This window comes from Eleutherodactylus coqui, chromosome 7 (genome assembly GCF_035609145.1).
Source record: "Eleutherodactylus coqui strain aEleCoq1 chromosome 7, aEleCoq1.hap1, whole genome shotgun sequence".
Classification (NCBI taxonomy): Eukaryota; Metazoa; Chordata; class Amphibia; order Anura; family Eleutherodactylidae; genus Eleutherodactylus; species Eleutherodactylus coqui.
This window is the reverse complement of record NC_089843.1, coordinates 128,252,209-128,324,297: the sequence shown is the minus strand read 5'-3', so window position 1 is coordinate 128,324,297 and position 72,089 is coordinate 128,252,209. Positions and strand designations below refer to the sequence as shown.

The following is a 72,089-nucleotide window of genomic DNA, read 5'->3' as shown; positions in this document are numbered from 1 at the left end:
ACTGTGCGTAAAAACAGGGTGAGGTTCCCACAATCCCTGGTGTCCAGAAACGTAGAAAAGGGAGCATCTTACGCAATGGCAAATTACCCCCTGCTTACCGTAAAGTGGCATGACAAGAAAGACGTGTCTATGCTCTTCACCGTGCACACAGACACCTCCATTGCAGTAAAGGAGATGGGGGCTGCAGCGGAGAAAACAAAACCTGTCTGTGTCACAGATTACAATAAATTTATGGGGGGTGTCAATCTGTCGGACCAGGCAATTCAGCTGTATCTCGTAAAGCGCAAAAACAGAGCCTGGTATAAAAAGGTAACAATCTACCTGACACAGATCACTACATTTAATGTGTATGTAGTTTATAAATCATTTGGGGGCATGCTGAGCTTCCTCCAGTTCCAGGAGCAGCTTGTAGAGCACCTTTTATTTGAGACCACCGCAACGCAGGATGCATTACAGTCCGAGGAGGTGCGAAGGCTTACAGAGCGTCATTTTCTGCACCCCATCCCTGAAACTGCAGGAAAAAAATACCCCCCAAAAAATGTTGGGTTTGTAAGAAGCAAGGGAGGAGGGATACCTGATTTTATTGCCCCATGTGTTCATCCAAACCAGGCCTCTGTAATTACCCCTGCTTTGAAACCTACCATACTATCTTACATTATTAATTTTATTTAATATATAGGGAATGTCAAAAAGGGAAGGGGGACATTTTTTTACGGAGTATTATTTTTTTTAAGAATGGGGCCTGGAGTTTATTCAGTTGCACCCTGAAATCCAATGGGTGGTCCCTCTACTATAGGCCTAACCATGTGTCTTGTATGCAGATTGGGGCTATATTGGGGCCTGAAAAGCCTTCAAGTAAAATTTCTGTTCTGAAAGACACTGACTACCCCTTTCATTTTGGGCCCTGTTGTGCATCAAGACATAAGATTAGGGCCACTTAGGGTATGTTTATAAAAACGGGACAAACAGGTATCCATTTTGAAGTGCAAGTCTTCATTCATTTATGTGCTGTACAAAAAAGTTTTTTTTAAATGACAAAATTGCCAAGATCAATTCGTTAAGGGGTCTAGTTTACAAAATGGGGTCATTTGTGGAGCTTCACCTTGATTTTGACAGTTTAATGGTTCTACAATTGAGCAATGGGTCCTGGAATTTATTCAGTTGGGCCCTGAAATCCAATGGGTGTTCCCTCCATTATAAGCCTCACCATCTGTCCAGTAAGCAGATTGGGGCTACAATGGGTATGTTTCTGAACACGGGACAAACAGGGGTATCCATTTTGGGGTGCAAGTCTTCAATTATATGTGTGCTGTACGAAAAAACCTTTTTTTTTTAAATGACATAATTGGGGTAAAAAAGAAAATTGTAATTTTTTTCTTCTGCTTTGCTTAAATTCATTCAAAAATTGTTGGGTCAAAATATACAGTACACTCCTAGATGAATTTGTTAAGGGGTCTAGTTTTCAAAATGGAGTCATTTATGGGGGTTCTCTGTGGTTTTGGCTGCTCTAGAGCTCTACAAATGGACAGTGGGGCCTAAAATACCTTCAAGCAAAATGTCTGCTCTGAAAGCCATTTCATTTTAGGCCACATTGTGCATCCAGACATAAGATTAGGGCCACAATGGGCATGTCTCTAAACAAGGGAGAAACAGGGGTATCCATTTTGGGGTGCAAGTCCTCATTCATGTGTGTGCTGTAAAAAAAAAAAGCTGTTTTTAAAATGACAGAATTGCCAAAAAAAAACAAAACTCATAATTTTTTCCTTCTGCTTTGCTTAAATTCATTCAAAAATAGTTGGGTCAAAATATATAGTACACTCCTAGATAAATTCGTTAAGGGGTCTAGTTTTCAAAATGGGGTCATTTGTGGGGGTTCTCTGTTGTTTTGGCCGCTCAAGGGCTCTACAAGTGGGCAATGGGGCATAAAAGATCTTCAAGCTAAATTTCTGTTCTGAAAGACACTGACTACTCCTTTCATTTTGGGCCCCGTTCTGAATCCAGACATAAGATTAGGGCTACAGTGAGTATGTCTCTGAACACAGGAAAATCAGGGGCATCAATTTTGGGGAGTCAACCCTCATTTTCATGAGCACTACAGAAAACAATATGTCTTTAAAATGACATATTTGCAAAAATATGAATTTTTTTCTTCTCTAAATTGCATTAACTCCTGAAAAAAAACTGTGTGGTCAAAATACTCCTGACCCCCCTCAGTGAATATATTAAGGGGTGTAGTTTTTAAAATGGGGTCATTTGTGGGGGGTATCTATCATTCTGACGTCTATGAACCTTTGCAATCTTGGCTTGGTGTAGGAAAACAATAATATGAATCTTCAATTATGTCTCACCTCCATACAATGTCCCAGGACACCTCTGCAAATAGGAAGATGTTACAGAAAAAGATGGAAGAAGGAAGAGGATGGCCGATAATTGTCCCTATCCAGCCAGAAGAACATTACCCTAGACATCTTCACAGAGGAAGAGGAGGAAGATGTGAATACAGGCTCATTCAAACTAGCTGTTTTCGTGCACTATAGCCACGAGAAAAGATCACGGTTATAGTGCTGTAAAGATGGCGTGCACGGGCTAATTCAATCCGAGGTGCATGCTGCGTGCTTTGAAGGCTCCCATAGGAGCCTATGGAAAGGCATGTCCTATCTTTGTGCGAACCTCGGAGCCAACATGCGTATTTGCACTCGCATGTCCTATCTTTGGTTAGGTGCGCTGATTCAGCGCGCCTAACAGTCTCTCATGTGAACGCTTCTATGGGAAGCTATAGCTTCCTGTTTGAAGTGCGTTCTGTGCGCTGCTAACAGCGCAAAAACAGCGTTCGTTTGAACCAGCCCTGAAGAAGTACTAAGAGTAAGAGGAAAGCTGACCATTGTTCCTATTTAGCCATTAAACATCACTGGATGGCAAAATATCACCTATATCCAGTTAAATCAGGACGAGATTGAAGAGCTAAACATTGCCCATGTCTAAGTGTTGGTAGAGAACATTCAATAGCAGAACATCACCAGCCAATCAGTGAAGCAGGACAACAAGTGGCAGAACATTGCCAGCATCTCACAGAAGGAGGAACGCAGAAGAATGACAGTATCTATGTCCAGATGCTGCAGAAACACATAAGCCTTCTATAAGCGTCTCAGTAAGGTTGATTAACATTTAAGAAAAACTTTACATATTAATAACGACTTGTTAAAGAAAGATTCCCGTTTACCTGCCTATACGGTCTATGTATTGACATCATCCATTTAACTAAAACTATGATAATTGCTTTTTCGATATAGTAAAACACAATTTGACATTGGGAAACAATTTAAGGTCTCCATACACATGAGAATAACAGCCAGTCCTGCCAAAATTATCAGGTGTGAGCAGCTTTTAGACCAAGTGTATGGCCAATTTAAGACTCATTCCCCTCTATCTCTCCAGAGGTTTCCTCCTCCTCCTCTTCTTTAGAAAATGCATAGGCTTTTTTTAAACCTGTTTCCAATCACTTACCAGATAATAGCAGATTATCACTTGTACTTTCCATACAGTTTTATAACTTCGTCCTGTTTATTTCAGAGGTGCCCATCATCAAAGAGTTTCTGGAAGAGGACTGGTACATGTCGGGGGTCAGACAAAGTATTTGTATATTCTTAGTAATTATGACCATATTATTTTATTAATCTGTACACCAAAGACACTCTCCTCAGATATAGATAAATGTGATTGGCTCCAAGGGTCTTCTTATCCCCAACAAACACTGAAAAGTGGCTCAAATGTATAAATACCCCAAACATTTGTAATTAATTGGGCTCTTAAATTTGGTTCAGTTCAAGTACTCAAATGATGTCATCCCATAATATGGTATCCAACTGCTGGCCTCAATGGTGATGCCATCCAGTTACATCATCACTGCAGCCAGACATTCACATCCTACCACACTCTGTAACAACAATAGGCGAATCTGGTGATCAGCATCTTGTGAACAATCTGACATTATACATACAGCATTTATTACTTGTACTAATTCATATATCTCATACATATTCCACAGCTTTGTACATCATAAGGTTCTGTCCACATGGAGGCTTACTATGTAAAGTCTTCAACTAGCATGTTTCTTGGAGTGTGGGAGGAAACCAGAGTATCCAGCAAACACAAAGAGAACATACAAACTCCATGCAGATGGTGTTCATGGTAAGATTTGTACCAAGGACTCTAACACTGCAAGGCAACAGCGCTAACTACTGAGCCACTATGCTACCCAAATCTTTGTAACTTCTGGTTATAAAGTGAAGCTCAGATGAGACGCCATTTTATATACTGTATTATATACAATTCCTTGTAAGGATCGGCGGTTCACCTCCCCTGGCCGCCGAGCTCTTCCTCGCCACCGGGTTGCTAGGGACGCAATGGGTGTTGCCCTGTGTCGCGTCCTTGGTATCATGGCATCCAGGCACGTGTCTCCTTCCCTGCCTCCTGCAGGGCTGGGGGTGGGTTCCCCAGTGCTGCTTGGTGCACTCAGCTGCTGTCAGACTCCCCGCCCCAATCAGCTGCTGGGGCGGGAGCTCTGACAGCATTTAAACCTGCTTGTGTCTACATTCCAGTGCCAGTGTTAGTTTGGTCTGCCTGCTAAACCAGCGTACTTCTTGTTGTGACTCCTGACTTTTGACTCCCTGTTTTTGAACCTGACGTTGCCTTTGCCTGACCCTCTTTTACCGCGTTCCCTCTCGTTGCCGACCCGGATAGTCAGACTCTCCTTACTGTTGTTTTTCCAGTGTCTGTCTGTTTCTTAGTGTTCCCCTTCCCTAGTGAGTGTAGGGACCGTTGTCGCCCAGTTGTCGCCTAGGTAGGGACAGGGGTTACGGGTATTTTCAGGGACTTCCAGTCTCCTGGACCCAGAGTCCTGACAATCCTAAATATACGACAACCCTGTGCAGTGAATTGAGAATAACCTGACTGCCAAAAACATTGTTCTACTGAAACAGCATAAAGTATAAGATCGGCGGCAGCTACTCTGACTCTTATCAAACTGCCGAAGAACCTTATTGAACACTTATAATATCTTCCTATCAATGCAATGGGGGGTATTTATTAGAAAATGTTAACAAGGTTCTTCAGGTTCCTATAACATTATCAGTATGATTTTATAACACAAAGATGCAAATCTTGCAATATAATTCCTCTTTATGTTTTGCGGTTGAGTAAACACAAACACTATCAAGGGGATGGCATCCTCTCCTAGTCTGTCCAGGGTGCTATGTAATTACCAGCTGCAATATCTAATATAATAAATGTAAAGAGCTGCTGTTCTTGAAGTGGAAATCCAAAAAAGCCTTTATTATAAGAAGTGCTACATAAAAAGGGTCTCATGTTTTGGGGACCGCTTCATACCATTACAGATTCCAACACTGTTAATGTGATTAATCTAAATCTTGTTCATCTTTTATAGAGATGTGCCCTGTAATAATGACTTAGATATTCATTGATTGCACAACAAACCTGCTTGTCTTAAGGATCTCTAAACTTGATATTTTACATTACTATTAAGAGTTAACTGGTCAGCTGCTATCAATTGTCTTTAATCTGTTTTTTAGAAAATGGTCAGATATTTAAGGAAGTGATGTAACTTACCAAATGAGGTGATCAAGACTCTTTCTTTACAGAGTCGAAATGCGTCCTATGTCTATGTAGCATCTGACCCTTTTTATGTAGCACTTCTTATAATAAAGGCTTTTTTGGATTTCCACTTCAAGAACAGCAGCTCTTTACATTTATTTCATGTGCATGACCGTATTGGACTGAACGGCGGAACTGTCCTGATGGAATCCTTAGCCAGAAACTATACTGGGAGCAGCACAGACATCAATAGGTGAGTGCTTTTTCCTTTAATATCTAATAGAGGCTGCATTATCAGGCCCAATGATTAGTGTACTATACTGTTTCTACCATCACTGTTTAGTAATATACAGTGGTGCCTTGGGTTAAGAGTTTAATTTGTTCCGTGACAAAGCTCTTAACCCAAAACATTCGTAAGTCAAATCAATTTTCCCCATTGAAATGAACTGAAACGCCATTAATGCGTTCCAGTTCATTTCAATGGGTAAAATTTTACACTACATGTGAAAAAAAAAAACCATCAATACTTACCTACCGCCGGTGTTCCGGTCCTCACGTGGAGCTCCGTTGCTGCTGCAGCCTACTGTGCCCCTCCTTCACGCCGACAGAGCATTTCTTCCTGGAAGGAGGGCTTGAATACCCCACCTCCAGCAAGCTAATGCTCTGATTGGTTAATCCAGTGCCGCGTCAGCAAATGAAAGCTGGCACTGGGTTAACCAATCACAGCCATTTAATGACATCAGCAGCAGCACTGCAGGCCGTCATGAGGACCAGAACACTGGCAGTAGGTGAGTATTGGACCCCACTCCCGCCCCCCGAGCCAGCTTACGAGCTTCTTGACTTGGAAGCAGGCTCATAACCCCATAGCTAAAATTCAGAGGAGAGCCTGCTCACAAGTCAAGAAGCTCGCAAGCTGAGGCACTCGTAAACCAAGGTACCCACTATATTCCTGACTGGAGAACCTCAATAACATTCTGGTGATACCAAACTTCCAGAGAGCCAAACTGAAGACCATGGAGCACACCACTATTGATTTCTTCTCCGCACTGTAAGTATTTTTACTTATGTTACAGTGGAGGAGAAATAAATATGTCTCAGAGGAATATAAAATGTCATTTGGAAAAGGAAAGATTTCCATCAATGTCAAGTTGCAAGAACTTCTTGTAGAAACGTGATCTTCAGGCTGCCTGTACTTAACAACTTATCACATTTTTATTTATCTACAGTTATCTAGCAAATCAAATAGAGGATGATAGGATTTTTTATGACATCTACTACTTTGTACATCTTGCTGGAAAGGTCGAGCTGTTCCAAGAGGCCAGGCAACATTCCTGGGCCAGCATGTATTTTCACACTTTGGTCTCTCTGGAACAATGCAGAGAGGTGAACAAAATACACTCATTGTCAAAAAAAATCAAGCACCTAGAAGGAGTTTTCGGAATCAAATGAAACTTTCTCTGTGTGATTGTAACATTGATATAAGTAAGTGATTAGAATATCAGAGCAAAAGGATAATTTATTGCGGAAAACTGAACCTTTGAAGGGAGACTCTACTACCCTGTTAGCTGCCTCTAGCTTTTATGCAGGATGTGGTGCAGGCGGGCATGGAGGCATTCAGGTTCCATATGGTATCCTGCAGCATATTGGTCTACATTTGCAGTAACTGAGCCTTTAGATCATGCAAACTCATAGGCTGTTGAAGTTTGTATCCCAGATGGTCCCATACAGGTTTCGTTGACAATAAATCTAGTGACCAGGCAGGCCATGGAAGTGTGACAATATTTTGGAGGCATTCCTGTGACACCCTTGCTGTGTGCGGCCGAACATTATACTGCTGGAAAATGCCTCTTGGAAGCCTTGTCATATCACTGAGCTGTCATTGTCCCTTGTACCACTTGTAGGAGTGACCAACTGTCCTAGGCAATGGCTCCCCAGACCATCACACCAGCAGTGGAGGCAGTGTGCTGCTCCAAAGAAAAGACAGGATTCAAACATTCACCCCTATGTCTCCAGAAATTAACATGGCTGTTGCCCGTGCCCAAACTAAACCTGGATTTGTTGCTGAAGACAACCTGACACCACTGCAAACAGAGGCAACAGTGGGTGTCAAAGGCAGTACACATAATGGGCGTGTGAGACCAAATGTCTTTCAGCCAAGCACCTGGAAATGGTTCCAATAGTCACAGGGGCTTGTAGTGATGGTGCCACCTGTCTCTGTACAATAAAACTCTTGGATCTACTCATACTTGTCAGACGAGCAGATCATACTCTCTACTGGTGGTCTGTCTAGTGTGTCCTGAGCCCGGCTGTCTTGTGTGCGTACCCTCATGCATCCACTGGTCCTAAGACATCCTTACAGTCTGGCCAGAACGACCCAGGTGGCGGGCAATTTACCGATACAACCATCCTGCTTCTCACATTCCAATAATGCGCCGCTCTCAAACTCTGTTAACTGGACAAAATCTTTTCCATTGTGTTGTAGAGGCGTCTAGTGGTCAACAAGCTCCCCACAAGCAGAAAAAGAGGTCACTACACACAAGTAGCATCTGAAAGCCTTTTATAGGTCAAGGGTGGAACCACTTTTAGGGCCTCATGTGACAAGACCATTCATCTAATCACCTCGCAACTCTAATCATTTGCATATCTGCATACTAAGTTTTGAAAGAAAATGACAACTCTTTAGGTGCTTGATTTTTTTTTTTACAAAGAGTGTATGCTGAAATTTCTTAATGCTCTATACAGTACCTATGCTCACCCTGCCTAACTGTGGGGAAGATCACCCTGACAAGTGCGCCCCCACTCATGGAAGCTATCCTGGTTGTAACCCTACAAGACCAACACTACATTCAATGCAATCACATATGTCCCATATAGGTAGTTGAAGAGGTCAACAGGGTGATATTCATAAAAAGGAAGTACAGCAGGATGTGAACATCATGATATTGGATGCTAACCTGTCAATAAAACTATCAGAGATTATATGGAAAAAAACTCCACCCACCTCCCCAATAAGCCAATCATGAATGCCAGATACCTAGTGCATGGTTATTCAACACACACGCCTGAGCATGCCTGTAGAACACATTCCAACCAACTTTGATCATGTTTTAATGATGTCATTACGTGTGTGTAATCGCAAAGCGTACGCACATTTACTTTATGTTAAAGAAATACTTTCCTTAATAAGCATGCGTATGTATAAAGAAATATCCACCTCTGCACAGATTGATCTACAATGCATAGCATTAGACATGAGCGAGCATACTCGCTAAGGGCAATTGCTTGAGCGAGCATTGCCCTTAGCGAGTAGCTGCCCGCTCAAGAGAAAAGGTTCGGGTGCCGGCGCGGGGGAGCGGTGAGTTGTGGCAGTCAGCAGGGGGAGTGGGGGGGAGAGAGGGAGAGAGAGATCTCCCCTCCGTTTCTCCCCGCTCTCCCCCGCAGCTCCCTGCCTGCCGCCGGCGCCCGAACCTTTTCTCTCGAGCGGGCAGGTACTCGCTAAGGGCAATGCTCGCTCGAGCAATTGCCCTTAGCGAGTATGCTCGCTCATCACTACATAGCATCCTTGTTCAACGTCACTACGCGTATACTCGTTCAGTGTACGCACATTTACATTCCAACATGCGTACGTCTGTGTTAGAGAAACACCCTATCTGTTAAAAGTATGCACCTGTGAAGAGAAGCGACGTCCGCGCAGACTTGATATAGAATAGTGCTTGGTCTCTGTGTCACTGCATCCTCCCTGTGGCCAGTCTAACTACCTCTTTAATCTAGAGCTCGATAGCATATGAAGGAAACCGTTGAATTTCCCTAACACTAAGTATAGCAGTTATTATCTGTTACATCTTGTTTGCTGTGTTATTCTCCTATCCCACGTAGGGTCAGCTAGTGGCCTAGGTACATGGTCAGCTTCCCCCTTCTCAGGGAAGGGCCCTTCTCTGGGTAAGTTCTTTGGGGACAGAGTTTCCCTTGTTGCGGTTGTCTTTATTTACAATTAAATTGACTATTATATATATCATTTGTTATATCACTGCTAACACTATATTGGTTTTACCCTGGTTGGATGTCATCTATGGGCATACATAATATGACTTCGCCATGCCTATATGTTTATATATTTTGATTGATACATGAAGCCCCTGTGTGCTTCTGTGTGTGTCTGTGTATGCTCAGGTCTTCTGGCCTTACCAGAAGTGGTGGCAGGGATTATCTGGGGGTGTATGGGCTGTGTTGGGGTGTTATCTATGTTTTAAATAGATCTATGTTAAATGTGCAACCTCAATAGAGAGTCATCGCAAGACTGAGTGAATGAAATGGTTGCAGTTGCACCCACATCATGTGCTGTGTACATGAAAACATGGTAATAACTTTTACATGCACAAAGACACACTTTTACATATACAGAAAGGCATGCCTGTACACACATACACTTTAGGCATGTTCCACATGAATATATTACAGACATATTTTTGCATCTGTTACACAGACGAATGTCCACTGAGCACATCAGTCCCTGCATAGTTCTATAGTCCTAGTTTCTATGTTTTCCAAGCTCCGACCCTGCTCGGAGTACAATAATGAAGACGCCATAAAGTGTTACAATACCCTTAGTTCCTTCAAATTGCTTTGTCTATAGACTATTTGGGGAAAAGTACAAGATGGTTTTCCTTAAGCATCTAAGTTAAAGTTAGCTTTATTCAGTCATGGCATTTCACCATCTATAACACATCCATTTACCACCATATGAGGTCCTGTTGTGGGTGAATGGCATGAGTCCAATCCTTTCCTTGGATCAGAGCCCAAAAATATATCCAAGTCAACAACAGTAATATTTCTGGTTATGAAGCTTTACTTTTTATATAGCCTTTTTACTCTAAGTACAAAACATTTCCCATATTATCAGCAGTCCGTTTTCTACAAACCACACGTCAGATTTCAACAGTCAGTAAACCTGTTCCGTTCAGTCACGCTCACAGTGATTGTGGTATTCATAGATGTCTTCACTTTACAATCTATTCTGCTTCTTTTATGTTAGGAGATGAACATTTTTCACGGAAGTTGCCTTCAACAGTTGTTCACGGAGCACATGGTTTTCTTTAAAAAAATGTTATTGCTCTCCGTAAGAGAAATAAAATAATTTTCTTCCAGATATGCTACTATTTAATGCCTACTTGCATCACAGAAGGGCCTCATGTGGTGCAGTGTGTTGAGGCAGCAGCATGCAGTCCTAAGCTCCCACTCACAACCTGAAGGTTGCGAGTTCAATCCCCCCATGATTAAGGTAGCTGGCTCAAGGTTGACCCAGCCTTCCATCCTAAAATAAGCACCCAGCTTGCTGGGTTATAATAAATTGCCTAGAGGCACTGCAAAATAAATTGGCACCCCTTTCCCCCCTCTAGCTGAATGTTGAACAAGTCATATTTAGTACCTACTAAGATCGAAGCAAGGTGTTTAAGATCATTTCTTTTATTGGTATTAGTCATTAAAAGGTGTCATTTCTGCAAGAATATTATTTACTTTCTCAACTGGCTCACACAGCCCCAAACTTTTTGGTTCTCCTTGTTATATAACTGTTAAAGTTTCTCTAACTGTATAACAGTAAACTATGAAACTTTTGATCAAACATTTGTTTCAGCCTGAGTTCTGTCTCTTATCCTACTCTTCTGGCCATCAGTTCTCCAGAACTAATTCTGTTCTTCACATGGGAGAAAGAAGAGGCTGTCATGTCTTGGGAGAACGAACAAAGTGGAGGAGAAAGATAGCTAGAGAGGAAATAGTTAAGAAGCCGAGTCCTTCCTTTGCCCCCAAGGCAGAGTCTTTTTGATGTATGTGCTTGGGGTTGGCAGTGCATCAGCTTGCTCTGTGTTTTATGTTTCTGTGTTCTGCCTCTTTTGTCTTCAGCAGGAGGTGGAGATTATCCATCCCACCCAGCCAAGGTCTGTGACAGGATAGCACAGATGAAATTGTGATCTCAGACTGAAAGTTCACTGCTTAGAGGTGCTGTGGAGAAGTTTGGCTGCTGCAGTTCTCAAGGATTCACCTCCTCATGATCTGGGATCTCTGCGCTCACACGGAACATCTTAGACCTCCATCAGCTGCTATACCTGGTAATGAAGATGTATTATGTTTCTTATCTAACTGGATACATGCATTTTGTATCCTCTTTCCAACCCCTCCATTCAGTGTTGAGGAGGTTAATGTTGAGCAATAGCACAGTCTCGCCTACTTTGCTCATTTTGTCTGGGGTTTAATCTGAGGAAGTCATTATTATCAGATGATCTATCTTTTAATTTTTAGTTTAGTAAAAAACAACCTAATCTCATAATTGTTATAACTGAGTCATCACTGAACGTAGATGTGGTTTTGGAATCTGTTTGTTCTGAGGTGTGTGCAGATAATAAGAATGGGAGGCAAAAAAATATACGTTCATTAAGCCCCAACTGTGAACTATTACACACAAGTTTCTGGCTCTTTTGCAAGTTTTGTAAAAGAATTCTTATGAATGAACCTGGAGTTATCATCGCTCAAAGTCCGTGTTGATACATAGTGAAATCTGTGTGATAGCACAACTAACACACAAGAATAGGCAGAGTCATACATGTTTTATTGTGCTGATGGGGACATTTAGTATTTAAAGAAACAGTTCCTTGAAATGTTCTATTGCAAAGAGCCTGCCTACTAAATACATGCAAAATAGTTAACATGCATTTTCCCATTGGAATCAATAACGAAAATCAGCATATTTCATGTTTTTATTCCGTCATAGCAAACATTTGACCATCATTGCAACATCAAAGCGATTTTAAAATAAGCCCCAAAAGCGCCCAACAACTGTCTGTAAACACTACTTATCTTGGGGCTAGCTTTGTGCAATTTGCATTTATGTGTCATCCTATTCTCTGCTTGTTTCTTCGCTCTTCTACATTTAAAAGATACTAATTTGTAAAAGTGGTATGTTGCATTGTCTGTAGCTAACTTGTTGGGGTTCAAAGGCATCATGATTGCAGTTGATTAAGCCTCATGTTTTAAACCCCAGTGTAATTGCTGTTTAAGGGACCTTTCCCATGGGACAGAATTAGTCCGCACGGACATTTCTGCGTGACATTGTTATCCCTATGGGGCTTGAATTCCGCACCTGTTAAAATCCGAGCATCCCTACTTCAAAACCGTAAGATAACATTCTGCAGCGGAACAGCTTTCTGCCGCGGAATTAGGGACGTCTTGTGGAATTGTTCTTGCGGATTTCTAACATACAGGAGATGGAATTCCGCAATTAAAGTCTGCGCAAAAAAATGCAAGAGATTCCGCAAGACGTTCCTCAGAACGAATTCTGCATTTGAAATGCAACAAAATCTGCAGGAATTGACAAAATCCACATCTGTGCTGGGTCCCTTTGTGACCGTGTGAAAGGTCCCAAAGGGATTGGACACTGGCAGCCCACTTTTTACAATAGTGTACATTTTGCCTTGTTCTTCAGGATTGTAAGATTCTATGACCTCACATTTTGTGTTTGTGATGTAACCACCTGAGTTGTCTATCCATGTGAGAAGCAGATGTAGCAGAGCTAAGATTGTCATGCGCAGCAATGCTGAATGAATCATCTGCCATAACTATTGATCTGTACTTTTACATAAGACTGTTGGCGAACCTACTACACTACCTAATCACTGTGCACCTACAAAGTAGCTTTAAGTAGTGAATTGACTAATTTGTATAAAATTACATATATTCTGTGCCATATTGTGTGTTTTGTATACTCTACATACTGTGGGCTTTGAAGGCCTAAGTTTTAATATTTATAATCAATGGTGTCTTGTTTTGGAATAACCCATTGCTTAATCAACGTCTAGTATAGTCCATGGCATATATATAGTTTATCCTATAGTGAGTTGTGAACTGCATAGTATAGCAGAAGTGATACACGAGTAACATTCAGATGCAGCTATAATAATAGTAGCACATAACACATTAGGAGCTTTATTAATACTGGTTTGGGTGAATAATACATTTCATAGTAGTACATTGTATGTGAGAGAGAAGAAAGAAGAGAAAGTACCTGATTGTACCACATTCCATTTGTGTTCCAGACATACTCATCCCATGGGGAGCCGCTTTCTCATACAACTTTGCTCTGGAGTGCTGCATATAAATAGCCATGCGAATACGGTTTAGCCTGAAATGAACGTGTTTCCCAGAGTCACAATCCAAATATTTAGTTTGTACTTTACAATGCAGTCTTCAGGAGAGGGCAAAGGGGAGCAATAAAATAGCCCTACCGTGTTTCTTGTGGGATTGTGGATACCACATCACTCTACCCCTTGCTCTTTGCTGTAGTGGGATTAGTACAGCAGTGATACATTATATATATATATATATATATATATATATATATATAATCAGTAAATTCTTTAGGAAATGAAACAGTTAAAAGTTGTATCACCTACTCTACAAGTGATGATGATATATGCCATTGTTCTCTGAAAATTGCTTAAGCAATTGGAGTATATGTGTTGTTGACTTTGTAATACATTAATCTGAGCTCATCAGGAGTTCAAAGGAATAATTATTAGGGCATGTTTACTGGTGTTTTACATGCTGATGTAAGTAAATTGTGCAACTAGTGACACATGTAGTAAGAGGCGCAAGCTTCTTAATGCATTTGTTTCATCTAGCAGCACCTCCGTGAACCAGATGAAAAATCTATATCAGCTAGGAGCTAGAATAGGTTTTGGTATACTCTGTAACAATTCCTACTATATATTATAGTAAAAGAGACAGGCCATGCACTACCATGCCTCCTAAAGTTGGGCTCCACCCACTTTTTCAAAAAAGTGCCAGGGCGTGGCATTTAAGCCCCAAAAGTTGAATTTGTTGCATGTGTACCAAACTGCAACTTTTGGATGCCACAATTCTGGTGTCCATGGGTCTTTAAATAGGTAACATTGTGTCTAGAAAAGTACTAAAATTTAAAAAAGCATAAATATGGATATTATAAAGACTAGCTTTTAATATCAGGCTACCCTATGAATTGTTACGTTAATAGCTGGACCGTATATTCATTATATCGAGATTTGTGTCATGGGGTTTAATATTATACAACTTTCTGAACGGACACCACTTGCAGCAATTTTGGAGTGCTGGCTAATCCTTTTAAATGTCTTGTTTTATGTACTGCGTCCAATACATTTCCTTTCCCCATGGTTATAAAGTTTCAGAAGCAGTAAGGTAAGAGCCAACGACAATACCAAAGTACCTTTCGCAAGGAAAAAGGTTTATAGTCAAAATAAGGAGAACTCTACAACTGTGTTGACATTGCCCAAGAGCTGATCCCCCATCACTTTGTGTAATGCTCCTAATATCCGGCTGCATTGATTTCATTATCTCTATCTCCCTGTAGAGCTGCTTATACTAAATGTTCTCCAGTTCGGTCCTTGGCCCTACAACATTGAACCGTACTTAGAGTTCAATGTCCTATTGAAGTACCTTACATGCCCCACCATTAAGGATATCTTAAAAGTGCTCTCAGTCTGGATATACTTAATGCTAATCTAAAATGCTTTATATTGGTATTTATTATATAAAACCATCATATTTTCCTGAAAGCAGATGGAGATAATATACTTGGGTTATTGTTTATTCTCTCTACAGTTTGAGATAGTGAAATTGCATTTCAGAGCTCTTTATGGACACAAATGTCTGACATAAGGCAGGGATAATGGAGCTGAAGGCTTCTATGCTACCAGCAATAATCAATCAATATGACTTATACGTTGCCACTATTTCTTCCGTAAAAGCTTCTACTGAACACTTGTCATTGTCAATGGGAAACTGAAATGCATTTAAATGTTTGGAACATTCAAATAAAATGTTAGGTCGATGTTTCTTTAAGTCATTGCCTATTAGAAAAACTAGTACACTATCTAGATAATGAGCACAGAGAAGCTATCACAGCAATAAACTGTAAACAGATGTTAAAGAAATGATATGTGATTGGGGTTAATCCTGTAAAGTGCTTTGGAAAAGAATTAGGGTAGAGCAGGGCAAGTGCAGGAATATTATGCTATATCTCTTATGTTCTCACTATTACTGCATAAAGCGTATGTATCATCATCACATCAACTTCTTTTCATGTGCCATGCTAGTAGAAAGCCCATCCCAAGACAGTGGCTGCAATAAATATATATATATCTCCATGCTCAGAAAAATGACTCAGTGGAATTAGGAATAATGGTTATAATGCAAAGGTGTTAGCTCCTTCAAAAATACAACATACTCGAGGCAAACCAACGTGGCGGTCCTTTTGCATGTTGCCCCACTGGCCTACCTTTGCTGGCACTGGTGGAAGTTTTCAAAAGTCTCAGATGAACTTTCTTTTATTCTTAGTGCATCTAATTAAATTATCTCAGGAAATCGAGCACTGGCTGTGATTGGCTAAGTGTCAGAAAATCACAGTCAGCGCTTTCAGGAGGTGGGGACTTTTCAATCCCCGGCCAGAAGATGAAGAGAAGAAACAGTGCCGGCACCTGGGGAGAAGGTGAGGCGGTGCCCCGGACAGTGCGGGAGAGGGGATGTATACTTTTTTGTTTTCCTTTCTTCTGCTACAGCTTATATTCAGGGTAGGCTTATATTTCACGCCCTCCCCCCGAAAATCCTTGCATGTGATGCTACAAAGTCGCGGTATTGCCACGAGAAGACACAGCAATATCGCATGGACCAGCGATGCTGTGTTACCCGTGTGAAGGAGGCCTTAAAGTCAGAAAAACCAGCTAGAAGCTGTTAAAAGCATGTGAGGACAAGGGCCTTCAGGGTCCAGTACAGAATGCCCAGTGTATCAGTTAAATAATATTGATCTGCTCTCACCTGGTGCCCAAAGGAGCAGATCTCCCTGGCACAGGTAAAGAGCAGTACAGTACAAGGAGTACCACATTATACTATAGAGAGGCGCTACTAGACAGCCAATCAATGCATGCACTTCAATAATACAGGGGTTTTACCAGTGAAATGCACCATGCTGATTGGCTGGATTTTGCATCAATGTGCATGTGCTGCAAATCCAGGCTGTTAGTAATGTATGTTGAGTCTATTTTTTTTATGTGACAATGCCCAGGGAAAAACCATTGTATGTTGAAATTACTGTATTTTGAGGCCATTGTAACTTGAGGAATTACTGTACTTAATTTATTCAAAGTACTGATTCCTAGAACTGATTGCAAATTATTTTGGAATGTACTTCGGCCTATAACCATGTCTATAACAATACTGTGTTTTCTGTTCCAGGTAAGCAGTAAGAAGTTCCCTGCAAGTCACTTTCTGTGGCACTGTGGACTCTATATAGACATGGGCTCTGTTATCCTGAGAGTTATTGTGCTGCTGACATTCACCGGACTTGCTATCAGTAAAAATGCTGGAGATAACTTCCATAATCGGACTGACACCTATGCTGACTTCTCTATGAACAGGACCTTTCCTCCGCGACAAATGAGACCAAACAATACTGTCTGGTGCCCTGAGAGGACTAAAATCAACCATGTCTTCAAGTACATAAATACTGCATTATCTTGTGCTATTTTCATCATCGGGATGGTTGGGAATGCAACTCTTCTCAGAATAATCTACCAGAACAAGTGCATGCGGAACGGACCAAATGCTCTGATAGCCAGCTTGGCACTTGGAGACCTTATCTACATTGTGATTGACATTCCTATAGTTGTGTTTAAGGTAAGAGAATCCGTACAACGTTTGTGATCTTCTATCAGACACAGTTTGAAGTGGGAGCCTCCTTGTTGCTTCTAGAGGGGGACAGATAGATTTGGGAATTTTCCTAAGTAAGCAGACCCTGAGATTCCCTCTGAAATGTCCTCTGGTGATGTCACACACATCAACTATTCTCATTGTTTGTATGTCTCTGTCTTGTTACCATGAAGTCAGAATCTTCTTAACTGGATTTCATCAACTGATCACTGCAGGTCCAAACCCTCCAACCTCACGTGATCAGCTGTTATCACTTGGGAAGCTGCATCTGGCCAGACATCAGAGTAGCATCCCACTGCAGCCATAAATGGCTATCCATGTACTGCAGAGCAGGGGCTACTTCTAGGGACCATTACTCCCAGGCAAAATTTTTCCGCAGGACAGAATTTCTGCACCAAAATATGCATGTTTGACATGCGGATTTTGATGCAGAATTGAAAATGGCCTAATTCTGCCGGCAATTCCACATCAAAATACACATTTAGGCCAGTTTAACATGGCTGAAAATCTTGCGCGAGTTTTGTGTGTTGCACAAAACTGGCACAAATGTGAACCCCATTCTTCGGAATGGAGTCATATACATGAGTGATGTAAAAATCGTGGCTTTTTTTTTCACGGCATAAGTGCCACGCTGAGCTTACAATCACATTGTCTCAACTGTAACCAAGCACACAGGGGAATTGTATGTCAGTTTCTGATATAAACCAGTCACAATTTTGCGCAATTGGGGATTTGCATAAACCTTTCTTACATTTGACATTGGCCTTTGTTTTTTAAAAAAAAAAGTGGGTGGGGATTTTTGGAGGGGCATGGCTACTACAGACCGAGAGGTCTATGTATAATTTACACCAGAAACGGGCATACATTATGCCAGAAATGCACAACAGCTTGGACTTGACAGACACGTCTGTATGAAGGTGCCTCTTCATATATTATATTAGGCACATGATGTGCCACGGAAAATTATACTAAGATCGACGTTGGAAATGCCAGGCTTAATAAATTTCTCCATTATATACTAGAGCTAAATTCTAATGAATCTACTTTCACCAACCAGTTTGAATAAAGGTAAAACTGGATGAATTCTTGGATGGGCTTTAGGACCCCTCTGCAGAAAAGTAGCCATAATAATAATATATAACTTGGCTTTTTAATATAGTTTCTCTTTCAAAACTCAAATCTTCAACCAACTTGTTTTCAAAGTTCATCAGACCAGCAGATCCTGTACATCCAGGAGAGCAAGGGAGCTTCTGTCTCACTGTGACCACGTGCCTGCACCTCTTCCTGCAACACCCACAGAGGTCTCCCCAATAACCTTCTCAAACGCACAGTGCAGTAGAAAGGAAATGCTTACATTGGCCAGCACTGTAGATTTCCAACTTAAAGGGAACTGGTCACATCCCCACAGCACTATAAAATAATTGAGCCGGATGATGCATTTTTTTATACTCACCCACTCCTGTGATTCAACACTGTCACCCGGTGATGTCGGTAAGGCACGAAAGTCTCACTTTTAAGATGGTGCCTGATAAGCATCAGACAAGGGGCTACACTGCAGGGAAGTGGTGGGAATACACCAAGGAGACTTCCAGAGTGTGACAGGCAATCAGCTACAGAGATAAAAAGAAATGCTTTTTGTCAAAGTGGCTCTTTAAGATCTCCACTTTGTGAGTCAAAACAAATAAAGCACTATTTCTATGAGATCCACAGTTTTAGCTTGCTTTTAGCAGCCAAAATAGTTTGCATCTGCTCCTCTTTTTGCCCTCATCAAAGACAAGATCAGTTCGTTCAAAATTTACAAGACAGTACAAAAAAGTACAGCAAAGTAGATGAAAAATGTTCTACCATATGTATAGAACTCGACAATGCAAGCTTACATTTAACTCCACAATGCGAGCTTACATTTAAACATATAAGATTAAAGGAAACCTATCACATCCCCACAGCACCATAAACTAAGTTATAATGCTGTGGGGACATGAGAGGGAGCTGGGTGATGCATTTTTTTCTAATCAGCCGCTCTCGCAATCCGGTGCTATCGCTCGGTGAAGTCGGCACAAATATGTGACGCATTTCATAGTCCCGAGTGTGTGCTCTCCTATACAACTTTATGGGAGAGAGCATGCACAGGATTCTGAAAAGAGTCAGATTTTTTATTTTCACTTTCACATTTTTCCCACAATGTATCAGCACAGCTATACCAGTCGCGATACAATTTCTTCTTACAGAGCGGTAGCTTAACTATCATTACCTTCTATATTCACCTAAATGAGCTACAGAGCATACAGCCAGGAGGATGAGCGGTGATCTCCTCCATTATAACTGTGTGACAGTTATAGATACAGAGAAATGACTAACCTAGGTAATACTATATTGCTTATATATGCTGGGGAGATAGCTACATTAATGAATTTAAAATAAATCACCAGGGTGGCCCTTTAGCATTGTCTAAAGTTGAGGGGTCAGCCATCTGTTGAAGTAAAAACCAACACGCGAATGGAGAAATTGGAAGCCTAAATTTTTACTGAAAAAATAGTAACCACAAAAACAAATTACAGAATAATAGAGGCTTCCATAAAGTCCTATGAGAACTGATATTACTCTGGAACAGTGACTGTGCCGAAAGTAGGTTTTAACTTATATAGTGGAATAGTCTTATCAAAGGAAATCCTTAATAGGTCATACATTAAGCTATTGCCTCCCAAGATATCAACAACCTTCTCATGTGCTGCTGATACATTTTTAGGAGGGGGCAGAGGCGTAACTTGAAGCTTCTGGGCCCCAATGCAAAACCTGTAACAGGGCCCCCAACTATAATACTTTTATTCTTCGTACTGGGCTCCCTATATGGAGAAGAGAGGCCTTGTGGGCCCCCTAAGGCTCCTGGGCCCAGGTGCAACAGCATCCCCTGCATCCCCTATAGTTACGCCAGTGGAGGGGGGTGTTATGTATAAATCAATGTATATACCTTTCAGTTTTAATTAGTTTGAACTATAAGTAAATTCTTTTGGGACAGCTCAGCACTATATAAACGGTAATAAGAATGATGGTCTAAAAGTGGTGAGAACATATATTAACAGTCTTGAATTGAACTAAATAGAAGCAACAAAACAGTTGAAATACGTCATCAATTTTCTTTGCAAGGTCCAAACTCTTATTCTGTAAGAGTACAATCAGTATGTTTATAGTAATCATGATTTTGGCTATAGCAATATAAGTTCACATCTGAGTCTATGGCAAAACATCATGTCAGTATAAGAGGTCCTGGGGGTCACATCTGCATTGGGTTAACATTCACCTAACATATGGAGATCATTTTCACAGGGCATCAGCTGAAATGTCAGTTCCAGATTTATTACAACCCCTCATCTTCAGCAATGTTTTCCTTTTTTTCTTGTTATTTAGCAGCACATACATAATATTTAGGATCATTTGTTATGTTGTTGCCAGTATGAAATTCTTTGCTTACCCGGGTGACTTCATAGGTCCATTTGTTTACAAAAAGTTATTGAAAGGAAAGCTTTGTTTACTAAACAATTTGCGTTTATATCATCCAGATATTCTGTTACAATCCTGTGATCACAAAGAGCGTATGTTTATCACAATCAAAGGCAAGAATAATTCAAGGAACTTACTTTATTAGTCCTTTAGCATATTTGAATGGTAAAGCATTATAGTTGCAGGAAGGTATTGCAAGGCAGTTGACCAAAGTTGGCTAAAAATAATTTATTTTCACCGCTTCTACAAAATATACTCTATTGGTAAATATTAAAATCTCTGACAGATAAAATAAACAAATAACAAAATACTTCTGTATAACCCTAGAATAGATGCTTAGTGGGTGGGAGAGTAGAGGGAATTGATCTTTAAGCAGGGTTCTACACCACAATAATCCTATAATGCAAGACTAAGACTATATATTATAGGACCATATAAAAGATCAATTGCTCCTACTCTCACCCCCTCCCCTCCCTAAGCATTTATTCTGAGGTTATATGGAAGTATTTAGTTGTTTGTTCATTCTATGTGTCAGAGATTTTAATAGTTATCAATAAAGTATATTTTTTAGAAGAGGAAAACAGAAATGATTGATTTTACAGGGTGATCCTCTCCATATGTCTTATTTGTAGTAGTCTTACCTGAAAATAAGCAGCCATTCATTTTACTCTACTTCTATAACTGCATTTATTACTTTTTAGTTTCCAAGTCAATGCATCAACTAAACCATGCTGTAACTCCATGATAGCTTTCATAATGCATTGCATTTACATACATCAAACTTGCATTTACAGTGGCGTAACTATAGGGGATGCAGTTGCACCCGGGCCCAGAACCCTTAGGCGGCCCATAAGGCCTCTTTTCTCCATATAGGGAGCCTAGTAGTATGAATAAAGCATTATAGTTGGGGACCCTGTTACAGGTTTTGCATTGGTTCCCCCGAATCTTCAAGTTACGCATCTGCTTGCATTTATTAGTGCACCCACACAATCATGCTGCATAATGGAGCCAATGTGAATTTAATTTGTTTGGCACAAATGCTTCTTGAAAAATAGTTGAAATTTTAAAACCTGAATTCAGTCTTTTTCATAAGGAAGAGTAATCTTGAATCGAACAGGTGGGCCATTTGCCATGACTGAGAATCCCTAGGAAGATCTCAGAGATACAATGAGAACTTCACATAGCCTGACATTGTTACTTTCTAACTGCAGCAATTGTTTTCATTAGTTTCGAGCTTTAGTCATTGACAGAGGGACCATTTGATTGAGGAAGTTCTCTTGAACTTTTTACAAGTAGTAGGTCAGATATTATTACTAGCAAGCTTGAAGATCACATTCTATTAGGGCACGTCGAATACAATGCAGGACCTGTTTCATTTTCAACAAGCCCAGTCGCATCTAGTCTGCAGACTGCAAGTGATCTGATTTACACTCTATTTCTAGGAATTAAAAGTGAAGACAACAGAAGCTCACCAAACATGGAAGACCTGTTTTTGCTCAATTAGAAAAAAGATTTAATGTATATGTACAATAATTGCATAGTTAAAATGATACAAAGTGTTTTTACAAATAGTTTACTAAATTGTTCCATGCATGAGCAGTTTAAGGCAAGAGTGATAAGAGTACTTGTCAGCTTCCATTTCTACCGACCAGCATTACAGTCTTTCAACCCTTAGTCCACATGTTCCCATGATGACTCATTGACCACTGACATTTTTTCCATAGAGTAAAATATTAGTGTTATTTTGTTAAAAAAAAAAAAAAATGGGTATGTTTTCTTGATTATTGAAATCAAGAAATCGCTGTGCGTGGATCATGATGACCACACAGTTCACTTAAGTCTCATAACTGACATTGAGAGTGGTTTAAAAAGTTTATGCATCCTGTACCAAGTTCATACAAGGTAAGCTTGCATTCAGCGCCTCTGGGTAGAGGGAAGTGTGTTTTTTTGGATATGTTCACATAGTTTTTTTCCTTTATGTTCAGTGTCCAATATATCCATAGGCTACTATTCACCCAGTGGAGACCAAAAGAATGTGCTATCTAACTTTTCTTTTTAAAATGTATGGCAAGTACTATACCAAAGGCCACCAGTTTTTTTTTCAACCTTTTGGGCCTATGGGCAATGTTTGTCTAAGCAGTGGCATAATAACAATATTTATATAGCGCCAAGATATTTTGCAGCACTTTACAAGTTTAGAGGAAACACAGACAAAATTAGACATAACACAATAATAAACCAATAGACAGTTTGAACAATAGGAGTGAGGGCTCTGTTTACAAGAGCTTACAGACTATGAACAAATAGGGGTGACACGAGAGTTAAAGGGGTTGTCCCGCGGCAGCAAGTGGGTCTATACACTTCTGTATGGCCATAATAATGTACTTTGTAATGTACATTGTGCATTAATTATGAGCCATACAGAAGTTATAAAAAGTTTTTCACTTACCTGCTCCACTGCTGGCGTCCTCGTCTCCATGGTTGCCGTCTAATTTTCGCCGTCTAAAATGGTCGAATGGCCAAATTAGACGCGCTTGCGCAGTCCGGGTCTTCTTATCTTCTCAATGGGGCTCCGTGTAGCTCCGCCCCATCACGTGCCGATTCCAGCCAATCAGGAGGCTGGAATCGGCAATGGACCGCACAGAAGAGCTGCGGTCCACGGAGGAAGAAGATCCCGGCGGCCATCTTCAACCGGTAAGTATAGAAGTCACCGGAGCGCGGGGATTCAGGTAAGCGCTGTGCTGTTCTTTTTTTCAGTCCCTGCATCGGGGTTGTCTCGCGCCGAACGGGGGGGGGGGGGGTTGAAAAAAAAAAACCCGTTTCGGCGCGGGACAACCCCTTTAAGGACCTATTAGATGGGACGAATGTCAGACAAACGATGCCTGACACTTGTCCCCGCACATACTAGCTCCCGTGCACCCGCATGGGAGCTAGTATTGCTGGCTCACAGCGGGGTGGCTGTAGATGTAAAAATGAATCTAGACCGCAATGTAACCTTACACGTATAACCTTCAGTGATCAAGGTTAACATTTTTGAAAAAACATTAAATGAATATAAGGAAACAAAAAAATTCCAGTTTTGCAAATTTTAGAAATATGATGCAAATCTGAGATTGAACAATCACCATTGTTTTTTTTGCCTTTCTTATTTGGGGCTTAAAGAGAATCTGTCAGCTCAAACATGCTGTTTAAACTGCAGGCATTATGTTATAGAGCAGGAGGAGTGGAGTAGACTGATATATAGTTTTATGGGGAAAGATTCAGTATAACTTGTATTATATCCATTTATATCTATGCTCATTCTGAGCTGAATAGTCCAGTGGGCGGAGCTATCAGTCATAGGCAGCCTTCCCTGTATTAACAGTCATACACAAATAGCTGTCAATCACTGATGGCTCCACCCACTGGACCACTCAGCTCAGAATGTGCAGAGATATAAATGAATAAAATACAAGTTATACTGAATCTTTCCCCATAAAACTATATATCAATCTGCTCAGCTCCTCCTACTGTGTAATATGTGTCTGCAGTTTGGACAGCATGTTCGAGCTGACAGAATCCCTTTAATCTGGACTTAATTGAATGATAAAAATTGTCTTGCAATATGAAAGAACTCTTTGATGTTATGAAAGTGAGTGGGCATAATTCACATTGCACAAAGATAAAATGACTTTACTTCTGAACTCAGGTTTTATAAGTATCCATTACGTAGTTAAACTGTTCTGCTACAGTTTCTGCTCATGACCCACCAGTATGTGTTCTCATGTTTGATCTGAGAAAGCTTTTATTGCTTTTAGTGATACTAAATATCACTGGATATTTACACCAGGATGATGAGAATGAGCTACTTAAACCCATTGACAAAAATAAAAATGCACCCAGATAAAAATGTCAGATTTCTGCAAATGTGGCATGCAGTTATGTTTCAGGAAGATCTGTAAATGATTAGAGTTGTTGTCTTATTAGACACTGGCTCTTCCCAGCACAGGCCGTAAAAGTGCTTTCCCTGTTGTCCTACAAATTGGCTCTCAGAGGCTACTTTTGTGTTGTGTACCTCTTGTTGAGGGATTGTTGGCTGTTAGATATGCCTCTACGACACATTCAAAGACATTTTCCCCAGTTAACAGACTTTGAGAAGGGGCTCATCATTGGAATGAGATATAATCATGATCAGGATGATCCTTTTGACGAATTGCCCACCATCTAGGCCGTTCTGACTAAGCTGTTGGGAGCCCATGAGGGCATGCAAACAGGTTCTAGATGGCCTAGACAGACCACCAGTAGAGAGCATCGTATTATCTGCCAAAAACAGGTCCAACAATTTCATTGTCCACCATCCAGACACAGGTTAGCCCTTCATTACAAAATCCTGTCTCTGCCTCGACCATTTACAGACGCTAAGCAGAAGGAAATTTGGTATCATGGCACCCATTAAATATCCTGCCATTAACACAGTCGCCTTTATTTGCAGTGGTGTCATGAACGAGAAACGTGGACTGCTATGATGAATCCAGGTTCTATTTTTGACTGTTGTGTTCGAGTATGGAGGCTTCATGTTGAGCACTTCAGTCCTGTTTTGTCTGTGGAGTGACACACTGCACCCAACTGATAGTGTGATTAACCAAAAAGTTATCGCATGCAACAGTCGATTGCCCTCTAGTGCAGGGCAATCTCGCTCCATGCATTACGGCTGCCGACTGTCTCTTAAAGCCAACATCTGCCCTCAACAGCTCCGATAGACTGCGCTGCTCATCGGAGCTGTTAACCCTTTAGATGATGCCGTCAATTCTGACAGCGCCATTTAAATGCCCCGACCGATGTTCATGGGTCCCATATGGCCCCTCCACAATAAGGTCGTGGGTTACTTTACGGGTGTCATGACAGCCGGGTGCCTTCTGAAAGGCCTCAGGGCTGTCATAGCAGAATGCCTATCAAGCCACGCCTGTCAGACCGCAGTCTAACGCAATGCTATGGCATTACATCATACTGCAGGAGCGATCAAAGAATCACATGTTCTTGTCCCCTCTGGGGACTAAAAAAAAGTACAAATAAGTTTAAAAAAGATTTACTAATTATTGTAAATGTAATAAAAAAGCTATCAAAACGTTGTATGTAGAGATGAGCGAACGTACTCGGTAAGGGCGATTTTCGCAATCGAGCACCGCGATTTTCGAGTACTTCACTACTCGGGTGAAAAGTACTCGGAGGCGCTGTGGGTGAGCGGGGGGTTGCAGCGGGGAGTGGGGTGGAGGGGAAGAGAGAGAGGGCTCCCCCCTGTTCCCCTATGCTACCCCCCACTCCTCTCTGCAACCCCCCGCCCCACAGCGCACCCAAGTACTTTTCACCCGAGTAGTGAAGTACTCGAAAATCGCCGTGCTCGATTGTGAAATCGCCCTTACCGAGTACGTTCGCTCATCTCTAGTTGTATGTATTAAAAAATGATACCAACAGAAACTACAGGACCTCCCACACAAAACGAGCCCTCGCACAACTATGTCGATGCCAAAATAAAATTGCGGTCAGAAGATGACAGAAACGTATTTTTAAAAATTAAATATCTTTGAAAAAAAAATAAAAGTAGTACAGCAAAAAAAAATGATATAAATTTGGTATTGTAGTAATGGACACATATAAAGTTATAATTTGATTCCAACATCATCCTTCTTGGTGCATTATTTCTTCTGTCAATGAGTGAATTGACCTTTATCACACTTTAATTTGATAATTGACCTATGATAATACCAGTTCATTGCACTAATTCAGTTATGGTTAGACAAGCAGACAAGAAGGTGATAATGTACTCCACTTGGAAAATCTGTAGTAATCTCTAATGGTCTGCTGCAATAGTGCCTTTAGGTTTCTTCCAATCAAAGCATGACATAAATATGAAGACTTTATGTTCTCTTTAAAATCACATTGGTTTAACTACTGTACGCTGGCCAACAACCATCTGTCATCAATGGGCAATCTTTCAAAGTAACTTCCTGTGCAAGAGCACATAGTTCTATAGACAATAGATATACAATTCAATTAAATATGTCACGGTCTGAGCATAGTTTACTTTTCTTTTTATCTCCTTACTCAATATTCTTTCATCAAAAAATGTTGGTCTTTATCCTGTAAACTAGAGCGGCACATAGTGATTGCTCCAAAGCCAAGTCTAGTAAAGGTGGCTACACCCATTAAAGAGAAGTAGGTTGATGGTAGCACAACTATGTTGTTAACAGCCCCCTAGGGAACAATTGTTTCACAGATGCAGCTATACACATTTTCATCATTATTGTCCATTAGAGTTGTTCAAACTGGCCGTACACGTTAATGACACTGGAAGACGGATGAATGATCTTTCCGGTAACGTTCTTGCACAGAAGGATCTTTTGTGGACTGAGAATCCTTCATGACAAAGAAAAAACAATAATTTCAAATACAGAAAAACTTCTTTCCAGATAATGGCGGTCTGTGATCAATCAGCTGCAATGATCAATCATTGATTAAAAAATGGGCATGGCTTGTTGGGAGGGGACGTGGCCACCCAGGACCGACACATTTATGTATAATTTACACCACAAACTGGCGTGAATTATACAAAAAATGTACGCCAGCTTTGACCAGACATACGTTTCTGTCTAAGTGCCGAGAGCTGCTGGTCATGCTCTATACATGAAGAGGTGTGCGCTTCTTTATGTATTCAGCACACTGTGCCCCCGGGGAAATTATACTAAGCCCGGCGCAGGGAATTCCAGATTTAGTACATTTCCCCCATTGTGCTATTTCACTTGACAATGTTTTTGGATGAAATAGTCCATTTTCATCACCTTTTGTGTAATGTTTATGGGCATTTTAGTTCTTAAACAGGCTTAATAGCCATAATGTACATTCCGTATATGCAGTTCATTTACTGATCCCTGAGATATGTTGTGATACAAAATTTAGTTGGTTCCATTTTCAACCTTCTTAAAGACAAATTCTACTGATAATGCTCATCTTCTCTAGTTCAAAGCCATTTCATTTTAGAAAGCCTTTGGTCTGCTATTGCTATTTGATTAAATATTTAGCTTTCCTTCATGAAATAAACCAAAAATGTTTTAGCAGTACAGAGAAATAACATTATCTAAAGACATATTACTGGCCAAAGAAAAAATTTGAGAAGTTGGAGCTCATACTTTACTGACACATTTGACCATACAAGTAGGAATGTTTACGCATTCTATAATGAATAGAAATTCTTCCATACCCTTCTTAAGTCGTTGTATGGCCTGCCTTTATCGTGGTTGAGACTTCATATGTACAGTACATGTACTGCAGTGAATTAAAATGTCTACGCTTTCCTTTTCTTCTTTCATCGTCTCAGAAGCCAAGTATATTATGACTTTAGAATTCCTCTCTGAAGTTATTATTGACTTTTGCATGAAAACTACCAACTTTTAGTACAAAAATACTGGAAATGTTTCCAGTTGGTTTTAATTGGCGGTCTACGACTAGGCTATGCAGAATTTTTTCCACTTTACAGTTCGCAGTGCATGCTTGTACATAATAAAATACACTAAATCTGTGGCAACTTCTTTCTTCATGCGGCTACACAAAAATATAATAGCTATTCTGAGAGTTTACAGCAAGTATATATCTATACTTGCTCTCGTTCATGACCTGAAGGTTGCGGGTTCAAACCCCGCTTGGGTCAGGCTCAAGGTTGACTCAGCCTTCCACCCTTCCAAGGTCAGTAAAACCCAGCCTGCTGGGAGGTAAAGATGATTGGGGATGGCAATGGCAAACCACCCCGAAAAAAACAGTCTGCCAAGAAAACGTCACAATGTGATGTCACCCTAGGAGTCAAATGTAAGAAGTAAATGTGGCAGCATTCATGGGTCACAAAAGTTTCCTTTATTCTCCCATTACAAAAGATATGCATGTTACGTTTCGGGTCCCCAATTGGACCTCTGTCAAGCAACATTTGACCTTTGACCCTAGGAGTCAGTCATGACTTAACCTATCTTTCTTAGAGTGTTTACTTAGCAAAATGTAGCCTCAGACATCAACTCGGAGCATTCTGGAGTTCTGTATTGCAACAACAGGATAACTCAAGATGTCCCTTTTCAATAACAAAGATCATTCTTGTTTGATATCAACGGCATAACTGGCAAAACAGTATTAAACATAAAAATAGTTACCTTTTGACATGAAGACAATTTGGCTGAGCAAATTACCACATGTCTATTGCTCGGAAATAAATCGTTAGGATATGCAGACAAGTGTTCTTGACATAAAATCCCAACTAAGATATTTACAGGAATTGAACTTTGACAAATCCCAGTCACTGGCATTGAACAATGGTTTACAACATATTCTTCCAGTAACATATTACCAACTATGTATGCACTGTACCCTTAAGAGAAGGGGGATGCTTCTTCTCCTAACCACAAAATGGATATTAATTTCGGATTGAATAGAATATGATTTTCTACGCAGATAATATGTGAATAGCAGGAGTGTATATAAATGTGAATCATATACCCTGTACTGTTTGATATCAGGACACTGTTAACCTGCAATACCCAGATGAAATGCTGCTAATCAAATCTAGCATAACTATAGTTGCCTATAAGCATAAATTGCTTGCAAATAGGCATGTTAATTCTGTATTGAGTGAGGAGGCGCCAGACCATTCGGCATCATTGAGAGTGATTTCACATTTGCATCTGGTTTCCTGCTCCATTCGGAACCGAACAGCGCCGAACTGACTATAATAGGGTCCATTTTCTTTTCGCTCAGCTGCCCACCTTTTTCCTGGAGGAAAATGCGCTGTACACAGCACTTTTTCTTCTAGTATTTTGTGCCAGATTTGCGACACATCCTCTGAACAGATGTCTCAGCACAGATGTGAACTCAGCCTTACATAGGGTTAACAATAGAGTTGGAAGGATTATCTGCTTTGCCAGTTTTTCCATAAAAATCAACCATCAGGTTGTTGCTATACAAAGTATATTGTTGGTGAACTTAACCAACAAAAGTCGTGTAACTATGTGCACCTTAAAGCCGATTAGAACAAAGTTGGCCGGATTCGCCAATATCAAAGGGATTGGCTAATAATCTGGTGTATAAGTCTCCTGACTATCCCCTGATGGCAGATCTTGGAGAAAAGAGGTATAAGGCCTCATGTCCACGGGCAAAAGAAGAATTAAAATCCGCAGCAGATTTTAACTCTTCTCCTGCCTGCGGATCCGCATCCCATAGGGATGCATTGACCACCCGCGGGTAGATAAATACCCGCGGATGGTCAATAAAAGGGATTTAAAAAAAAATGGAGCATGAAAAAATCTGGACCATGCTACATTTTCATGCGGGTCTCCCGCGGGGACGGCTCCCGCGGGCTTCTATTGAAGCCTATGGAAGCCGTCCGGATCCGCGGGAGACAAAAATCGGAATTTACTCACCCGCTCCGTTTCTTCTCTTCGCCGCGGCGCCATCTTCTCTCCGTCGCGGCCGGATCTTTTTTCTTCGGGCCGGCGCATGCGCGGGGCACGTCACCGACGTCATCCTGCGCATCCGCCGGGCCGAAGAAAGAAGATCCGGCCGCGACGCAGAGAAGATGACGCCGCAGCGAAGGAAGGATCCGGAGCGGGCGGGAGGTAAGTTTATTCTTATTTATCCTTATTTTCAGCGCTCATGACCGCGGGGCAGGAGGGACCCGCTACGGATTCTCCATGGAGAATCCGGAGCGGGCCTGATTTTCCCCATGGACATGAGGCCTAAGGCATGTTGGATGTCAGTATGCCTGACGTTCGGGAGATATGCCACTGCCTAAGGTGTCTACACTGGCTAGATTCATATTGAAATGAACATATACTCAGCTGAGTGTGCATGTTAATGGTTAAAGGGGTTATCTCGCGAAAGCAAGTGGGGTTAAGTACTTCTGTATGGCCATATTAATGCACTTTGTAATATACATCGTGCATTAATTATGAGCCATACAGAAGTTATTTACTTACCTGCTCCGTTGCTGGCGTCCCTGTCTCCATGGCTCCGTCTAATTTCGGTGTCTTCTTGCTTTTTTAGACGCGCTTGCGCAGATGGGTCTTCTCCCTTCGGCTCGGCACCATCGGCGTTTTGGCTCCGCCCCCTTGTACGCGTCATCGCGTAGCTCCGCCCCGTCACATGTGCCGATTCCAGCCAATCAGGAGGCTGGAATCGGCACATGTGACGGGGGCGGAGCTACGCGATGACGCGCACAAGGGGGCGGAGCCAAAACGCCGCTGCTGCCGAGCCGAAGGGAGAAGACCCACCTGCGCAAGCGCGTCTAAAAAAGCAAGAAGACACCGAAATTAGACGGAGCCATGGAGACGGGGACGCTAGCAACGGAGCAGGTAAGTGAATAACTTCTGTATGGCTCATAATTAATGCACGATGTATATTACAAAGTGCATTAATATGGCCATACAGAAGTACTTAACCCCACTTGCTATCGCGAGACAACCCCTTTAAGTCCGCAGAAATAACATTCACCCAACAGCTATCTTATGGATGTGGCCGGCCTGACATGTTAGATAGATATTCTGACTTGCTGTGACCAAGGCTTTAAATAGTGAATATGCCTGAACTATCAAATCATGTTCCCAATCAATGACATATGTTATGCATATGCTTTCTTCTATTTTTCATAGGACACATCCAACCATGACAAGAACTAGATGTCTAAAATACTTAGTCATAAAGATGTTAGAAATGTGAAAGTTCATCTGAAAAGCCTGTAAGAGGAAGGCTGGGAGTGTGCTACCTAATGTGCAACTGAAAGTTTATTTTTCCTATGTTGTGTTGTCAATATGTCATGTTAAAGATGGTATGGCTGTCTGTCCAGAGAAGGTACTATTTAGGAATGGCTAATGTGACAATCCCTGTGTTTACCCAAGTAAGAGGGTGGGACTGGAGTTTGGTGGCACTTAAGGTGCAAAGTATAAAAAGGTAGGGGTTCTTCCCCAAGTGAGTAAAATGACAGAGAGCAGTAAGGGCACTAACTACTGTGGCTGTAAGTGCAGGACAAGGCCATGTCTGCTACTGGCTCCATGTGTAGTCAGATAATGCTCTATCCTGAGACTCATAGAGAAGGGAGGTCAAGAGTGACCAGCCTGAATTGGGGATTGGTAGGCGGAATCCAATTACAACTCAGGTTAGCAAAATAAGTTGCGTGAGGAGAGTAGGCTGATTAATTTCCCCCCACCCCCAACCGGTATCCCTGATTGCCAGCCTTTTCGTTTGCTATAAACCAAGTTGTGTGCCTCCCAAGTAGAGAACCATCAAGTATAAACTGCATTTTCCTGTAACAGCCACGTCTGAGAGCCTGCTTTACAGTTGATTTAAGAACTCTGTTTCCGTCTCTGATGTCTCACTTAAGACCGGGAAGTTACTTTACAAGACTCCTGATAATAGATGAGCAAAGATTCTTGAATGAAAATATTTGTGATAAAAGGAGAAAGCACAGTGCCATTGCCTCTGTTCCTGAAGGGAAGACAATGAGAAATCTCTTGGTGTACTGCTGCCTGTATGATTTAGTGTACGTGTGGAATAATCAATCCAGTCTGCTAATTCTCTGTAGGTTTATTATATATGTAAATGGGGTCTAATATCAAAGCAAGACCTGAACGGGGATCACAGACCTGACACAACATATATAACATAATGTACAAATATGAGAGGCAGTAATACATAAATGTAATACTCTGTAGAATTGTAACTCGGTGGTTATTTACCTAGTTCTTTAGGATCCATTATGGTCAGTGGTTACACTTTGACCTTATCTTGTGTTCCAAGTTGAAAATACATAAAAATGGTGAGAATGACTTTTGCAATTCATAACCTCACATGTACATCACATACTGAAAGTCAAGAAAAGCATAGTTTCTCACACATTCACAGTTTTAGCCTCACTTAATAGGGGTTGTCGGATATCTTCCAAGTATTTGGCTTTTCCTGAAATGATGACACTGTTTGGTTACAGTAAATAACAAACCACTGGAGATACGTGAAGCAATCTGCATTTCTAGTTAACCCTGTATTCTCACAATTTAGGGGTAAAGACAGGCTTGCTTGTTACTGATAATGCATGAAATGATCCTGTTCATCGCTGTTGGGTACAGTTCAGCGGGCATCGTAGTGATGTTGACCCATATTGTCACAGCTCAGTAAAGTCACTGGAACATTAGGTCTGAATAATGTCAACATTGCATTCATGAAAGATGATGGTAGACTAAGCATTTTAAAGAAATTCACTCTAAACTACTTCTCATTCTACATCACTGACATAAACTAAACAAACAGTACATACAAAGGGATTATTTTAGTAAAACGAGGCAAAACATGATAAAATTTCAATTTCTAATAATGTATTGCATATACAGTATATATAATATTTCCCTTTGGGACTGAGAATATTGTCAAGACTTATACAAGCTTGGGAAAGAACAGTGACCACAGGCTGATCACGATATTACTCAAAGCTATCATGTTTTCCTATTTCTTGGAATACACTATAATGTAATTCTTCTTAGGAAAGTTGAATTAATAATAGCGGGGAGTCTAGTGATTAGGACTTGATGTTCCCAGCTAAAAAAACATCGAACTCAACTCTGTAGGGCCATCTACAACAAGCAAATGCAATATTCTCCAACTTTGGTTGGGCTGTAGAAAAACAAGTATTTAGATAGGTCTCTGGTATACGGAAATTAGATTGTGAGCCCAATTTGGTATAGGGACTAATATGAGTGATGTTAATCTCTACATATAGACAACAGAAGTAAAAGTAACATATGTATGTTCCTACAGTGAGACTGCATATACAGAATTTTCCGGGGTACTCATGACTGACATATTTATCACCTATCAATGGATAAGTGATAAATGCTAGATTGGTAGTGGTCCTCCTAGCAACGGCCACAAAACCGCAGCTAGGAGCAGTTTGAATGGGTCAGCAGTCAAGCGTTCACTACGGCCACGTCAAAGCCTATGACACAGATGGAGATAGATGAGTATTATCTGTCATCTATTCTATAAATTGGTGATAAATGCTTCAGGCTGGAATACCCCCTTAAAGGGCCTTTGTCGTCACCTTTTGAGCCTTATAAACTATGTTATGGGGCTCAAAGGTAAGGGAACAGGGAGTCTAGCGAGCTGTATTCCATACTGGGCACCCCATTTCTGCACAGAAAGTTGGCGCATGCACACAGCATGACTCTTTTCAGCTGGCTCTGTGTGTGTACTCCAATAAATCTCTATGGGAGAGCTGGCAAACAGAGCTGGCTGAAAAAAGTCAAGCTGTGTGCATGTGCCAACTTCGTGGTGGCACAGCACTGGAACATGGTGCCCGATGAGTTTGAGGCACAGCTCTCTGTTCCCTCACCATTGGACCCCATAACATAGTTTTTGGGGCTCATGAGTGATCACAGGTTCCCTTTAATGTATGTAGCAGATCTGTATACTAACTATATAGATATGCATGTAAAAACAAACATGGAACACCATAAGACAATGATAGTAAAGTATTGTTTTATCACACTCAAAGCTGAAGCAGTTTTTTAATTATGAGCATCGCCAAAAATACATAATGGATTTCTCTTATTTGAAAGTATACCAAAAGTAGAATATGACTAAATAGCAAAATGTCATCTCTACTGTCACATACTTTTCCTGCAAAATACTGCATCTGTTGCATCGTCATTGAACGTGTATGTACAGTGTGGATGGTATACATTTGTATTCTCTCTAGGCTGGGATATATGATTCCAATGGAATTTACAAAGCAGTTTTTGTGTACCCTAGAGGAGTGGCAGGATTTGGTGATGAAGTGAGTGCTTCAGGGCATAGGTAAAGACCTTCAGTTAAGTAGGTTAAAAGGTTGATGGGAAAGACCTCTAAATTCTGCCCTCAGTAAACATCTTGCAGAGTAACAGAGCATTCATGGGAATCATGTCTACATCGTGCATGTGACTAGCCAAGGAAATCCATAAAACATTAAACACAAGATGTTATTGCTCTCAGTAAGAGAAACGAAAGAATCTTGTAGCGATTATACCTTTTAATGGCTAACAAAAGGAAATTGTTAACAGCAAGCTTTTGAAAAGACTTAGTTTCCAAATTTTTTTCTTATTATACACAAGGTTATGAATGGGTCCATAAAGACTGTTTGTGTAATTCGCAAAAAAATAAATATTAATAGAGGGTGCTGATAAGCCCTTGTCTTTGACAACAAAAAATTAACACAAAACAAGGAAATTTCACAGTTATTCTACATAGTCCCTGTGGATATCAATGCACTTCTGACTGCCTTGTTGCAATTTCTTCAACCCATCCATATAGAATTCCTATGGTTGTGTGGCAAACCAGGCGTCAGACTCTGCAGTTACTTCAGAAATAGTCAAATTTTGTACCCTTAAGGTGTTTCTTCAAATTAGAAAACATATGATAGTCTGTGTTACGGACAGTGAGTGTGGACCCACTGTGCCAACCAACCGGTTTGGCTTTGGGCTAAACCTAAGGGCGTTATTTGTCGGTGGCCTGGTATTCACCCTTTAACTCCTGTACAGGGATCTAAACTTCACCACAGGGTAACTGAGCAGACCGCTACCTCCTGGAGTAGTCCCGGTGTGGTTCACAGCTGACCCTATGGGAGTCAGAAGCATCGGTGCAAGGCACCGTGAAACAGACAGACCTCAACACAGGATCTGGTGCAAATTCAGGACGGAAGGGAACAAACGTATACAGACAAGAGTACAGGATAAAGAGCAGACAATACAGTCAGGGACAGGCGACCTATACTGGTGGCCGAGACAAACCCACACCAACACTCAGGCAAAGAAAAAGGATCCACAACTCAGCTCAATAGGAGGGTAATAGCCTATTACCCTGCAGCTGGGCAGAGAGCATTGAGGAGGATTAACTCCTGCAGTGCTGATGGAAAGTACACAGCACTGGGGAGGATTAACTCCTGCAATGCTGATGGAAAGTAAAGGGCTAAGGGTCCATTCACACAGGAGGAACAGAGCGACGCCCGCATCTGCCCGGAATAGCAAGAGGGTGTCAGACACGGGAAGTTGACTCAACAGTCTGAAAGTGCCACATCGCTGGAGTAATTTCCTTAACTGAGCATGCTCGCTCCTCTCTATCCAGCACCATGAAGCTTACCTCAACCAGTTTGCTACAGGTGATGGCCGCTGAGTGAGATAAGGCATTGGTGTACAAGAACACAACAGCATGGGTAAACTTTCTGTGCCTTTTTAGACTTCAATGCCTCCTTTAATTTATATAGAAGTGTTGTATAATACAGAGCCGGGATAGCAGACCCCTTTGAAAGACAGTCCACAAGCAGTATTTCATCTTTATCCCAGAAGACAAATGCCATCACCTTGGATGATGGTCTTCTGGAATGGTCTTCAGCCTTGGTGTTGAAGTGGCCGGTTTTAAATTTGGCAACCCAATTCTTCACTGTGGAGTACGAAGAGTACTTATCGCCTAATGTTTGTACCATGTCACCATGAATGTCTTTGGCCGACATCCCTTTCAGAAGCAGGAACTTCATTGCTGCTCTGCTATCCATTGCAGTGAAAACTGCTACAGACTCCGCCATGTTGTGTTCAAACCTGCATAACATTAGAATGGCACGTGGGATCATGCCAAAATTTGCTCACAATGCATTGCAAAGATTGAACATTCAAATGATAGAACTTTCATTGATGTGAACACAAATGAAGATCAAAAAGCCAAGGACTTATCAGCACTCCCTCGTACATATTTTGAAAGCCTTTTCCCAAGAGTAATCGTTTTATTTGTAAACCGTCACTGAAATGTTTAGTGAAGAAGCTGTTTGTTTATGTGGCTCAGATCATGTTCTCAAATGTCACTGAACTGATATAGCAGTTTTGTCTGTAGTATGGTTTCCGCTTTGTTGATTTCTACCAGCAAGTCTTATTTATACTTGAAAAATAATTCCGAGGACACACGTCTCCCCTGCTGTGTCTCTGCTCTGTGTAAGAGATGTGTGCGTCTACCTTGGAGAATTCCATGAGGCCACAGCTGCGGCCAGATGTCTATACTTTGTCCACACGGAGCGACCAAGGTTTTCCTATTTTTAAAGAAAGGACCAAGACAAAAACATTTCTACATAAAACCTAAAGATGAATACATTTACAGACCATGCTTTTTCTTTTATGTAGACAAGTGTTTGTACGGTCAACCATTATGAAGGTTGGATTACTGTTCCAGGAACATTTTGGTACATTGGTTGGTCTTCATGCTTTGAGTAGTTCTCAAATATTTATTTTCCAATTTTTATATATATAAACAAATATTCATTAGCATTGTACATAGCCTACGCTCACATCAGTCCTGTTCACATTTTAGTCACACACTGGTGTTACAGAAAGTCAATTGAGGTATGTTTTCAGCAGATAAGAGGCACATGAAAGAACATCAAACTCTATCCAGATGTATTCCTTTGTTTAGATAGTGGTCCATGTCTCCAGAGTTACAAAATAGCAGTGTTCACCACAGCCATGAAAAAAAGGTAGATGCATAGTCTGCATAGAGTAGGCAAAAAACTGTTCGATACTTGAAGATCCATAAAACTAAACTTTATTTATCCATTAAAAAATTGGGAGTATAATAGCACGGACAGACCTATATATTTCAGACTTCTGCAGTTGAGTTCTTACTCATGGATAGCTATTAGAGATGAGTGAGTGTACTCGCTAAGGCAAACTACTCGAGCGAGTAGTGCCTTATGCGAGTACCTGCCCGCTCATCTCTAAAGATTCGGGTGCCAGCAGGGGAGAGTGGGGAGGAATGGGAGGAGATCTCTCTCTCACTCCCCCCCCCCCCCCCCCGCTTCCCCCTGCTCACTCCCGCAACTCACCGCTCTCCCCCGCTGGCACCCGAATCTTTAGAGACGAGTGGGCAGGTACTCGCATAAGGCACTACTTGCTCAAGTAGTTTGCCTTAGCGAGTACACTCGCTCATCTCTAATAGCTATCTACAATTGAAGTGAGAATTAAAACCAAAGAGCAGCAAATCTCATCATCTCAGCAATCGCATGATCAATAGTAATTTCACAATTAAATCCAGACAATCAAACCAAAGCAGAATTTAATCTGCAGAAGTAAGCATTAATTAATATAAATATAGACGATCTGTACAAAGATTAAGACCTCAGGGCAAGGATACCTGGCATCAAGCATAAAATCCATTAAGCTTCTCTTCATTGTAATTTGTGAGTCCAATCACTGCCTCTAGGCGGTCTGCTTACTGACTCTTTAAAATGCACTTTCATTGTTACCATTTTGCTTAATTTAAAAGTGTTGAGACTCAGCCGATATGCTGCATGTGGTTACGTTTCTGATTTCCCAAATATGTTCTGAGATTCGAGGCGCAAAGACTTCTCTGTGCATCCTACATATTAAATATTACAAATGGTACATATTCTAGTATAAATGACATGTATATGATGGTAGCACAATTAATAAAATTGTGCATTCTGTAAATTGTACCAGAATGGTCACATCTCAGATTTAATATTTGTGATGAGATTTTGTTGGCAAGAGTGGGCAACCTCCTCACAACAAACCTACATCTTTTTTTAATATGTTATGTAATACTTAGCAACATAGTATGTTAGGCTGTTCTACCACCCATTGTTGTTCCAGAGGAAGGCCAAAAAAAAACAATGAGGCAGAAGTCAATTTAGCCCATTTGGGGGAACAAATTCCTTCCCGACTCCATAAAGGCAGTCAGAATAATCCCTGGATCAGTGTTTGAAAGTTCCTACCTAACTCCAGGACCCGGATCAACGACCCCGCTGGTTATTTAATGTCTATATCCTGTAATATCATAGTGCTCTAGAAAGCCGTGTAGTCCCCTCTAAACTCCTTTATTGATTTTGCCATCACCACGTCCTCAGGCAGAGAGTTCCACAGTCTCACTGCTCTTACAGTAAAGAATCCCTTTCTATGTTGGTGATGAAACCTGCTTTCTTCTAGACGTAGTGGATGCCCTCTTGTTACTGTCACAGTCCGGGGTATAAACAGATCATGGGAGAGATCCTTGTATTGTCCTCTAATGTGTTTATACCTAGTTATTTGGTAGCCCCTTAACCATCCTTTTTCCTGGGTGAATAATCCCAATATAAAACTGGTAAGTATTTTTTGATACCAAAAATGTTATAGTAGTTTGTACTGCATTGTGTGCTAAATATAACAGGAATATTTTTATCACATGATCTATGATTATGTTTTAAGAAATCTGATCTTGATCTATTATTTACTTCATTTCATTCTTCACTGATAATGTCTTCTGTATAACCCCCACTCCATAATCTATTAGCAATCTGGTTCGACTTCAATACAGAATCTGAATTATCTGAGCATGTATGCTTGGCTCATATGAATTCTCCCACAGAAAAATTATGTATTTGTTTTAAATGACAAATTAGTGCACAATGCCAAAAATTACCACTAACTTTTTTGTGGTATAACTTACTAGTAAGCTATTTCTTAAAGAGTTTTTCCAGGGAAAATACTATTGATGACCTATCCTCAGGATAGGTCATCAATAGTTGATCAGCTGAGGTCCGTCGCTTGGGAACCCAACCAATCAGCTGATTGTGCGCTCACTGACAGTTACACAGGGATCGAAATAGAAACAGCAGAAGTCTCTGCTCTGACCTCTTTGTAGTGGGCGGCACTTGTAACTGCAAGCACAGCTATCATTGAAATCCATGTCATTCATGTTTACAGTTACAGCGGCTCACGATCATTTCAGTGACGGACCCCAGCTGATCAACTATTAATGACCTATCCTGAGGTTAGGTGATCAATAGTATTTTCCCTGGCTAAATCCCTTTAGCTGAATCCCACACCAACAGAATCTCATCAACAGATGTATCATGAGTAAAAACAAGATTATCCAAATCAGGATTGATATAGGAGAGAAATGCAGGTATGGAGGCCAACTTCTTCCCCCACCCCCACCTCCAAATTTAAAGGAGGTCATCAATATAATGTCCATACCAGCAGATGTCCCCAATAAATAGACTAATATCTGTATAAGTAAATCTGATTTCCCAGCGTGCCACGTATAAATTAGCCAATGATGGCGAGAAACTATAATCCATAGGGCAACCTTGTAATAGTAAATAAAAGTAGTTATTAAACAGAGAATAATTAATTTTAACATGGAGTCTGTAACGCAGATAATATACTTCTTTAGTTCCTGTGAATAGGATCTACCATTTTTTAAGTGTTCAGTCAAGACTAACAAAGAATATTAGAATGCCGTAGGGTTACTTAGCCATTCATAATAAGGTTTTGTTATAATTGTTTCTGCAGAAACTCAAATATCTTGAACTGTGAAGGTTTATTATAGGATCATTCAATACATTAGTAAACCGGTAACTCAGACCTAGCGGAAAATGCTAAAGGGTCCAGTTGAGTAACATGCTGAATGGGCTCTTAATAGGAACAGTGTGTGCATAATAAATGATAGAAGTACCTTAAGGAAGCATTAGATACATTTTCTACCACTTGCATCTCCATTATAAAGACTCTTTACTTCCTGAGACATTAGCTATTCTGAGTACCTGCCATAAAAATAGAAAGGAGATAACATAAAGTATGCACTGGGCTATAAATGCTGTACTATATGGTATTTTATTTGTATTAAACTGTATTAGGTGCTCCAAGCAATTAATTTGATGATGTGGTTTAACACAATACTTAAAGAGGACCTGACACCTCTCCTGACATGTATGTTTTAGGAAACACTTATATTTCCTATAATATAACAATTCTAGAGCATCTTTTTTCATAAATCTGTATTATATCATTCTTCAGTTATTCCTTCTAGAAACAAATGAGTACATTGACAATTGGGTGTTACCAGCTGGGGGAGGGTCTCTTCACAGAGTTACATTGTCCAATTAGTGCTGACAGCATCAGATTGTAGGGACACACCCTTTTGTCAAGGAGAATGATAATGTTACGCTTGTGCAGGGTGGAAGTATAGTGCTCCTCACGTACGTCACCAACATTATGTAATTAAATTCCTCAATGGACCATTACAGACATATATACATTATATCCTCAAAATGTGGGGAACACAAAATAGGGGAAATAACGGTAGCAGAAATATAGGGCATGGAAATGCTCTCCCTAACCAACTTTGGTTTTGCAGCCCCTGTTTAGATGTAGGGTGATTGTCCTGATAAGGGCGGACAGGTCAGGTACTTAGGGGGCCTAGTGTATCTGTAGATGGAGAATAGGGGATTCAGATGCAGATGAAATGTGAGATTAGCTGATTGTAATTAATGAAAAATCACAGTATGTGTATTTCTAATTATAGAAAGGAAGAATAATAAGAAAATATCCTCATATGAGGTGTAATATCTGGTTGCACTAAAAATATAGAGTCCTGGAAATATATAATAATTTATACTTTAATAAAAAACCCTAATATTTTCCAATTTTTCTTCTCCAGCTTCTTGCAGAACGATGGCCCTTTGATCAGTCACCAATTGGAGCATGTCTTTGCAAGCTTGTCCCGTTCATACAGAAGGCTTCTGTTGGAATCACAGTGCTCAACTTGTGCGCTCTAAGTGTAGACAGGTAAGTTCACACCTTTCCATTAACCTGGAATGCCATCCGTCCATCGAAATGTTTCCTTAGAGTAGAGATATTGGTTATGAAATTGCTACTAGTAATAAGTTTCATCTACCTCCAAACAATTCTAGAAGAGAAAAGGTGTAATAAAAGTTGCGAAGGACAGATTTTTAGTGAAATTGGCCGTCATTTTGGAAGACTTGTAAATCTTCATCTATGTAGAACATTACTATTTCTTAGCTTCGATCAATGCTGCAACTAGATGATGCCATGATATACAATATCACAACAGTCATAGTCAAAGCAATATGGCTGCTTAAAAGATGCTATAGCTTTAGTGCTCCACAATATCACAGGCAGGACAAGTGAAAATGGAGAGTATGATATCCTGCTATTGCTGAGGTATCTCACACTTTCTGTGCAGGGACAATGCAAAGTCCCTCAAGCTCTGGTTCTGGTTCTGCATATAAGGAGCTCTTAGTATTTACCAGTTGGTCTATGTCTAAAGGGCATATTTCTCAAGATAGTGTTGCCTTAAGATTCCCTTCCCACAACCAGAAAAGCATGAAGACGTGGCAGTATCTTCAAAGAGTAGGTTCCCTTCTAGTACAGCATTGGCAGAACATTGGCTGGGATGTCCCAATTTCCTTTTATTGGCTTACAGAATTCTGGGTAATGCTCCACAAACTCTTGACAGATGTCTATTTATGCCAGATGCAGGATGATAACAGCATGATGCTTTACTTAACCATAATGTGTTATGCTTTATTACTTCTTCTGAAGAGGATTCACGATGGCTTTTTACAGGGGTTTCAATAGAACAAGTTTTTACCAGAACATTTCCGACCATCTGTTAGCACTCAGACGACAACTTTTAACACGACTTTCAAGAGTGAATAAACATAGTAGAGATGATTTGGCAGTGATACATGCATAATGGCAATGAAAAGAAATAAATGGTGCCAATCTTTTAGATATTTTTGTCTGTTGGATTTAGCTTAATTAAATTACATTTACATTAATCAATCAATCAAAGCATGTTGTAAATGTAGAAAGTATAATTATCCTCTAAAATCTGTGCACCCCTTAAGCTATATTCACATAAAGGCTCTTCATTTTTTTTTCGAATACTGCATTTTGTCATTTCCTCAACCTACCGGTTCATAATGTAAGAACAACCCTAGCACCTGTACAAACAAACTCGTACAGATCAGACTTTAATTATACGTATTATAGGAAAATGTGATAGTGGCTTCTAATACTTAGCTGCAGAAGATTTGAATGGGGTGGAGATGGTCAGACTCATGGATGATTTTATTAGATTTTTATCTATTATAAATGTCGAAAATATAAATAAAGTGTGATAATGTAGCATCAGTCATGCCTCACTAATACTGTATAAAATGCATTGTACTGCATATAGGGGCAACAGTGGTGTCAAACAGGGGTGACTAGGGCCCTTCAGTAAAATTCATACTGGGGCCAATACAAATATTACCTGATTCCTATTCACAAATTTCCAGCCACTGCATTCTGCATACATTTTAATAGAAAAGTGGCTGTGATTGTGTGCAGTCCTGAGGAGAAGCAGGAGTATCACAGATAAGTGCTGTATAAAGCAAACATAAGCGAGCGTATGAGTTGAGCGAGTGTGCTGCCTTCTAAAGTGTGCTGTTTCTTAAGTGCGTGACTTGGGATTAGTGGAATTTCCGTGTGCAACTTTTCCTATTTTATTTGTTATCTGTTTACTTGTGTTTTATATCAACGCATAGCAATCTGTTAGTTTATATAGTGTGCGATATTCTCTTTTTTCTAGAGGTGAAATACATTGAAGATATATTGGAGGGTTATATTGTTAAACTTTGTTACATTTAAAAGCACATCTAGTTTGCCTGTGGGTTTTGGTCTCCATTGTTTTGCACAGGTGATTAATTAAGTGTGGCATTACTCAATCAGAGTGCGATCTACCTGTTTCCATAAAAGATAGAACTACCTGTGTTCTTTCCAAACAGAGGAGGGGCAGAAATATTACGGCTAAGGGCAATATAAAGCAAAAATAAGTGAGTGTAGTGGCTGTATTCTAAGGCCCCCTGTCCACAGGCATTGCGAAGTCCCGCGGCCGCCCGGGAGCAGGAGCCGGCAGACGAATCTTCATGGTCAGAATCGCAATGATTCTGTGCTCATGGACATGGGGCCGGCGCTTTCCATAGCAACGCTATGGAAAGCTTCAGACAGCATGATTTGTTGGCGATTTACCAGGGGGCCTAAATGTGCTGCTTCTTAAGTGTATGACGTGAGATTAGTGACTTTGGATTCAGGGACTTTGGAAGAGTCCCTTGTATGTATTTACTGATTATCTATTTAAACTTTTGCATATATTACTTTTATCTAACCTATCTGTATGATCATAATTTAGAATGTGCTCCATAATTGAAAATGCTGTTCCGTTTACATCTTGTGCCGTGTATGCCATTCTTGGACAGCCATTTGAATGTGCATACTGATGTATGAGATGTTGCACATTTGGAAGCCCAGATCCTGGATCTAAATACACAGTTTGAAGGGGGATAAGAGCACAGGGCAGGCTACACAGGTCCTGGTAGTGGGAGACTCAATTATTAGAGGGACAGACTGGGAATCTGACACAAAGACCAGGATTGTTTAACAGTCTGTTGTCTTACCGAAGCTCGTGGATTGGGTTGCTAGATCACTGGGAGGGACAGGTGAGGACCCAGCAGTCATGATACACATTGGCACTAATGGCAAAGTTAGAGATAGGTGGAAGGTCCTTAAAAATGATTTCAGGGAACTTTGGATGCAAAGGTTAGAGCAAGGACCTCCAAAGTAGTATTTTCTGAAATACTACCTGTACTGCGTGCCACACAAGAAAGGCAGAGGGAGATTAGGGAGGTAAAGAGTTGGTGTAGGAAGGAGGGATTTGGGTTCCTGGAGAACTGGGCTGACTTTGCAGTTGGCTACAGGTTCTACCATAAGGGTGGGCTGCATCTCAATGGGGATGGTGCAACTATGCTGCGGGAGAAGAAGGCTAGAAGTTTGGAGGAGTGATTAAACAAGTGACTGGGGGGGGGTCAACCGCAGACATAGAGGAGAAGACAGTATAGACAGTGATCTGGGACTAAGTAATGAGAATCGTGGTGGAGCGGTGGGAGGGGTTAGTACACTTATAGCTGGCAGAACAGTTAATAGGGGTACACTTAAAATAAAAATAAAAAACAATCAAAACGTTCTAAATTGTATGCTGACTAATGGATGTAACTGGATGTAATACTGTCTGGGAAAAACTACGACATAGTGGGAATAACTGAGACCTGGATGGATGAAAGCTATGACTGGGTGGTGAACTTACAGGGTTGTGGTTTGTAGAGAAGGAATAATAAATTCCTGAAAAGGGAAGGGGTTTGTTTTTACATAAAATCCTGTTTAAAGCACACACAAAATACAACATAAAATCTATTACTGAGGCAGATAGATGAAGCAGCAAATCACAATGAGGTAATTATTATGGGGGACGTTGGTTATCTAGATATAAACTGGGAAGCCGAAACCTACCTGCTGATCTCGAAAAGTTAACAAGTTTCTGTCAATAACTAAAGATAATTACTTTACCCAACTGTACAGGGCCCAACTAGAGGTATGGCCATTTTGGACTTAATATTAACCAACAGATTCTGACAAAATAACAGTAGTGCAGGTTGAGAGGCACCTGGGGATAGTCACCATAATATAATTTCCACTTGTCTTTCAAAAGGGAGTTTTATTGAGGAGCCACAAAAATACTAAACTTTAGGAGGTCAAAGTTTGATCGATTCAGAAATGCCTTTAACTTTATTGACTGGAACAATGTCTTCAAAAATAAGAGCACAGACAATAAATGGGAAATGTTTAAAACATCTTAACTCCTTAACACTCCAAAACATACATTTACGTAATGGAGGTTTGGGGTTTGTATGGAGGAAAAACAGCCACAAGCCACCCAAAACAGCTCTGATTAGCACCGCCGCTAATCAGAGCCATTAACCCCTTTAATGCTGTTATCAATTCTGACAGCAGGATTTGGGACCTCTGAGTTCCAATTGGGGCATTTAAATGGCCCCTGTGCTGAGATTATGGGGTGTTGTTCTGTTGCCATGGCAGCTGGGGGGCTTTAGAAAGCCCCCAGGGCTGCCATTGCAGATTGCTTATCAAAAAGTGACAAAAAAAAAAAAATAATTTTAAAAAGTTTTATTAATTATTAAAAATATAAAAGCTAATAATAGTTTAAAAAAACCCTTTTTCAATATTTATAATAAAAAGAACTCAAAAACATATTTGGTTTCGCTGGCTGCCTCCATAAAAGTCCAATCTATGAAAGGAACGCATTATTTACCCCGTATAGTGAATGTCCTCAGAAAAAAAATCCTGCCAGAGTTGTACTTTTTTATTGATCCCATCACCAAGAAAAAATGTAATAATAAGAGAGTAAAAAGTCATATCTACCCCAAAGTAGCACCAATAGAAACTACAGGACGTCTGGCAAAAAATTAGTCCTTGCACAACTGCGTCCATGGAAAAATACAAAATTATAGCTGTCAGAAGATGGCGACAGAAAATAATATAATTTTTTCCCCCAAAGATTTGATATTTTAAAAGTAGTATAGCAAAAAAACGATATAATTTATGTATCGCTGTTATCGTACTAAACCACAGAATAAAATTATAATGTCATTTTTTGTTGCAGTATGTGTATCGTAGAAACAAGACCTTCCCCTCAAAGATGGAGGAATTTTGTTCCTTTTGCATTTCACTGTACTTTTTTTACACGTTTTTCAGTATATTATATGGTACATTACATACAACCATTTTAACATACAACTTGTCCCACAAAACACAAGCACCCGGACAAAGAGATATGATTGTTTGAAAGTGGGGAGGAAAAAGAAAAAGAAAAGCGCTGTATCGTTATGGGGTTAAATACTTACTGTGAGCGGTTCATTTCTTAGGGCTCATTCAGACGAGCGTGTTTTGGTGCCTACTTAGGTGCGTACATACGTCCGCACCTAGGTACGAGCAAAAGCACGCGTTAACATAGCTGCGTGCTTGTTGTCAATGGAGCTGCGGCTGCTGCCGGCGGCTCCATTGAAAACAATGCTCTGCCGGTCCCCTGCATTCTTTTCCAGGGAAGGGCTTTACATATAAGCCCTTCCCTGAAAAAGAAACATTTTAGTGCAAAACAAAAAAAGAATAAAAAAAAAACTTACCTCTCTGCCGCTGCTGTGACCCCCGCCAGCATGAAGAACACATCTGCCGCATGTGGCAGATGTATCCTTCACCCCCGCTAGTTAAAAGAATTCCCTGCTGCTACATCTGCCACATCTGTGGCAGATGCAGCAAAAGGAATTCTTCAATTCTCAACCGCAGCTGTCACACGACAGCTGCGGTAGAGAATCCTGCTGCTGGCATCCTGTCAATGGCTTTTCAGGGAAGGGCTTCATAAGCCCTTCCCTGAAAAGCCATTTAAAATAGTGCAAAAAATAAAAAAAAAACAATTCTCACCTACGTTCAGCTGCCGGGGCTCAGCCGCGACTTCTAGCGTTGTCCCAGGCTCTGTAGTTCTGAGCTATCAGCAGCTGGGGATTTAAAATCCCCGCCTGCTGGTAGCTCTGATTGTGGTTGGCTGAATTGCTTCAGCCAATCACAATCAGAGCTACCAGCAGGAGGGGATTTTAAATCCCCAGCTGCTGATAGCTCAGCAGCGCTACAGAGCCGGGGACTGCGGCAGAAGTCCCCGCTGAGCCCCGGCAGCTGTTAGTGGCTTTGCAGGGAAGGGCTTCATAAGCCCTTCCCTGAAAAGCCTTTTAAAATAGTAAAAAAAAAAAGAAAAAAAATAGGTACTCACCTCCCTTCAGCTGCCGGGGCACAGCCGCGTCTTCTCTTGCTGTCCCCTGCACTGTGTTGCTGAACAGCTGATCTATCAGCAGCCAGGGATTTAAAATCCCCGCCTGCTGAGAGAGCTGAATGTAATTGGCTGAAGTGCTCAGCCAATCACAGGTAGCTCTCACCTGTTATTCATTCGGGGAGAGCTGCCTGTGATTGGTTGAGCACCTCAGCCAATCACATTCAGCTCTTTCAGCAGGCGGGGATTTTAAATCCCTGGCTGCGGATAGATCAGCAGTTCAGCACCACAGTGCAGGGGACAGCAGGAGAAGACGCGGCTGTGCCCCGGCAGCTGAAGGGAGGTGCGTATCTATTTTTTTTGTTTTTTAAATCACTTTTAATTGATTTCCAGGGAAGGGCTTATATGTAAAGCCCTTCACTGAAAAACAATTCAGGTGTGCCACAGACCATTGTCTTCAATGGAGCCGCCGCCAGCAGCAGTGGCTCCATTGAAGTGAATGGCTGCATTTTTTTTTTTTCACCAAAATTTTTCCTTTTCAGTTAAGAGCCTATATGTTAAGCTCTTCCCTGAAAAACAATTTGGTGGTGCCAGCAGACCGTTGTCTTCAATGGAGCCGCCGGCAGCAGAAGCGGCTCCATTGAAGAGAATGGCTGCATTTTTATTTTTTTTTACACTGAAATCTTTCTTTTTCAGGGAAGGGCTTATATGTAAAGTCCTTCCCTGACAAGGAATGCAGGGAGGCGGCAGAGCATTGTGCTCAATGGAGCCGCCGGCAGCAGCCGCTGCTCCACTGAAAACAATGCGTGCATTCCCTATGGTGCACGCATGTCCTATCTTTGCAGGCACGCACCTGCAAAGTACGGACATGTGCACACACCATAGGGAATGCAGTGTTGTAAATACAAGCGTCTTTTTGTGCGTGCGTATGCACGCACCAAAACACGCTCGTCTAAGCGAGCCCTTACAGGAATAAAGGAATTAGGACAGAGGAAAGAAGGTTTTTACACACCAACATAGAGGAGGGTTCTGTATTGTTAGAGCAGTGAGACTTTGGATCTCTCTGACTGAGGATATGGTGATGACAAATTTGATAAAAGAGTTTAAGAGGGGCCTCGACTCCTTTCTTGAGCATTACAATATTACACGTTATAATCACTAAATACTTCAGAAGGGTTTGTTGGTCCGGGGATTATTCCGATTGCCAGACTTGGAGTCAGGAAGGAATTTTTTTTCCCCTAAAATGAAGAAACATGGGTTCTACCTCATTGTGTTTTTTGCCTTTCTCTGGATCAACATTGGTGGGGTATTAGGTTGAACTAGATGGACATATGTATTTTTTCAGCCTAACATACTATGTTATTATGATATGGAGACTGCGGCGAACATAAACTGGTGGATCCCTGTTAACTCGATGGGTGCAAATCTCAGAGTTGTTATTTAGGGCATGTCCTGTAAAGGGTGATGCTCCGTTTCTGTCTTGGGCACCCTGCTGCCTGGCTTTTTCCTTGGATTAGTGGCCCTTCCAGCTCTGAGATCCAGGCATATGAACTCTCATTTAAGGACATATGCAATGACAAGAAGCTGCTGCAATGATTGGTGATACGGATCCCAACAACATCGCCAAGAAGGTGGGGGCAAAGAAGAAAGGATAATATACCTAGATGTCATCTCAACCAGCCATAAATATATAAACTCCCCAATTATTAAATGGTTGTACAGTATAGGCTGGCTAAGATACCACCTGTCTGTATGTAGGGGATACTCCTAGGTCAGGACCCACCCATGAATTCCCCTGTTTGCCTTTGGTTCAATCCTAACCTGGGCAATAGGTCCCTAGTGATATATAGAAAATGTGCTACTGGGACTTCTTGCCAACATGGGATGTGTGCAAAATGCCACTCTGTGCAACAAAGGTCTGTAGTTTCTACAAATGCCATATTTCACAAATGTCCTAAAGGGAAGCTTCACTTTTGCAACTATTTTTTTACTGTTCCAAATTATCTAAAATTAAAAATGACATCTTAGAATAGTTGAAATTACAAAACCACCTATTACTTTTGTATCTAGAGCTCCTATAGAGACCTATGTGTCTCCATTGTAACAGACTAATCAAACCTTTATATGTTTCATCCTGTAGTTATATTGAAAACTATCTTCCTTGTACTTCTTGCAAACCTGTCAAATGTGTGTAAGTAAAGAGCAGGGCACAAACAGGAACATTCAGCACTATTCGGACCCATTTGGCGAGGGGATCCCCCTTTCCTGTTCCCATAACGAAGCAGGAAAACGGAATCCCCGCTCCATATTTGAAGGCAACCTAACCAATGTGGAAAATTAACCATTTATGTTAAATATTATATAATTCCTTTATTATTGCCATCTGAGCTATATATTAAAAATTAAGTGTGCTACAGCGGAAGTATAGCGCGACGGACGGCTTCCATTGACTACCATGGTAGCCGTCCGCGCGTATACCCGCAACCAATAGGACATGCTGCGGTTAATTTCATTGAGCTATTAGGTTCAATAGAACCTAATAGCCACAGTGAAACACCGCGGATTTCCGCCACGGAAATCCAGCCGTGGGAATTAGGCCTTAGTCAGTAAGTATATGGCCGTTTTCTGTGATTGTTTTTATATTTCCCCTTCTGTGATGTCTTCCTGAGATTTAGATTTTCCTGTACAGTTCTGTTTTCTCATGCAGCCCTCTAGTAACGTAACCATTTCTTATTTTGACTGTATTTATTTACGGCAAACCACACATTAGTACAATTGGCACTGACTACCCTGTTGTATAATGCCAATAGCATGTAATTGTATGGTACATGTAAATAATGTAAATGTTCCCATCAGATACATTTGGTAAGAATTTTACTAGTTTAAGGTCCTTAATGAAACGGCTAACCACAGTCCTTGGACACTAATTAAAACCAGGCGGCAAGAGACAAGAATCCAACAACACTTCTGTGATCTTCCTCTGCTTACACTGCAACACAGACAACATCTGCATGGAGAATGTGTGCGATTGTTCTGTTAATAAAAGCTGGCAGATGTGGATCAGCACCAGACAGAACATCCTACACAGCTACCAGTGACCTCACTTCTGAGAAGACTCAAATAGTAAATTACCATCAAAGCCAATGGTATAATCTTCAGTAATCGCCAGGAATGTCATGCAACAGGTTCACAGCTGTAAAATACGGACCAATGAATTATCTTAAGATATATAGTATCTTAGTATATTAGTCCTGCAACCTACTCCTTGGTAATGATTCAGCATACAATACCTTAACAAGACTTACAATAACTTAGTCATCCATAGATCATCTGGGGTTCATATGTAAATCATGATGAACAGCTATTCCACAGAGACAAGTCCTGAAATAGCTGTTAGCCTGCCAAGATTTTGTGAGCCAGAGACACAGCAACTTTTCAAACTGTCTTTACTTGCTTTTGCAACAACCGGGCTAAGCACGCCAAAGTGGGGGAGACCACGGGGATTGAAAGATGGTTGTCACGGGTGGCTCAGTAATCCCTCCTGAGAGTGGCACTAATGGTGCTCTGCTCAGCTGTCACACTGTGGCGCAAATAACGTATATGGATACATCTGACATGAATCATTGTTTTGTCACGGGTGACTCTAGTACTCCAACCTGAACTCACAAGTCTAATGATGGCGGAATAACTTAAAACGAGTCCAGTAGCTTGCTGTAGTAAACTGGGAGCACATAGTTTTACTGAAGCTTGATTCCAATGACAGTCAGATAGGCAACATTTTTGCAAATACAGCAGAGTCCACAATCCATGCAGTGAATTGACAAAATTAAAACAGTAGACTTGACAATTGAATCTCCACTTATCTTTAACACTCTCTCTCTAGTGACAGAGGTCACTCAGTATTAATCTTCCCACTGGTTACTAGTTGAGGGTTCACTGGAAGTGTAGTTTGAAGGAGTGAAATGAGCATTGTAATGGCTGCTGACCCAATCCTGGCTTTGAATTCACCGGGTAGTTTAACTCACTGTTAAGTGGAACGCTGGCCTCCAATTCTTTCCTCCTGCTGCTGGAACGACAAGGAAGTGGAAAGGGACCTTGCTACCCTTTCTGAAATGCTGAATTGATGAGTACAAACTGAACTGCAGACACCTCCTTTCTACAACCACGTCTCGCTGCCTCTCCTCTCCTCCGACTCCAACGACTGAAACAACTCTCTAACTCTTCTTCCACTTCCTCTTTCCTTCCCGCATTTTCTCCAAACTCCAACCCCTCAGCATAGGGACTCATGTAGTGTTTTTCCCACTCTGGACTCACCAGCCAATGAGTGGAGGCGTGACATATAGCCAATAGGCAACCAGCTATTGCCAGTGCTAAGCTATCAGCTTAGTAAAGGGGAGAAACAGGGTTTCTCTGACGCGCAGGACCTCCTATGCCTAAGGGAAATACATAGACAGGTGTGACAGGACTGAATTTTAGGAAGACTGTATTGTAGGACCCTCTGGGCCACTACACTGTTCTCAGGTGCAGGCCCCTAACATGCAATAACGCGGGCCAGTAGCCCACTTAAAGAGGTTTTCCAGATAAATACTATTGATGACCTATCTTCAGGATAGGTTAGCAATAATTGATTGGCTGGGGTCCACCGCTCGGGACCCCAATAGGTTAGCTAATTGGGCACCTGCTGTCAGCACTGAAATACTCAGGGGTCGGAGTAGAAGTGGATGTAGTGGTCGACACTGGAAACCACAGGATAAGAACTCATTAAAATCAATGGAAGTTGTGCTTGCAGTTACAAGCACCGGCCACTACATGGGTCACAACAGCAGCTACTCTCCAACCCCCATGTATTGCATATTTGACAGCGGATGCCTGATCAGCTGAGATTCTGAGTGGTGGACCCCAGCCGATCAACTATTGATGACCTATCCTAAAGGTAGGTCATCAATATTATTTTCCTAGAAAACCTCTTTAGTTGTGTCACATTCAACTGCTCAGCCGTACAAGAGTCTTTATACATGACTGAAAAGCACTCTGTCTTTTGATTCGCCTGACCTCTATTTTGATACCAGCTTGATTTTCCACAGATTCTGCACGGAACTCGGTCTTTCTTCCGCTGGACTGCCACTCTCTCATGGCACCATACTTACGACATGCATCTCCACCTTTGATAAACCCACTAGAAGCTTCACCTCACTTATTGCACTTCTTCCTCTAACCTCTAATGACTAGGCTGCCAGCCTGAGCAAATACAGTCGTTACATATAAACCAAAGTGGAAGTTTAAAATGATATAACTTGTTACTCATGATGATTAGACTTGTTACTTGTTACTTGTTACTCATTGACATAACGTGAAACTTACAGTGAATCTGTCACTTATATAGGGTCCACCTGTTAAATGGAATGTATTCATTTAAAGGTGTTTTTCAGGCTAACACTATGGAGCAGCCTAAAGTGGTACTACGGGCAGTGTTCCAATTCACTTAGAATGGGGCTAACCCTGCAGATCCATTCTGGGCCACTGTACAGTGCTATGCGTTCATGGCACATACTGGCTCTGGGCTGAAAGCATGCACCCTCTCAGCTGATTGGTTGGGGTCCCAAGCGATGGATTCCAGGCGGTCATCTATTGATGACCTATCTTCAGGATAGGTCATCCATAGTATTCTCCCTGGAATATCCCTTTAAAGGCCACTCTAAAGCCCCTATTACACAGGAGGACCATCAGGCACTTCAGTGATGATTGACCCCCTGCTTTTACACAGGAGGATGATCGCTCAGTAAATGGAGGCGGAGCATGCCGGGGATGGATCCGGCCTGCTCTATGCAATCACAGTAAACAGGCCGTCCTTCATAGATGAATGACAGCCTGTTTGCAAGAAACAATGCAGCAGCAGACTAACGATGATTTTTAGATCTGCGTGAAAGATCCGATCAGCGATTAATCACTGATCGCTCCTTCACTGCATGCATTCACACTGCACAATTATCCTGCACATCTAACTAGCGATTTGCACAATAATCATGTCATGTAAAAGGGGTTTAACCCTTTCCAATCTAATTTTGGATTCAGGGTTTCCTAAAAGACTTTCTCTTTTTGCTGTTATACAACGGTGCCATATGCTGGCTAAAGCCAGTGTGTGTGTGCATCAGAGAGGTTCCTACAGTGCAGTGGCTTGCAATAGACGGTAAGAATACCCTGTTGGATGTCTTCTGACATTGCAGCTGTACAAGCTTCAATCAGAATGTAGGAAGAGTCGGACAGTGAATTGGCAAGGGTTAACCCAGAGCTGCATTCAGAATCCGTGGGTTGCTACTCGCTATCAATCGCACTGCATTGATGCTTACAGCATAGCTAAGATCTAATAACATAGGGCAGACTGCGGTTGGTGTAAAAAAACACCTATTAGAGGCTAGTCAGCAGCATTATACAGATACTTCTGAGGGATGTCAGATCTCAGCAAGGAAAATGCCAGAAAGCAGAATTGTAAATGCAGCTCTGAATGAAGGGGGAAAAGGCATGATGTACCTTACAACCCGCAAATACCCAGTGATATTTTTATAAAAATTAATCAACATTTAATGTAGATGTAAACTGAATAAGGTTAGTCTTTACTAACTGTATGTACTGTATCTTGTATGCAGCCATGTAAATGTGATTGTGTTTAGGTAAGCATTTACTCCATAGGACAATGGTATACTATTACATAGATAGCTTGGATGAAATAAAAATGGTCTTTTTCCCAAATACAGTAAACACTGGATATTGTACGTGCTACTCTATATACTGTAAAACTATATACCCATTTGTATATATATTTACTTAGGTACAGGGCAGTTGCATCCTGGAGTCGGGTTCAAGGCAATGGCATCCCTCTTATCACAGCGATTGAAATTATCTCCATCTGGGTTCTTTCGTTTGTCCTTGCAATCCCTGAGGCTATTGGATTTGTCATGATACCATTTGAATACCGAGGAGAACAGATGCGAACTTGTATGTTCCACGCTACATCACCATTTATGGAGGTATGTACAGCATAGACTGTTAGTGTTTATCTTATTGATGATGTTTTACATGTCATATAGTATTTTTCACCTTGAGGGCTCATTCACATGGACGATTTTGCGCAGATAATTTACACACACAAAAAAACTGTGACTAACAGAGCCAATGGTTTCCTATGGAAACGTCCAGATGACCGATTTTTAGCCGTGAAAAAAAAATTGAATCTAAAAAAATAAGGCATCAGCGACTGAATTCAGCAACTGAAATTCCCTGTAGCGCAAAAAAATAAGTCTTGACCTATATTTTGACTGAAAAATGCAACTAGTTGACAAAGAGTTCTATAGAAGTGTATGTGAGGGGGAGTGAGATTAGTAGCCTTAGCTAAACATTGCCATTGTTTAGCTAACTTTAGCTAAGCAATGCCATTGTTTAGCTAAGGCTGTTAAACAATGGCATTGGCAGGGAGAGGGAGTTTGAGACAACGCCAGAGGTAGGGAGAGTCAGATTAGCAGTGGGAAGTACTGATAAAGAATGTGGGATCAGTTTCTGTAGGGAGTAGAGATGAATGAGCATACTCGGTTCGGGTGTTTTTGCACTCGAGCACCGCTTTTTCCGAGTAACTGACTACTCGGACGAAAAGATTCGGGGGGCACCGGGAGGCGGGGGGGGCGGCGTGGTGAAGCGGGGGGGTAGCAGTGGGGAGCTCTCGCTCTCTCTCCCCATACCCCCACCCCCGCTCACCCCCGGCGCCCCCCCGAATCTTTTCGTCCACGTAGTCAGTTACTCGGAAAAAGCGGTGCTCGAGTGCAAAAACACCCAAACCGAGTACGTTTGCTCATCTCTAGTAGGGAGTCAAAGGGTTGTGCTGCCTGGACAAACTAAAACTCTCAGTGCATTTTTTTCTGCATCCCGCCGCTCCTGATCATGTGAATGGGTGATTTTCACGTTAATGAGGCTCGGGACTTGATCGTGGAAAATTGTCCATCCATGTGATTTTTGCCACAATTTATTTGCGCGGCTATCTTTTGCACGATTTTCACGCCAGTGTGAATGAGCCCTTAAGATGGTGTGATCTGAGTTTGTGTTGTCGGCATATGGAATAATAGAGCTTCCCAGAGAAAGTCTGCTTTTTATTATAATACTGTATGTTAAAAAATACAAATAGCATGAGATATCAATGCAGTACGGATTCATGTACTGTATACTGTAAGGATCCAAAATGATTATGGTTCAAAAAATTGTTGGCCCATACGAAACTGAACCATAATCATAAACATGGCCAAGGATTGAACGATAATTTATTTGCTTATTCACTGTGCATTTTATGCAGACATAAAAATCATCGTTCAGTCGTTTTCAAGTCGTTACATGCCAGAGCGATCGTTCAGTCATTCTCATCCCTGGCACAAGTCTCTTGAAAGACCAAGGATCAAGTGAACAAGCGGATGACAAAAAAATGGAAACAATTCTGAGCATGTAAATGACTTTCGTATTGTTCATTCCTTCCAAGGATTTCTCGATCCATGTAAAAGGGCATTTTCTTGGAAATCTCTGTCGATGTTCTACTGCCTGCATTAATGTAGCTAACACTGTCACTAGCGCATTGGTCTTTTAAGTTCCATGCTAAAAATAAGTATAGGCTTAAGGAGCTAAATTTAAAAAGAGCAGTTCACACACTGTGAATAACAATAGTAATAATTTGTAATGATTTACTAGGCACATGAAAGGCAGTTTATACTTCTTTGTAGTGTTTAATAGCATGAAAGGACAAAGTGGTTACAAAGCACACTTTACTTTGAAGTTTTTATAATAAGCCTCATTATGTTTACTGCACTGCAACACCCATTGTAAAATGACTAATAATTCATCACATATCATATCACATATTCTATCCAACACTGCGCTTAAAAATGTACAACACATACATAGTCAGACAGAGTGAGAGCTTTAAAGGGAACCTGCCATCAACTTTAAGTTGGGGCAGATTGGGCATTTAAAGTGGAAAAAAATCTAAAAAGTGACCCCTTTGGGAAGATGGTAAAATATTAGGTTGGGCATTAAGTAGATGATAATGAGCAGACTTCAACAAGGAGACACTGAGAGAATGTGCCCATAATGGGAAAAAGACATGGCAACAGAATTAAGCCTACTAAAGTGATATTTTAGCAAAACCATGCTTACTACATAGATATGAGAACAGAAGCAAACTTACTACTTAGGTATGGTACCAAAACCATGCTTACTACATAGATGCAGTACCAGAACCTAGCATACTACATAGATACGAGAACAGAAGCAAACTTACTACTTAGGTATGGTACCAAAACCATGCTTACTACATAGATACAGTATCAGAACCTAGCATACTACATAGATACGAGAACAGAAGCAAACTTACTACTTAGGTATGGTACCAAAACCATGCTTACTACATAGATACCGTATCAGAACCTAGCATACTACATAGATAGGTAAGAGAACGAAGCTTACTACACAGGCAACATTCTTCCCACTAGTGGTGGTTGATGGCAGTAAAACGGCATGGTCTGTTGGGGAGCTGGCGGCCACTGTATACGGCTGGCCACTTTTACTTAATTATCAGTGACAGCACCCTGCCCTGTGTATGATGAAACACAGATCCATCCCTGACTTTAAGCACCAATTATGGTGCTAATAGATTGGGTGCCGTGGAGTCCTGGGAGCTGTATTCTATACTTACCTGGTTCCCCGTTCCTGCAGTGTCCCTCAGCGAAGTTGGCGCACACAAAGCAAGTCTGGCTCTTTTCAGAAGACTGTGCACACATTCCTATAGAGATTAATGTGAGTACACACTCATAGCCTTCTGAAATGAAACAAGCTGGTAGGCACAACTACTGACTTCCCTGGCAGACACTGCAAGAATGGTGTACTGGGTGAGTCCAAAACAAGCTTTTTGGACTCCACAACACCCAAACAATAAGCTATACATGGTTAAATCTATACACTATGTAATAATAAAGTATGTATGAACTCATTAAATCAGCACACTGATACCACTGATAGCTACTAATGTATATTATTGTTTATGTAGAGATGTGAAATCTCAAATTTCATTTTAGTTTCATTCTTTGAATGTAAGTATCTAGAAGAGAAGTAAGGGGGCAGATTTACTGCTCAAAATACTTTCTAAAAATACATGCTTTGCTCCACATTTACTATGTCTTTTTAGGCACCTTTTCCAACTTGTTCGTCAAGGGGGCGTGGTCTAAATTTGGCAAAAACTGGGCAAAATTGTGGTAACTAACTCAATTTTAGCATAAACTAGGCCAACTAATAGGTGGTGTAAAATTAGAGTAGACTGTCTTAAAATGTAACAGATTTACCATCCAGCTGTGATGAATATGGTGAGTTTTAAAACTGTCTATCTGTCTTGGTTTGCACTGTCTAACTCTTATACAGTATTAGTAAATGTGCTCATATGTGTGGTGTTCTTTTTTCAATATTACGGTTATTTTACTATATATATATATATATATATATATATATATATATATTATTTATTTATTTTTTTAATGTTAGGGTCTGCCATATTGGAGACACATACTTCTTTCATGTATAGGCCAGGACTTCTCAAGCGTCTTCCACCGAGGCTTCATCAGTAGAGATGAGCGAGCGTACTCGGAAAAGCAGTACTCGCTCGAGTAATTTGCTTTATCCGAGTATCGCTGTGCTCGTCCCTGAAGATTCGGGTGCCGCTGCGGCTGACAGGTGAGTCACAGCGGGGAGCAGGGGAGAGCGGGCGGGAGAGAGGGAGAGAAAGATCTTACCTCCGTTCCTCCCCGCTCTCCCCTGCAGCTCCCCGCTCCGTGCCGGCACCCGAATCTTCAGGGACGAGCACAGCGATACTCGGATAAAGCAAATTACTCGAGCGAGTAGTGCTTATCCGAGTACGCTCGCTCATCTCTATTCATCAGCCAAAACCTGTTGATGCTTGGGCTCAACCTGTGGTCTAGATCAATGCCAAACTTTAAAAAAAATTACCTAATTTATCTTCAATAATGTGTCTTGAATAGGGATGAGCGAACGTGTCCGTTACGGACACATCCGCACCCGGACACCGGCTTTGCCGAACACTGCAGTGTTCGCGCGTAAGTGTCCGGGTGCCGCCGGGGGGCGGGGAGATGCGCGGCGGCGCGGGCGGCAGTAGCGGGGAACAGGGGGGAGCCCTCTCTCTCTCCCTCTCCCCCCCACTCCCCGCCGCACCCCCCCGCGCTGCCACGGCGGCCCCCGAACTTTTTCGCCCGAACACTGAAGTGTTCGCAAAGTTCGGTGTTCGGGCGAAAAAGGGGCGGAGCCGAACGTGTTCGCTCATCTCTAGTCTTGAACCCAGTATAATGCTTTGCTGCTAAACCACAGAAATGACTGTACAGTTTCTCATCACTTCTGTGAAAACTCCCTCCACAGCTGTGCCTCACCGACAACCACTGTAGGTGTTGTCTCACTGCCCACCTTGCAGCTTGAGAATCACTGGTTTAGACAGAGCAGCAGGGAGCATGTGCTTTAAGGTAGCTGAAATGACTTGGAATCAATCAATAAAGAAATATCATGACTAATTGAAGTACATCTCCTCCCAAAGATGAGAGTGCTACAGGGAAGATGTGTATTGAGCCTTATCTATGTGTCTGGTTTTGCTACCCTGCTCCAGCAGTAGGATAGCACTGCTACTAACTCAACCACCTGCTAATGATAATGAGATGACTCTCCTCAATCTGCCTGAGTCTATGCAGCAAAGCTGACAAGTAGTCTGCTGAAAACAGAAAGTGTAATCCTATGCTGTCTGCTCTGGTGGCCTGTATAAAAACTGGAATATTTCAAGATGTTTTTACATGAATAGTAGCATAATAAAATAGAAACAATATAACCAACATTTTTTCAAATATATATTAAAAAATTGATTAACATAACACTTATTTTATGAAAAAAAGATGAAAAGCAAACATTTACCCTTTTTTTGTAATCTACACATAGAATATAATGTATACATTGCAGAGACAGGGATCAACAAGACGTGTTAGGAAACAGCATTACAATTGGAGAAGTACGACATATTGTATAGGGATAGGGAAGCATTTTGCTAGCTTTTCCTCAGATGCTTGAAGGGTTATATTGTTGATCATGTTAAGAGGAATACTGCTTTAACAAGAACTGTTGCTGAACAGCGCTTATCTCGCTTTGAAATCGGCACGCTAGGCCTCCAGGAGTATCATAGTGCACAAGGAAGCCTGCTTTAAATGCACTCTTCCTGTTGAAAATTGTTAACATCTGGACCTGCGGGGAAAACAAAAGCACTTTTATTCTTCTCGGTTGAGCCCTGATGTAAGATGAGAGGGAGGCCCTGTTCAGTACCCATATTTAATCAGTCACAGGTCCTTCGCAGAAATGGATTCCTTCAGTTATGAGGGCAGGAAAATAAAACACATTACAGTTCTAGATTTCATTTGAGATTAGCAGAACCTTCTTTTGCACTTTTAACTGTATTACTGCCTAGGCTTTTCTGTGTGTATAACTGTGAATGTTTGTTATGAAACCATAAATAAGTATTGCGGATGACAAAAAGGGATGATACTATGCCACGCAGGGGTTGCCTTCCTGCAGTATTCACCCATTGTTTTTCTGGCTAGACCATAAGGCCAGCCTCATTATATCTACTGAATAATACAAGAGATACAATAAATCCTTCCTGAATGAATTAAGGACGGAATGATCTTTGACCTCAGGCACTTCAGTTGGCATCTGATTCAGTACTCCCAATTGTGCAACATATGGCTCATTCCATTTAAAGAGGGAATTTTTGAAAAAAAATATATATATTTATGTTAATATTTTTTGATGATTTATGTTTTTATGACTCTTAAAGAGTATATTTTACTATTCTCAAACATTTCTTTTAACAAAATCATATCTAATACTGCACTCCAACTTGACCATGCAAGTTTACACGTGTTTCCAGAAGTTTTGACAGATTGAAGAGAAAGATGTATTCAGTCTGCATTTCAGTATAGAAGTGAATAGATGTTTTTAACTAACACATGTGACCAAAAATAAGCCAGTAAGGTAATGTAACTTATTAGATTTGTTATATTATGTAATTTATAGTAGAATCAATAGCCCACCAACTAGATGTCCGGTCTGTAACAAAGAAAGTATAATTAATCATTGTGTTAGTTAATGGTCATTATAATTTACAATAAAAGTTCTTAATTTAAGTCTTATAAGGTTCATATATATTGCAGTAACCTGTAACTGAATAAAACATCTAAAAACAAAAAGATTATTCTTATTTTTAGTAAGTTTACATTCAGGCAAGTCCTGTCTGTTACCAAATGAAACAATAAATTAGGGGTGTTTATAACTAACAGATCAGAACAAGTACAAAACAGACAATCTTTTAAGAGTGTACTGAAAATAATGCGAAAGAGTCTTGATTATATATTAACTAGGAGAACAGAAATTTTGAAAAAAATAAGCATTCTGCAATTGCTATTCATTTGCATGTCCTGTCTGTTACTAAAAGTCAAGTCCTTTACTAAGAGTTGATAGAAAGTTAGGAGGTAGGTATGACATAGATACATTTGTCACAGTGCATAGTTTAACTGCCTATAGCTATTTTTAAAGTTTCAGACAAAAATATATTTAAAAAAATTAAAAATGTGAAATAATTTGCGTGTGCGTGTCCTGTCCGTTACTATGGAATGCACCATATGAGCTAATAATGTTTCATTTTGGTTGTGTTTGATGGCAAATGTAAAAAAATAAAACACAAGCAACAGCAAACAATGAATTGGAACATTTTCATTATCAGTTCAAAATGCTAAAATTTGCCTCCTGGCCCTGATCCCACCCCCTCTACCCTTCCCACACATCCTTATCTTCTGCCCCCTAATGGATAGTGTCTTCCCTCCCCCCCAAACCTCTACGTGAGTGTCCGTGTTTAGTTGAGTTAAGCCTACCTGATTGGAAAAGAGGATCCCCCTCTACAATCCCAAACGAGTTCGAGATCAACACCCAGACTTGAATTCCACATAAAGCTAGAGGAGAGGAGAGGATGATGTTTGTTGAAGTAATTACCGCTTTACTCCCGTCATCCGACGGAATTTCTCAGGGTGGACTCGCTGTACTCCCAGAACACCCCTCTTTTTTCTCCCCTCTCGTCCTCACAGATCCCTCTAAAGCTTATCTCCATTCCGTGCAATGCTTAAGTTATACAACTACATGCCAGACTTCTATACAATAAAAACTAATTTGAACCAAAATATGAGGGGGGCCCCCTCAGGAGGCGCTCGGGACCAGGGCACGGTGCTACCCGGAGCTGGGCCCTACCGCCTCAAACCATGCCCAAACTGGTGCCAAAGTCCTACCGCCCATAGCACCCTCATCTAACCCTATTCCCTCTCCCCCCCCTTTTTTTTCTCTTTTTTTTTTTCCCTGAACCCCCGGTTTTTTTTTTTTACTTAGTTTATGTTGTAGTATAAGATTATTAACCTTGGACAGTATAACCTGCCCAAGTAGGAAAAGAGACACATAGTCGACGTTTTAGAAGTGTAAAGAATTTATTTACTTTTGTCAAGACAACTGAGTGCCATTTCAAGCTGCTAGCAAATGACTGACAAATGTTTATATTGTTGAAACTATGCGAATAAAATACTTTTGAACGAAAAATGCTAAAATTTGATTACAACTTTGAATGCTTTCAGTTCTAAAACTGCAGGTCGGAAGAGTTTCTATTCATAAGAAACTATAAGATTGTCACTTATGTATGGCCCCTTGGATGTAGCACTCACTTCATTCCTGGACCAATAATTGTATGTAATTCAAAAGTTAGAAGGGTTGTCTGGGGCTTTTACTATCGATGACCTATCTTCAGAATAGGTTTACAACAGTTGATTGGCAGGAGGCCATTGCTTAGGATTCCCACCGATCAGCTAATCCCCATGTCCACTGTCAATGCATACAGTTTTGGAAGCAGATATTGCTAATAATGAGATGTACGGAGAGCAGCACGACCAGTATTCAAACTTAAAGCGATACAGAAGCAGGTGCACGATCCCAGATAGATCCTGTACTCAGAGATCCGTTAGCATAAGAATTTCAATAGATGGATCAGCACACAAGAGGTTCTTCTTGCTGAGGAATAAAGGTAGATATTATGTGAAGAACCTCTTGTGTGCTGATCCATCTCTTGAAATTCTACAAGAGGAAGCACATATTGCTGTCAACATTGCAGTGAACTGATTTGGTACTACAGGCAAAACTCTCATTGAATTCAGTGGAGGCTGTGCCTGCAGTACCAAACCAGACCCCTGAAATATGGACAGTGAAATCTGCTTCCAGCACTGTCCGCACTGACCTTGGATCCAGGAATCAGCTGAGTAGCGACCCCGATCCACTATTGATGACCTATCCTGAGGATAGGTCATCGTTAGTGAAAGCCCCGGGGGAATACCTTTCATTTTTGAGTTGGATACAATCTAGTTTTTGCAATCTTTTTTTTTTTTGGCTGCAGTAAATCCAACATTTAAAAAAAACATACAATCATCAGTAGTAAAATTCCTGAAGAACCTTTTCAAGCTAAGTAAGGCCAACTTTAGAGATGTTAGCCAATACTGTCTGGCACACAAGGGATATAATGTTTTGTATTAAAAACCAATTTGTTATACACGTTTTACACTTTTTATTATAAAATCTGATTTAGGCCGCCTGCAGACGGGCGGAAATTCCACGGCGGAATTTCTGACGGGATTTCCGCCGCTGGAAGCCTGCATAGGATTGCGTTGACTAACCCAATCCTATGCAGACGGCCGCGGTTTGGCCGTGCGAAATCTCACACGGCAAACAAACTGCGGCATGTCCTATTGAGCCCCACACAGAAACGTCACTCACCTGCCGCCATGAGCCGGCACATGAAAGAGTCGGGGGCGCGGGGCGCGGGTGAGTACGCGCTGCTCTCTGCATGCGCTCGGGTCGGGTCCCATGGCGAGAATTCTCGCTGCCGGATCCGACCCAGCCGTCTGCAGGCGGCCTTAAGAAAAAACACACACATATAGTGCAGTATATACTTTTGGGAGTCAATATGCAACTTAGGGAACTTTACTTTTTGAAGTACCATATATACTCGAGTATAAGCCTAGTTTTTTAGAACTTTTTTTATGCTGAAAAAGCCTCCCTCGGCTTATACTCGAGTGAGGTAAAAAAAACAAAAAACCTGCAATACCTGCAATACTCACCTCCCCAGTGGTGCGGAACACTGCTTGAGAATTCCCCACTGTCATCTCCCTGCTCAGCTTTGAATTCCCCTGCTGTCAGCGCTGTGTAGGTAAGCGCTGTGATTGGATCGATCGCCAGCCAATCACAGCCTGCGCTCGATCATTCACAGCCATTCAGTGGATAACATCACTGAATGGCTGTAATTGGTTTATCGAGCGCCGGCTGTGATTGGCTGGCAATCGATCCAATCACAGCGCTTACCTACACAGCGCTGACAGCGGGGGAATTCAAAGCTGAGCAGGGAGATGACAGCGGGGAGAATTCTCAAGCAGCATGTTGCACTGCCGGGGAGACCATCGTTCTGGGGGACACAGACGCCGGCTGGGAGGTGAGTATTGCATTTCTTCTTTACCAAGTATATACTCGAGTATAACTTGGCTTACACTCGAGTCAATAAGTTTTACAAGTTTTTTGTGATAAAACTTATTGACTCGGCTTATACTCGGGTCGGCTAATACTCGAGTATATACGGTAAGTTATTGGCAACTTCACTCTTTGCAAGTGAGTATTTAGCTTATTGGAGCAGCTTATTCTCAAGCATCATGTTTAGCTAACGAGGTTGACTACCACTAGCAGTAGTAAGAGGAGATTATGTAAAACAATGCATATTAATACCTTATTTCATTTTTTTTTCTAGTTTTACAAAAATGCAAAAGACTGGTGGCTGTTTGCTTTTTATTTCTGTGTACCCCTGGCATGTACTGGAATATTCTATACGCTAATGACATGTGAGATGCTGCACCAAAGGATAGGAAGTCTGAGGATAACCCTGAGTGAGCATCTTAAGCAGGTACAATAACATTGCAACATTCATTTTGTATCTGAATGTTTAGCAGACGATTTGCTGCAGGTATTATTATGTACAAAGAGAGCAAAGTCTGACAAAAAATAATCAATGCAAACCTACATCCAAGACCAAAGGTCTTTTCCTAGATCTATCCTGCCTGAAAACAAGGTTTAGTACCACCACATGCTTATTATTCATTTGGCACTCTACTCCAAGTTTTAGCCAAGATTTAGGATAGTTTCTCCTTGTATTCTGCCAACTAAAAGACTATGTTCGTTTTTGCAATTTTTTTTTGTTTCAAGACATATAGGTTTGATTAAAAATATATTACCCGTTTGTGCATTCAGCTTGGTTATCGACTACAAACTGCACTACTGTGTATAGTCTGATACTGTAGTCAGGTGTTACTGCATAGCCTCTCATGCCTTGTAACCTGAAGAAGATATAATAGAGGACAGATAGAAGAGAGTAAACAGGTAATTGTCAGATAAGACTACTCATAGGTCTGTTTATTGTCTGTAGCCATGGACACACATATATTTGCATAGCAAAGGCATACACACACTCAGGCAAAAGGCGTTCCCCAGGCATCCTTCACACCAAGGTATGTCCATCTGATTTGGAGATTGAGTAGCGTGATTCATCACTCCATTGAACGTTCTTCCATTGTTCTGCTGTCCAATGATGACACTCCTTGCAGCACTGTAGATGGGCTAATGCACTTTCTTTGAGAGAATTCACCAGACATTTACAGGATGAATAGAGGGAAATCCTGATCCATTGCGACAGCTTCTAGGACCTTGCGCTATTCCGCCAATAGGAAGCTAGGGGTGTGGCAGGAGGCGTGTACTCCATGGAAGCCCTGTCAAACCCCTAGCTTCCAGTGGCGTCAAGATACACCAGTACTTTGCTATACAACTTATAGGAAAAGATTCTTAACTTGATAGAAGGTCAGTAACTGATCTGTATAAAGCTATTGTTCAAATCCAAATACTATGTACTGTCTTGTTCACACAGCGCCGTGAGGTTGCAAAGACTGTTTTCTGCTTGGTTGTGATATTTGCCCTGTGCTGGTTCCCCATGCATCTGAGTAGAATAATTAAGAAAACAGTATATAATGAACGGGATTCTGGACGATGTGAGCTTCTCAGGTAATATACACATATTAAATTCCTTCTTTTCAACATGGTATTGATGAGAATGTTATGAACAGAAGCTTTTTTTACTTCCTCCACAACTAAAAACTAATGTTGACCAGTGAGGATAGTGTAAGCCAACATATTAGTGATGGTAGACAAGTGGCTGAATGTTGTCCTTTAAAGTCAGTAGAAATAATGGGAGAGATTTATTAAGACTTGTGCTTCATATATCAGTCTTAAACCAATGTGAACTTCTTAATGATTGTGTGCATCTTGGGCTGTTCCTATGCCAGAAAATGAAATATGTGCCTGCTACGAGCAGGCATAGATTACTGCTGCTTTTTGTGCTATTCACCAGTGTAAAACTTGAAGGTGTCCGAGTTGTAATATTTCCATGAAACCATCTCCCCATGCAGTAACATAACAAATCTGCATATTCTCACCTATGCCTGCTCCTGCTGCTCAGGGTTTTCCTTCTGACATCACGTTTACAGGCTGTCCCAGCTTGTTTATGGGACGTCACAAGCACTGCAACCAATAACAGAGCTCAGCGACCGCTCACTAAGCTTGGTTATCTGCTGCAGCACCTGTGAAGTCCTGTAAACTGGGCAAAACTACACCATGTAAGCAAACAAAGCAGCAGAGGACCGAGCAGCCCCATGGGACACAGTGGGAGCGGGAAGAGGTGAGTATATACGGATTTGTTATATTAATGCATAGGGAACTGGTTGTACAGAAATATTAAAACTCGGACAACCCCTTTAAGAAATCTGCTAGTCCCTGCACACTGAACAGTGCTTCTTCATTTGCCACTTTGTAAAAGTTGTAAAAGTATAAAGTTTTAAAAAGTCACAAATTTTAGCGCAGATATGGCATGCACTAAAATTTGTGACTTTTTAAGCCAGAACACTGACATAACTCACTTGATAAATAATAAACACTTTGGGAGAAAATTATTTAAATCTTCCAACAGGATAGCTTAATTGAAGATATACACTTCCTTCATGTATTGACTGAGCCTACTGCTTGTATGGGTCAGCCTTATCTGTGTATACTGTGTTAATATTCTGCCTTCTCTAAGCCTCAAGCAGTACAAAAAAAGCAATTGTGTCCATTAAATCTAATGCTCTGCAATGACAATTAGATGACTCTGCAGAGTATGTTCCAGTCTAAACAGCAAATCTGAAAAGTGTGTCTCTTGTCGTTTTTTGGTGACACATTCCATTTAAAATGTTTTACAGACTACAGACTGCTGTTTACAAAAAAACTTCTGCTCTCTAGAATACGTTTTATTGAAACCCTTCTATGACTATAGGAAGTAAAATTAAATATGTCATTTGTTATTTATACATTTCATTAATACATTATTTAATGTTGCTCCAAGCTGAAGTTTCACTTTAGTTAACTGAATTTCTGGAACCTTGTCGTCTGCTTGCATCCAGCTGGAGAAGTCAGGCAGAAATCGGATGTGACACACGATGATGTAGCTTATTCCAGCCTCAGACAGACTGCTGTGCATGGTTTCCATCAATGTCTGTCTCAATCCATAGAGAGATATTGAGGTCTAGATACTATATACCGTTTAGGTACACAAGACATTAATGTGCTCATGTTCTTTTCGTGTCTAGTTTTCTGTTGGTGATGGATTTCATCAGTATTAACTTAGCGGCCCTCAACTCGTGTATAAATCCAATAGCGCTCTACTTTGTCAGCAAGAAGTTTAAAAACTGTTTTCAGGTAAGAACATCTGTTCATTTCAGATCTTTACAAATGATATACTATGTCTTTATCTAAAGATGTAGCTGGAAGAAAATATTCTCATCTACAGCTCCATTACGAATATACTGGCCCTGGGCCTTTGCCAATGTATCTAGACTGTGGTGAACTGTACTGTAAATTAGCTAACATCATTGAGGACATGAAAAACAATATACTATAGAGAGATTATAATATGACAAAAAAAATCTAAAAGAGTCCCTCATTGCTGGTATAATGAAAATAACTGCTGTATAGCGGTTTCCAAAAATGTTTATTTTACTCATTTATATAGCACAGGCATGTCTTGCACAACTGTACATCATAGGGTTTTGTCCCCATTGAGGCTCACAATCTAAATTCACCAATTAGTATGTTTTTGCAGTGTGGAAGGAAACCAGAGTACCAGGAGGAAACCCACCAAAACACAGGGAGAAAATACAAACTCCATGCAGACTTTAACACGAGACGCCCATGCTGCAAAGCAACAGTGCTAACCACTGAGCCACTATGGTTAATTGCTTTCTTATATTGTACCAATCATTAGCATGACATATTGTACAGGGAAAATATCCATACTGTATAAAAAAAGCCAAAGTGGATTAATAATGATGTACAAAAAAAGTGATCCAGTGCTCACAGGATAAGCGCAAAAGAGGGCAAATGTTTAGAGACACTTGCTCTTTGTGGGAGGTCTCTCTCCAGAAGAACTCCCAGAAGGCGACTTTTAGCCAAAGATGAAGAGTCTTTGTGCAGAAAGTGCAATGAAGGGATATTTATTAATCCAAGTAAAACATATAAGATACCAATAGGAAAAAAAGCCATATAAAACCAGGGGAGTAGTTGCTGCAACGCATTTCGGGGCTAATTGGGCCAGCTTTCTCAAGCTTCTGTACTCAAGTGGATTAGTAGACCATTGGGCCATAGAAAATAACCAAAATAGTCAAACTGGAGACATAGCAAGATTAGCTGGCAGTTCTGATTACTGAGGCAATCATATGGCACTGAAATGCTCTCCTGCAAAGTCTTGCAGAAAATTCCAAAGTTGTGTGCCTGTCTAAGCAACAGTACGGTCCGATCTGCTGGCTGTCTCTCCAATCATTACTTTTAGGGCTTAGTCACACGGGTGCATCAGCCCCCGTGTTACTGCAGGAAGAAGACGGCCGTACCTGAAGACGGACGTCTCTCTGCAGCGCCGGAGGAAAGAACATGTGACCGGCTTCATCGCCGGTCATGTTTTCTTTCATCAGCGCTGCAGAGAGATGGCCGTCTTCAGGTACGGCCGTCTTCTTCCTGCAGTAACGGCTCAGTCACACAGGCGCATCGGCGCCAGTGTACGGGTGCCGATGCGCCCGTGTGACTGAGCCCTAACACGTTTGGTACGAGACTTATCATTAAACATAAGTAAATGTACAATTTAATTCCCTTCCATACTGAGTCATGGTTTCTATTGAATCAATCAGGAACTATCATAACCATACAAGGTAAACTTATAAAGATAGAGAAGATGTAAATCCTGTAACCAAACCCATGATTGTCATGTTTTACTATAGATTTTTTTATAGGTTTACAAACATTGTTACTTTAGATCTTGTTTGCCTCGAAGCATGACATTGAAGCATGAGAAAATGGATTAGTCTTCCTTCGACACAGTCACTTAGGAGCCTTCCTGTACTTCCACCATTATGGTTAGTCATTTGGAGGTCAGCCTATTTACTAACTTGCATATGTATTTTTCATTCTAGTCATGTCTATGTTGCTGTTGCCAATCAAAGACTCTCACAAGTACTTCACCAATGAATGTCACCAGTATTCAGTGGAAAAACCATGACCAAAATTACTACATTGCCGACAGGAGCATCCCCAAGGACAGCATCAACGAACCCCATCCTCCAACATCAATGGCATCAGGAAACCAAATCAAAATGAATGGCTTTCTTCAAAGCTAGTTTTTTGGGGTTTTTTTTAAACAAATGGTGAAGAACTATTTGAAAAGACTTTGAAAAAGCTGCCTTTTGGTTTCAGAGACTAACTGGAGCACTGTTAAATCAGAGCTACGAGCACATGGTTTTTATTGACTGTAATACAGTCTTCATGTTTTTTCCTGGTGATGTTTGCAGGTTGGGCCATTATTGTCCTACGTATGGACCAGAGAAAAATGAGATATAAGCATGGCTGTATTAAGACTGGCATGATGAAATCCTAAAGAAATTATATTGGCAACAGTTGCTATGGTAACGTCTACCATGTTCCCAGAATTCTATTGAATGTTATGTCAACCCTACAATGTGTAAGGTCTCATGCATATAGCTTGGAGGCTTTGCAATGGCACAAAGTCCCCTATGGCTTTGTACTACAAAGCGGTACTTGATTCTATGTTCCATCGTCCAGTGCTCTATGGGGTGCTGTATGTATGAAGCTATTTTCACCTCGAAGCATTGAGAAAAAGCAATGGCATCCAGTACAGCATGCCATAGTTTATTTTCTGTTGCATTCATATGGAATTCAACATAAAAAAAACTCTTTACACATTCCTTTATATGGAGTCTGAGACATATGGAGCTACAGTAATGGCCCTGTGCACTACTAGGGTACCCTATTATGGCTCCATGCAAAACAATACTGTAGTATGGCCTTGTGCATGAGGCTAAGAGGGTGACTCAACCAACAGTATTTCTATTGTTATTATATATATATAAATATAACTATAATTACTTTGTATATAACAATTTTTATTTAACGTATCTTTGAAAATATATTTTTTAACCTGAAAGCATAGAGGATTCTGAAATGTTGTATTATCGCATGACGTGTACTTGCATTTTTTTCAGGAGCATAACCTAATAGAAAAGACTCACATTTTGTAGCACTTCATTGTACAAAGTCTTACTATATAGGTATATAATATAGATAGTGGCAATTTTATGTGCATGACAACAAGACACATTAAAACTGTGTTTATGAATTACATTGTTTTATCGGAATATATTGTATTCACAACTTAACACCATATAAAAGTTAATTCTCATGAATTGTATTTAAAGGGTATCTTCTAAAAACTGAGCTTCCCAAAAGAAGAGTCATTTACAGCCATTCTGTAATGCATAAAAAATTGGGGGTGGCCCCAAAGGTCTCTCTTACGTTGCATGGTGCTCTAAGCCATACCTTCTATTAATGCCCACTTTATGTTGTACCATATTGAGACCAAAAGATACAATAATGCAGTGTACAAATAATACAGTCATGGTCTTAAACAAAACTGCCAATCAATGAATTAGTTGGAGATGCATCTTTTGCTGATTTATTGCCACAGTTTTGCTTATAAGATATGGGAATGGGGGGGTTCAAGTTGCAGGTGCAAAGACCCTCAAAAACAGTAATGACAGGAGATGCCAAGTGTCCAAATGCACAAGTTGTATTAAGGCTAGCCCTGGTGTTGTCTATTGTAGATAATAAATATCTATTGACCATTTTTCTACTAAATATCTGATTACATTTTATTATCTGGACACCTCCTTTACAGTAGTTTCCGTATATAGGGCCCACAGTATGTTGTGAAGTGAATCAATTATGTAGATGTACAACTGCTATTGTAGAAAAAATAAATAACTAAAGGATATTGGTATTTGTTAGACCATTTTATTACTAGTTCTGTTTAAGAAGATATACAAAATTTACATTTTATATACCAACCCATGGATGCAGTAAAGCACTGGCAAGGGTGCCTTATGTAAGGCCCAAAGAGCTCTAGTAGAAAAGATCTGAGGAAATCAAATTGGTTAAAAGTTTTGTGTGAAAGAGAAAGGACCAATGTGCACACATAACCACGCGTCTATGAGAACCATTGGTTTCCTATGATGTGTTCACATGTCCGTGTTTTACAGGCATGCAAATGCGCGCACCTGCAAAACGTAGGACATGCGTGCACAAAGGTCCATGCTGCACATCAATATTCCCCGTGGGGAGTCCCCTCATCACTGAACACTGTGACAGCCATGTCACAGTGTTCAGTAATGATGGCACTCCCCACAAAGACTAAAGAATCTCCTGCCACAGCTTTCACAGCTGTGATAGCTGCGGCAGAGGATCGCGCTGTTTTACTATTGCCTTCAATGGGACTACTGCTGATTCCGGCGCCCCATTGATAGCAATGGGCTACCGGCAAGCCCTGCAGTGATTTTCGGGGAAAATCATCCCTAGTTTGTGTAAAAAAAGAAAATATATATATATATACTCACCTTTCCGCCGCTGTCAGGGCTAAGAGTGTCTAGCCGCTTGGTCTCCCTGCACTGCTCTGAAGCTCTTTCAGCAGGCGGATTTAAAATCTCTGTCTGATGGAAGGGCTGTGTCCGATTGGCTGAGTGTGCAGCCAATCACAGGCAGTGCTCAGCCATTCATAATTCAATGTCCGCCTCCATCTTAGTAAACAGGCAGTAATTCATAGATGAATGACTGCCTATTTAAATAGGCCAAGAGTTGCTAATTTTTCAGGTGAGCTGAAAACTGAGTGACAAACTTTGACGAATAATTCTCACTCAGTTGCCCTGCCTGGTTTCACGTTTACATGGAACCCGTAATTGGCCTTTTGAGGCAGCTGTCTGCAAAAGGAGCCACTTCTGAGTCTGCAATACAACACTAGGAGTGCTAAGTCCCTCCCTCTTATTTAAGCCCATCCCCTCAGCTATTTGAACATGAAGGACGTCCGTAAGAAATTAACCCCA

General features: G+C 41.0%; 1 protein-coding gene across 1 annotated transcript; it reads left to right on the top strand.

The window, feature by feature from the left end:
• The first annotated feature begins 11,548 nt into the window (after window positions 1–11,548).
• Window positions 11,549–70,987, top strand: EDNRA (endothelin receptor type A). Its single transcript, XM_066573667.1, has 8 exons — window positions 11,549–11,714; window positions 16,885–17,325; window positions 41,365–41,492; window positions 54,206–54,404; window positions 64,325–64,477; window positions 65,492–65,625; window positions 67,242–67,350; window positions 69,114–70,987. The coding sequence occupies exons 2-8, from the start codon at window positions 16,945–16,947 to the stop codon at window positions 69,315–69,317; spliced, it is 1,308 nt and encodes a 435-aa protein (XP_066429764.1). The 5' UTR covers window positions 11,549–11,714; window positions 16,885–16,944; the 3' UTR covers window positions 69,318–70,987.
• The last annotated feature ends 1,102 nt before the right edge of the window (window positions 70,988–72,089 follow it).

Bases quoted from the DNA above. Each gene is read 5' to 3' on its own strand.
- EDNRA (XM_066573667.1), top strand. From the start codon at position 16,945: ATGGGCTCTGTTATCCTGAGAGTTATTGTGCTGCTGACATTCACCGGA. The intron at 64,478-65,491 runs GTACAATAACAT...TTGTTCACACAG, and splicing joins TGAGTGAGCATCTTAAGCAG to CGCCGTGAGGTTGCAAAGAC. The intron at 67,351-69,113 runs GTAAGAACATCT...TTTTCATTCTAG, and splicing joins AGTTTAAAAACTGTTTTCAG to TCATGTCTATGTTGCTGTTG.